Source organism: Chenopodium quinoa, unplaced genomic scaffold, assembly GCF_001683475.1.
Source record: "Chenopodium quinoa cultivar QQ74 unplaced genomic scaffold, ASM168347v1, whole genome shotgun sequence".
Classification (NCBI taxonomy): Eukaryota; Viridiplantae; Streptophyta; class Magnoliopsida; order Caryophyllales; family Amaranthaceae; genus Chenopodium; species Chenopodium quinoa.
Window position 1 is genome coordinate 6937424 of NW_018745454.1, and position 62019 is coordinate 6999442.

At 35.5% G+C, this 62019-nt stretch overlaps 5 protein-coding genes across 5 annotated transcripts; 4 read left to right on the forward strand and 1 right to left on the reverse strand.

Annotated features, from left to right (window-relative positions):
- Positions 1-19136: 19136 nt before the first annotated feature.
- Positions 19137-21644, forward strand: LOC110714522. Its single transcript, XM_021893054.1, has 7 exons — positions 19137-19400; positions 19513-19669; positions 19755-19856; positions 19990-20114; positions 20214-20479; positions 20571-20661; positions 20796-21644. The coding sequence occupies exons 1-7, from the start codon at positions 19260-19262 to the stop codon at positions 21204-21206; spliced, it is 1293 nt and encodes a 430-aa protein (XP_021748746.1). The 5' UTR covers positions 19137-19259; the 3' UTR covers positions 21207-21644.
- A 147-nt stretch (positions 21645-21791) lies between these two features.
- On the forward strand, positions 21792-23890 carry LOC110713980. Its single transcript, XM_021892435.1, has 3 exons — positions 21792-22134; positions 22625-22693; positions 23287-23890. Exons 1-3 carry the CDS (start codon positions 21952-21954, stop codon positions 23473-23475), a joined length of 441 nt encoding a protein of 146 aa, XP_021748127.1. The 5' UTR covers positions 21792-21951; the 3' UTR covers positions 23476-23890.
- Positions 23891-29065: 5175 nt separating this feature from the next.
- LOC110714040 (probable N-succinyldiaminopimelate aminotransferase DapC) lies at positions 29066-31556 on the forward strand. Its single transcript, XM_021892501.1, has 2 exons — positions 29066-29354; positions 30203-31556. The coding sequence occupies exons 1-2, from the start codon at positions 29196-29198 to the stop codon at positions 31349-31351; spliced, it is 1308 nt and encodes a 435-aa protein (XP_021748193.1). The 5' UTR covers positions 29066-29195; the 3' UTR covers positions 31352-31556.
- Positions 31557-37853: 6297 nt separating this feature from the next.
- Positions 37854-40632, forward strand: LOC110714052 (radial spoke head 10 homolog B-like). The gene is made up of 3 exons (XM_021892514.1): positions 37854-39010; positions 39561-39789; positions 39902-40632. The coding sequence occupies exons 1-3, from the start codon at positions 38130-38132 to the stop codon at positions 40064-40066; spliced, it is 1275 nt and encodes a 424-aa protein (XP_021748206.1). The 5' UTR covers positions 37854-38129; the 3' UTR covers positions 40067-40632.
- A 15725-nt stretch (positions 40633-56357) lies between these two features.
- Positions 56358-57913, reverse strand: LOC110714390 (ethylene-responsive transcription factor ERF013-like). The gene has a single exon (XM_021892897.1). The coding sequence runs from the start codon at positions 57465-57467 to the stop codon at positions 56712-56714; it is 756 nt and encodes a 251-aa protein (XP_021748589.1). The 5' UTR covers positions 57468-57913; the 3' UTR covers positions 56358-56711.
- Positions 57914-62019: the final 4106 nt, after the last annotated feature.

Consider the following 62019-nt stretch of genomic DNA (forward strand, 5'->3'; position numbering starts at 1 on the left):
GTGGCAAATTGAATAAATTGTTTAGAGAGCATTGGATGCGACGATTTATTCAACCAAGAGTGGCTTGGAGCCATTAGCAAAGCGTTGCTTACCTTAGGAGATTGAGTGTTAAGACAAGCCAAAGCATGCTTAACCACTCTATGTTTCTTTGGATCTTGGAATCGACTTATTCTCACCTAAAATGGGGACAATCTTTAATGTGTGAATAAGACGTTTTAAATAAGTTTGATTAAAATGCATGAATTCAATCTTATTTAAGTATAATGAATGGTTTTTTATTTCAAATTCTTTCAATTGTAGAATCATGTCTTCAACTAATGTCAACGACCTTATGCTCCCGGAATTTCCCGAAAAGTTGCCAATTTCTCTGAACTTGGTAAACTTTAAGGAATGGGAAGAGGAACTCCGAAAGACCCTCCGAAATTGCTACCTAGAGCACATTCTGGACACTCAAATCCCGAGTTTCTACTCAAAGGGGATTATGAGTGATGAGGCACATGAGGTATGGAGTGTGGATTGTAAAAGAGTTTCCAGACTCATGGCAAACTCCATCCCGGTACAATGGAAGGGGAAGTTCTCCAACTATTTTCCGGACATGATGCTCAAAGCTCTAGAAGATGTAGTCAATTTGAGAGTCACCAAAAGTACCAGAGGCAACTATGATGGACTTGTGGAAGATGTGACTAGGTCACTCTCGAACATGAGGATCAAGCCACCGCAAGATGGGTGTCTCACGAAAGAGAGACAAGAAGTATGGGCTAAGGTCTATAATGCAAGACTTAGATCCGGGATGCCACTTCAAGCTCATGTGCTCAACATGACAAGGCTATTCACCCATCTGGAGCTAATTGGCAAACCAGTGGACGATGAGCAAGCGGCTCTCATGCTACTAAGCTCACTCCATTCGGGGTATGTTGCATTAAAGATGCGACTTACGGCCAAGCAGAACAAACTGTCCTTGATGGAAGTTGTTCAAGAGCTCCAGAAAACCTATTCTTGCAAGAAGGCTAAGGTTGCTCTGAGACCAAAGAAGAAGGAGTTCAAGAACAAAGCTAAGATGCGCTGCTTCTATTGTAGTAGACCCAGACACTACAAAAGAGAATGTAGCATGTATCTAGAAGATGAGGCGAAAAGAAAAGTAACCTCAATCTCAGGTATCATCTTTACACTTGAACATAAGCCATTTATAAGGTATTAGATACCGGAAAATTGGCTCACTATATGCTCCTGTTTCAGGAACAAAGTGAGCGGTGCTTTTCAAGTGGATATGAGTACACAAGTGGAAGAAGAAGATAATCTTTCAAAGAAAGCTTGTAATCTCATATTTTGTCTGGATTTAAAACTTGTTTAGTTTTATCTACCATATTTTGATCTTGTGGCGTTGGACGTCATTTTGAACTTGATCACAAGACATATCATCTTGTTTATATTTATGGAATGACACGTTTGTGTCTTTGGAAAAATTGTTTATAATAATACCAAAAGAGCTAAGACCATAGAGTCAAATCAGACTTACTTGTGGCATTGTCGTCTTGGCCACATCAACATCAAACGCATCAAGAAACTTCTACAAGAAGGTGTTCTTGACTCTTTCAATTTAGAATCGTTTGAGAATTGCGAGGGATGTCTATTAGGCAAGATGATTAAACAGCCATTCTCCAAGTTGGGAGAAAGGGCAACTGACTTATTGGGTCTTATACATACCGATGTATGTGGACCAATTAGCTCAACCACAAGAAATGGACATCGATATTTCATCACTTTCACAGACGACTATAGTAGATATGGCTATGTCTACCTCATGTCGCATAAATCTGAATCATTTGAAAAGTTCAAAGAATTTCAGAGTGAAGTTCAAAATCAGCTTGGCAAGAAAATTAAAGCCCTTCGATCGGATCGAGGTGGTGAATACTTGAGCCAAGAATTCGATGACCATCTGAAAGAAAAGGGTATACTTTTAGAATTGACACCTGCAGGAACTCCTCAATGGAACGGAGTATCCGAAAGGAGAAATCGGACCTTGTTAGACATGGTACGATCAACAATGGGTCTTAGTGATCTTCCTATCTCTTTCTGGGGACACGCACTTCTAACTGCGGCACTAACATTGAACCGTGCTCCATCAAAAGCTGTAGAAGAGACTCCATATGAATTATGGACAAAGAAACCTCCTAGGTTATCTTTTCTAAATATATGGGGATGCGAAGCATATGTCAATAAATTGATTTCTGACAAACTTTATCCCAAATCTAACAAGGTTTACTTTGTGGGCTACCCAAAAGAAACCAAAGGGTATTACTTCTACAACAAATCGGAGAACAAAGTGTTTGTTGCTCGCGATGGTGTCTTTTTGGAGAAGGAGCACCTTTCCAAAATGACAAGTGGGAGGAAAAACAAACTCGACGAAGTTCGTGAGGATGAGCAACAAAATCATAATGACATTCAAAGTGTTCAAACAGCATCTGTTGACGCAGGTCAAAATGATCAAAATGTGCAAAGTCGAACCGACAATGCAAATGCTCAATCCATTACCCTACGTAGGTCTCAGAGGCCGAGATCTCAACCTGATAGATATCTTGGTTTAGTATTAACCGAGAATCAGGACATCCTGATTATGGATAGAGATGAACCGGCAACCTACAAGCAAGCGATGGCAAGCACCGACTCTGCTAAATGGCAAGAGGCCATGAGATCTAAAATGGATTCCATGTTTGAAAATCAAGTCTGGGACTTGGTTGACTTACCCGAAGATTATACACCTATTGGATGTAAGTGGATTTTCAAGTTGAAAATTGACAAAGATGGAAATGTATTCATTTACAAAGCTAGATTGGTGGCAAAAGGTTACAGACAAGTTCATGGTATTGATTACGATGAAACCTTTTCACCAGTCGCAATGCTTAAATCCGGTTGGATCCTCCTAGCGATTGCTGCATATTACAATTATGAAATATGGCAGATGGACGTCAAAACCGCCTTCCTTAATGGTTATTTGGAAGAAACTGTGTATATGACACAACCTGAAGGTTTTGTCGACTAAAACAATGCTAGGAAAGTTTGTAAGCTTAAGAATTCCATTTATGGACTAAAGCAAGCAAGCATAAGTTGGAATCTGCGATTCGATGAAGCCATCAGTAAGTTTGGTTTTATCAAGAATCCAGATGAATCTTGTGTTTACAAGAAGGTTAGTGGGAGTGACATCGCCTTCCTAGTCTTATATGTCGATGACATATTGCTCATTGGAAACAGCATTCCGTTGTTAGAGTCTGTAAAGGCCTGGCTTGGAAAGTACTTCTCAATGAAAGACTTGGGAGAGGCTTAGTACATACTAGGCATCAAGATCTATAGGGATAGATCGAAAAGGATGATTGGATTGAGTCAGAGTACTTATATTGATAAGGTACTTGCTCGATTTGACATGGAGGAGGCCAAGAGAGGTCACCTGCCAATGTCACATGGCATAACCCTAAGCAAGAAGCAGTGTCCACAGACACCTGATGAGCGGGTAAGAATGAATCAGATTCCATATGCTTCGCTTATTGGATCGATCATGTATGCCATGATATGTACTAGGCTAGATGTATCGTATGCCTTAAGTGCTACGAGCCGTTACCAATCAGACCCAGGAGAGGCGCATTGGACTGCGGCCAAAAATATCCTAAAGTACCTGAAAAGGAACAAGGATAAATTCCGTGTGCATGATGGTGCAGAGGATTTAGTTGTGGAAGGTTATACCGACGCAAGCTTCCAGACAGACAGAGACGATTTCAAATCGCAATCTGGATATGTGTTCCGTCTAAATGGAGGGGCGTTTAGTTGGAAGAGCGCAAAGCAGAGTACAACTGCAGATTCTACAACTGAAGCCGAATACTTAGCAGCTGCTGAAGCAGCTAAGGAGGCTGTTTGGATTCGTAAGTTCGTTGGTGAACTTGATGTTGTACCCTCTATAAAGGGTCTAACATCCCTTTATTGTGACAACAATGGAGCTATTGCTCAGGCCAGAGAGCCTAGGGAACATCAGAAGGTCAAACATGTCAAGCGGCGATTTCACATGATTCGAGAATGGAAATCAGAGGGTGAAATCAGAATTTGCAAAGTTGGAACGGATGACAATGTAGGCGATCCACTTACTAAACCTTTGCCTCAAGTGAAGCACAACAAGCACGTTGAGGCAATGGGAATCAAGCATGTAGGAGACTGGCTTTGATTTCCTTGTTTAGTGTTTTAGTTAATTTTGAGAAAAATTAATGTAAGACGCTAAGGAAAACCATTCAAGTTTTAGAGTAATATAAAATTTCATGCAATATTTTATTACTCCGTTATGCTATTTAATTGTGGTTTAGAATTAAATAATGAGTCCATTCGATTATGAGAATATTCAAAATAAGGTATCAAGACCAGTCTTGGTAAGGAAACACCTATTAAGTGAATATTGAATATTATAATCGAAAATTATCCCTAATCAAGGTCATTTAAACGATGGACGATTAATAACCGATTAAGATTAGTGTGTAGTTTGATTTATAGCACCGTTTCATGTGCTACAAGGACATGATTGTCATAAATCATTTGCACAGGTATTGGTTTAGAACCATACTGGATCGACCTATGAGAATACTTTAAGAAATTAAAAATTTGTTATAAGTATACTTCTCATTATGGCTATCGGAACCTATTTCCTCGACCATGAGCATTGTGAGTTCTCTTGTTTGAGTACTAGTTCGCTTTGATGTTGTCAAACGTCTGCCGTAATAGGGGATTATAACGGCAACACTCGGGCGACTAGGTCCTCTCAGTAAGAGGAGCTACATTACAAGACTGGGAATGTCCCCCTACTAAAATAGGGAAGATGTCTTTGTTGTATACAAGGCCTCTCGTAGAACGAGACTGTAAAATGCATGGCCGTGCTCGGATGGATTTTAGAAATCATCTGTTTATTGACAGTTAGACTCGGAATGGAGAAACACTTCTGGACGTAATAAGGATGATAAAACAAATCTTACCTTATAGTTCATGAAGAGACATTAAGCGACATAGGAAAAAGGTTGTACACAAAATGCGCACTTGTCCGGAAGGACAAGTGGGAGATTGAAAGGAATGGTGTCCTTCGAACAAGTGTACTATTCCGTTAGTGGGTTCAGAATTATTAGAAAGCTAATATATTCAGTGAGGTCAAGTGATCGGAATGCCTGGGTGGAGGCCGCTTCTGATCAGTAATATTAATGAATAATTAATAGGCCAAATTAGAAAATAACACCTGCAAAAAGACCCGATTTTGTTTATAACACCTTAACATTTCGAAATTTTATTATAACACCTACAAAAATCCCAAAATTTTGGTTTCACCACCCACTAACGGATTTTTGGATGGAACCGTTAGTGGGACCCACTAGGGACACGTGTCAGTTGTTTATTGGCTTAAAAATAAAAATTAAAAAAAAAAAAAAAAAAAAGAAAACCCCTAAACTCTAACCCAGCCACCAGCCCCACCACCGCCGACCGTCACTACACCGCCGGAGACCCCCCACTGTCGTTGGATTCCATTCCTTCTCCGGCGAAACCACCGGCCGTCACCCCCACCAACATCAGCCCCCCCGTAAATCCCCTTCCCCCTTTCTTCTCCCCGAAAAATCACCCCAACCCACCACAACCCTCCACGAAAACCACCTAGCCCCTTCGCCTCTTTCAGACCCACAACCAAACCACCGTCAACAACCGCTACAAGCACCAATCGAAATTTCGCTGGTGGTTCTCCGTCAATTGGTGCTTGGGTGCAGTTTTTGGGTGCAGTTTCATCGTATTTTTGGTGCAATTTTGAGATTCATTTGGTGTAATTTCATCGTCTTTCTCCGGCGTGATGTTGGGATCGCAGTTACGCGAATTTTAGGGAGGTTTCTGGGCGAAATTCAGGGAGGTTTCTGGACGAAATTCTGGCGTAATTGGTGGGGGTGACGGCCGGTGGTTTCGCCGGAGAAGGAATGGAATCCAACGACAGTGGGGGGTCTCCGGCGGTGTAGTGACGGTCGGCGGTGGTGGGGCTGGTGGCTGGGTTAGAGTTTAGGGGTTTTTTTTTTTAATTTTTATTAATTTTTATTTTTAAGCCAATAAACAACTGACACGTGTCCCTAGTGGGTCCCACTAACGGTTTCCATCCAAAAATCCGTTAGTGGGTGGTGAAACCAAAATTTTGGGATTTTTGTAGGTGTTATAATAAAATTTCGAAATGTTAAGGTGTTATAAACAAAATCGGGTCTTTTTGCAGGTGTTATTTTCTAATTTGGCCTAATTAATATTACAGCTTAATCTTGACTGAACCCTTCGGGTCACACCCAAGAATTCAACAAACCGAAACGACGAATTAATTCGGAAGGAATGAATGAGTCGACCGAGTAATATTTATTTAGACGTCGGAAATTCGAGCTTAGACCGTAGAAACCGAGCGTCGGAAGTCGAGTCGAAAAATAGTGAAAGACGAGACGAGAAATAGTAATAAATCAACAAAGACCAAAATACCCCTAGCATCGGAATGCCCAAGCAAACCGAGTGCTAAGGGCAAATGGCCTAGCATGGTGGCTAGCATGCTCACCAAGCCGAGCCTAGGCTGGCTGGTGCGTGCTAGCGCACCCATGCTAGCATCGCAAGGCTAAGCGCTGCCTAGTGCGTGCTAACATGCTAGGCGCAGCCTTGTGCGCGCAATGGCTAGCAAGCCATGCCGCAACAAGCTGCAGCAGTTAGCACGCTAGGCGCGCCAGCTCGCCACAGCTAGCAGCAGCATAGCTAGGCCATTGCTTGCTGCGTAGCAGCGCTGGCCAAGGCACAAGGCCAGCAGCAGCCCGCACAAGCATGCTGGGCTTGCTGGCGAGCAGCGCCTGGCAGCCCGCATGTGAGTGCTGGGCCTGCTGGGCTTGCTGGGCGTGGCTGCCACGGACAGCAGCACATGGCAGCCCACCTTGGCTGCCTTGGTGCCCAAGGGTGGGTGCCATGTGGCTTGTGGTCCTTGAGTGTGTGTGGAGTGAGGTGGCCGGTTATGGGAGAGGGAGTGGGGAGCAAGTTTGGTCCCCCCCTTCTTCAAGTGGTCCTCACCTAACCACTCACATGAGCTTGACACTTGTTAATTTATTACTAGCTTGATTATTAATTTTATTTTAGCTTTAAAATAAAATGGAAAAATCATACTATCCCACATTGATGGGAGGGTAAATGATACTCCCATCATTTCCTATAAATACCCAAGTATGGGCATTGGGAATGTTGTTTGAGTAAGAGTTGAAAAAGGCATCACAATTAGTGAAAACCTTTGAACTCAATACAATTACTCGGGTTTTATTGGTCGGGTCTTGCTAACCCCAAGACATTGGACCTAGTCGGTTTTTTTGGTGCGGGTGGACTTCATTGGAGGTCTCCGTGTGAACGGGACTTGAAGCTTTCAAGTAAGAGCTCATTTTGGAGCGAAGCACGCGTCAAAGGTAATTAGCTTATCTTAATCTTGTGATTAATATAATTATGTTTATGGTTATATTTATTGCGAGTGCGGTCTTGTTTTTGGGTTTGTTTCTGCGGTGAGTCGGACTCACCAAACCCCAACATCATAAATTTCTCAAAAAGCGTGGATAATAGCCTTCAATTTTGGAACTTTTTGACCTTTTTTCGCCCGGAAATAAAAATTGCCGAGATGTTTACTATGGTCCCTAATATCCTCTTGGAGTCCAATTAAGTGGGTGGAACCATCCAATTTGCCTTAAAACCATCAATTTACCAATTCGCAACTCTCACCGATTTTGTGAATTCTAGCCTACCACAGACATTTAAGACATCATATAATGGTCATATATGGTTCCAAACGGCATTATATGACCCTAAGATGTATCCCCTAGGGTCTTAACACTTTTCGCCACCGGGCCCCATAACCTCAAAAATTCCTCAAAATGCGTGGATAATAGCCTTCAATTTTGGAAATTTTGACTTTTTTTCGTCCGAAACTAAAAATTTCCGAGATATTTACCATGGTCCCTAATACCCTCGGGGAGTCTTATTAAGTGGGTGGAACCATCCAATTTCCCTTAAAACAGTCAATTTCCAATTCGCAACTTGCACCGATTTTGTGAACTCAAGCCTACCACGGACATTTATGACATCATACGCCCATCATGAAACCCCACGCCCTAGGAGAAACTTCACGCCTAATGTATCAACCCTACGCCCAAAACTCAAACCCCACGCCGAAGCTCACCCCACGCCATAGGAAGAAACCCTACGCCGAAGCTCAAACCCCACGCCCAAGGAAGAACCCCACGCCCATCATGAAACCCCACGCCCTAGGAGAAACCCTACGCCTACTGTATCAACCTTACGCCCAAAACTCAAACCCCACGCCTACTGTATCAACCCTACGCCCAACGAAGAACCCCACTCCCTAGAAAGAAACCCCACGCCCAATGAAGAAACTCCACGCCCAAGGTCAAACCCCACGCGTAAGCTCAAACTCCACGCCCAAGCTCAAACCCCACGCCCAAGATGAAACCCCACGCCAAGATGAAACCACACGCCCAAACTCCAACCCCACGCCTAATTTCATACCCCACGCCCTAGGAAGAAACCCCACGCCGTTACTCAAACCCCAAGCCTAAAGAGAGGACCCCATGCCCAAGGAAGAACCCCACGCCTAAGAGGGACCCCACGCCTTAACTCAAACCCACGCCCAAGGAAGAACCCCACGCCTAAGAGGGACCCCACGCCTTAACTCAAACCCACGCCCAAGGAATAACCCCACGCCCATCCTGATACCCAACGCCTAATGTATCAACCCTACGCCCATCCTAAAACCCCACGCCTAAGCTCAAAACCCACGCTTAAAGAGGGACCCCACGACCAAGGAAGAACCCCACTCCCAAGGAAGAAACCCCACGCCCATCTTGAAACCCCACGCCTAAGGAAGAACCCCACGCCCAAGGAGAAACCCTAAACGAACCAACCCCACGCCCTAGGACCAACCCCACGCCCAACCAACCGACCCCACGCCCAACTAATAAGCCCCACGCCTTAGGGAGGACCCCATGCCCGAGGGACACCACGCTTATATAGGGGCGGGGCCAACGCCCAAGGAAACCCCACGCTTATAGAGGGACCCCACGCCTAAGGAAACCCCACGCTCAAAGAGGGACCCTACGCAATACTTCTTTTGGGTTGCTCAAAGTTTCCGAGGATAGTAATCTTTATGCCCTAGATGAACAGAACAATATCTTTTGGTCATCAAATATATCTAATGATCAGGAAAATAATTCAGTAGCTCAGCTTTTAGATATTATTCTTTCAAATGCTATTGAGGAGACAATCTAGCAAAGTTTGGAACATCCTTCACACAGCTTTTAGATATTCTGCTTTCAAATGTTATTGGGGAGACAATCTAGCAGAGTTTGGAACATCCTTCACACTCATTGTTGCCATCAATGCACGTTGATGTGCATAGTAGCTCAGCTTTTAGATATTGGAAATCTTATTCTTCTTTCAAATGCTACTAGGGAGACAATCTGGCAGAGTTTGGAACTTCAGCTTAGCTACTCTTCCTCGAAACCATCCTGAATTTTTCACTTTATATGGTGATCCCAACTATAAGATCAAACTCAACCACTTTTTTCCCTTCGCTGTCAATAGGGTTGTTCATCGATTAAAGATTGGACCAGACTAAAAATTAGAATATTAAGAACCGAAGACCAAACTGATTAAACGGGGACCGAACCAGGGTTGGACCGAAAGAATTGGTCCAAACCCCGGACCGGATGGACCGATTTAAGAATTTTAAAAAAAAAATCTAAATTTTTAATAATTTTATGTAAAAGTAAAAAAAAAGTAAAGAAAAAACTACATTTTAACGTTTTTATTTATATGTTTAGTACAAAAAAAGCTCATAAAATTAAAGTTTTCTAAGCTTATTAAGGGTACTCTTAATTAACCATTATTTAAGGTTTCATGCATAAATTTAAGCGAAAAAAGGTCCGGTCTAAGATAAGTTTTTATAGGGTTTCAGACCAACCCGAAAACCGGAAAAATGAAATTCTAGACCCGAAAACAGAAACGATTAATTCGGTTTGATCCGGTCCATTTTTTAGGGCCGGACTGATTTATGAACGCCCTAGCTACCGACGCACGACACAGCTTCTTTGTCCTCGCCCAGTCATCCCTCAATTGTCGACGATCCTAAACCGACCTCCAGCCCCTACCCCGGCCTGACTCTTTCTCCACTTCAACCACTGCCTTATATTATCATCTCCTTCAATATCCTCAAATCCCATAAAAACATGTAAAATTTCCAAACAATAAAACCCAAAACATAAATTAAAGTAAATTACCCAAAAATTGGAAAAAATGGATCTGTAATTGTAGGAGCTTTGATTGTAGTGTGGGTAGTGGCGCGAGTTTTGGGTTTCGGAGCGGTAGGAGGGTGGAGCTAGGAGTTTAAAGGCAACAATTGGGTGTGGCTTGGGGTCTTAGCTTAGGCAGGGGAGGCCAGCAGGGGCTACGATTTTTATACGATGGGTTGTTGTGGTTGTTTCCATTTTTGTGGTGGGTTGTGGTGGAGGAATTGGTGGGTTGTTGTGTGGTTGAGGAATTGGTGGGATATTTTCGTTTTTAAGGAGGGAGGAGAGAGAAGAGAAAGTGAGATAATTAAAAAAAATCTTTTTAATCTGGTTAACAAGTTAAAGGTCAAATGGATCCATTAGTGAAGGTGGGGTATAAGAGATGGATTTTTGTAGGATTAAATGAAGGTTGGATTTTTTAAAAAATAAAGTAAATATTGGAATTTGTTATAAAATAGAGAATATACCAGTGTATTTCTATTCCATATAATGGGGTATATATAAATACAATATATTAGGGTTTGAATGGATAAGAATATAAACCCTAGATCTAGATTGTTCCGGAATGATACAAAGGAGGATAATGGATATCCACAAATATTTCATAACACTCCCCCTTGGATGTCCATTATCGAAAATTGTGCCTCATTAAAACCTTACTACGAAAAAACCCTGTGGGATAAAAACATAGTGAAGGAAAAGAAGTACATCATTCTTCGTAATACGCTCGAGATGCTGCCTCATTAAAAACCTTACCAGGAAAACCCAATTTGGGACAAAACCATGGTCAAGGGAAAAAGAGTGCAGCGCGTATTTTCTCCCCCTGATGAATACATAACTTGAGATCTTCTAGTGTCGCAACAATGAATCCAATATGTTGGATATCTTCTAATAAGTTGGTAAAATATCACTTCTTGATCTTCGACTCTCCTAAGCTGAAGTTGCATCTTCAATTCTTCAAGTTTTAACGTGAACATGTGAAGTGTCTTCATTTCACCATATATGTGTTTATCTCTAATATCACCATTCCAAATCTCTATTTAATAGTTAATTAAAAAGGTTAAACTCATGCGGTTATGACTTCTTCTGGAAGTCGTTAATAATAAATATTGGTGATCATTATTTGATTTAACATCACTTTAATAATAATTTGATGACAAAACTTGATATTATTAATGTCATTCTTCAATCTCATATGAATTATAATATAACACACGTAATTATATACGTTAATCATGGTTCTTCTGGACCATAAGAAAACATTGTCACGCATAAGTGATCCATTGATATTCTTTAGACGTTTCATAATTGACACGATATCTCTCTTGCAAATACAAATAGTTAATTTCATTAACTCTCATATGCTCAAACTTCTGGTTGAGATGTTAATAATGTTGTCACGTACATAGATTTTCAAGAGTTTGATAATAATTGCAAATTCAAGATATAAACTTTGTAGGGCTGGATATTACAATAGGTCGTATATAAGTTCTTCAGGAACTCTTCTTAATTCATAATGTGCAATTAAATCGGTGTCATCAATAATTTCATCACACTTATAAGCCCATTGGAATATTAATCTCTTTCTTATTTTTTTACAAGGTATTAATCTCTTTCTAATTTTTCATCAAAGTTGTAAACATACCTTACTATACTTTGAATGAACATTTACATACACCACAGTTATTGTATGAAATTAATGCATGCAATATGAGATATAGAAAATATGATAACATATTAACAAAAATACAATAAAGTAATGCATCTAAAAACTTCCTATATATGCAATAAATATACATTAACTTATGACTCACACATGCACATGAAAATAAGACTCAAAATGATGCAAGACACAGTACAGTGTGGATTTAAAAATCCATATTTCATTGGACTTCGAGTCCATGATAAACTTATGATCATTATCATTATGTCGACATCAAAATGTACATATATTTCAGATCCCTTACTCATTAGTCCATTCCATTATACATATGCATATTATTCATCGGTTCTATTATGTACCGGTATCATAAAATTCCTTTAACTTACATTCCGCATGCTATTTTACTATGATATCTGAATACATTTCTCATTTATACCATCATAATTTTTCTTACATCATAGGTCATCTATTATAATAATTCAGATATCTATACCACTTTTAGGGTATTTCATACACTATGGTATTTATATACTATTACATTATTAGTGTCAACTGCACTATCTTGCCAAATATCATATCTATTAAACATATCTTTATTTTGAAACCGATCATATACAACCTACACTTCAGGTGTAGTGATTCAAGTACAATTGGCAAGATTTTATCTCAATGCATACACATAATTAATATGACCAAAATGTATCTTCAACGCTATGCAACATGAGTCATAACTGAATACAAATCAAATCATAAATGTGCAACATATCTTGATAATATATATACAAAAGTTGGCATATATATAACTTTTCAAACTACCATTATAGGGATCATATATATTCTTTATTTATTTACTTATTTCGATTTTCCAACTTTTGCTATTTCTTCTCCCCCAAAGTTGGTAAAATATCTTTTTTATAGGGGCGTCTAATTCTATACCAACTTAGTATATAAATTTGCATTAAAATTCATTTCATTGGGAGGATCACAATCAAAATTTATCTCTTCTGGAGAACAATTTCGATAAAGAATCATTTATTCATTAACTTTATATTTCATGTGTATTTTTTATTAAATTTTCAATAATGTTTTCTCTTCTGGAGATCAATGTCAATGGGGAGGCATATGTTGTGCAGTTGTATATTTTTCTTTCTTCTCCTATTTCATATGTGCTGACATATAATAGCCCCAATCAAAAGAATTGTTATACAAGCATAGATCACTTGCTTGTACTATGATAGTTTACAATAATATATACGTTATTTTGGTGAACTTCTGGTCACCTATTACTCCTTTTTATAACCTATTAACTGTTGAAATTTTCATCAATACAAATTATTATAACTCACAATCCAAATATAACTCAATCTCAATATTACGTCTTGCCATTCAATTCATTTTATATATTTAACATTGAGAAAGCGTCAACACATTATCAAATGAAACTTCAGGTTTCCATTACGGGTAATTATTATTAAACCCGGATGGCCTAATTTAATTATCACATCCAATCACTTCTCTAAATTTGAACTCTGGTCAGTTTTCAACACTAGTGATCACTTTATTAAACTTACTATATGCATGGCCATGAATGTGATGTGATTTTAGAACACCAACATGTGTATGTTTCTTTATACAATTGGCAAGACAATCAATTAATATTTTATCCAATAATTACTCATACTCTAGTGGAGTTTAAACTATAAACTTGATACATGTTAATCTTGTTGGATATTTCATACTCTTCTGGAGTCTTTTACATAATCACGAAACATATGAACTTTACTAAAAGTGATTTCTTCTAGAAATGTAATGATATTTACTACTTCCTCAAATTTGCCATTGTCAATAGTGACTCCTTTCCTTTTCAAAGATACTTAATCATCTTTAGAACCTATTGATTTATCGCGCTTCAGGCGGCATGCTATAGGTTCATCAACAATTGATGTTGTACTTTTCGGACATCAATTTTAAATTAGAGCATTTACAACTAGTATATGATAAATGTTATTTATTTATATCCATCTTCAGGATGGTATCATTTTAAAATATTTAATTAACATGTAGCTACTTCTATTAAATAAATCGTTGATATTTAAGTTATTGTATGTATCAAACTGACCATCAATGTATTTTATTATTTATATGCAAGGATTACATAAAATGTCCCCATATTCCTTGCATATGGGGGTATGGAATGAATCAATCCAACAACCTTTAAAATTCTTGCAACTTTTAAGCCATAAATTCTTTTGGCAATATCATGTATCAAGTAACGTGTTTCTTTTAGCAAAAACATGCTTATATAAAATTATACTTATAGAACACTTATCATGTTCCTCATGCCCAATTACACTCATCTTAAAAAAAACAAAACCTCTTATATTTATAGGCATAATAAAACGTTGATTATGTATAGTTTCTCACAATGTCATGTTTAATTACTTGAACTCATAACACACTTTTTGCTATATATTTAATTAATTAAGGAACTTCAAGTCCATATGTACGAGAATATATACCAATCCATCTACATTTTTCAGAAAGAGAAGGTAAAAATAAGAATGAATATTCTTTATAAATATAAGGAACTTCAGGTCCGCACATCATATTCAATTTACATTCATTCCAATAATCTAACTTCAAGTAGGTACATAATACTATAATTGAATTTAATCACACATCAATCAATATAATGTATATATAGTATGCTTCATAATTTTATCAAATTATAAGGATAATAATAATAGGTACATAATACTATAATTGAATGAGAAGGTAAAAATAATATGAGAACCTACTACTTCACGCTTTAATAAAAACATACCTGAATCAATTGAATCGACTATACCGTCGGATCGATCAATTATATCGATATATTGCCTGATATAGCTTAATTAGAAAATAGAAACAAGCACATAAGCAACCAATATTAACACGTTCACGTTAGTGGAAAACCACATGGTTCATATCATACTTGAAATATAAAAACATAATTCAATACATAAATTATAAATAGTTTCACATGTGCATTGGCTTACTTCGTACAATTTACAAACATTCAAGGCATTAGACATGGGTAAATAATTGCTAAATCAAACCATTTATATTTGCTATCAAGCATAGAGAAATAACCAAACTCATTTACGGATAAGAAAAGTAATATCAAAATCTAGCAAATATATGTACTACAAGTTCATGAAAACCATACGTTCATAAAATTAACCCCAATAATAATTTTATATACCTTTTAGATTCAAACTAAAAAAAACTCATAGTCAAAACAAAACTACTAATTAGTTATTCTGCATCAAATCCAACTATTCCCAAATTGCTCATTGAACTCCAGGAATAATAAAAATACGAAAATTTGGGAAACAATATAAACATATTATGTAAAGGTTTAAAATTAACAATAACAGCATAGTTGAGAATGAACTTTCCTGATATAAAAAACTAGCCTTATCGTCAACTTCATGTTGTCAATGTCATCTGCTAGCCTGTAACTCATGAAAACGTCAATGAAAAGAAAATAAAGTATAGCCCTTGATTAAGGCTAATCTATTATAAAGTAGTTCTTTGTAACCAAATTATTAATATCGTGAGACTCCTTGTACTAGTCCCAAATAAATTAATGAGGATTGAGAATGATATGAGATTCTTGAAACGTGTGATTTCATTATTAAAAGACCAAAACCCATGATCAAGATTAATCTCCTTCTAATTTCTTCCCAAGATGCGACACAACAAGATAATAATGAGTATAATTTAACACATTCAGTATACAACGAATTAATTATTAACCTAAGAAATCAACAATAAAATTTACATATTGAGTAGAGCTTTGGTGCTGATAACGTGTTATAAAATAGAGAGAAATATAAGAGAGATTGATAGAGAATATATCAGTGTATTTCTATTCCATATAATGGGGTATATATAAATACAATATATTAGGGTTTGAATGGATAAGAATATAAACCCTAGATCTAGATTGTTCCGGAATGATACAAAGGAGGATAATGGATATCCACAAATATTTCATAACAGAATTTTAATTTCCATTTTTCTATTTTAGTAGGTTTATTAAAATTCTTATAGATTGCTCTACATATTTCATCCCTATCCCTACCCATTAAAAAAGAGAGACTTGTCAAACGTGAAAGGAATAGTGTAATGAGTGTATAGTCAATGAAAATCACTGTTCATAAAGTTGGCAAAATTTGGCGAGTTTAGATTTCATGCATTTAAGTGTTATTTCATTTAATTTGTTGATTCACCAAATTAAGCTTTCTTCCATTTTTCTCCCCTTCCATTCATTTTCCACTCTTTCTCTGTCATCTCTTTTTACGATTTCAAGCTCTTCCATTTATTCATGGATGATAAAATAAAATTTAAAAGAAAAAGGTTTTTTTTTTATTTCTAAATTACCGCCCCAAAATGTACAATATATTAAAATAACCACCCATTTTTTTAAAAAAAAAATTAAAAATAACCACCCATATTTTACAAAACTTGTATGCTTTACCGCCCTGACTTATACTCCGACCAATTTTCCAAGCATGGGCCCCACATAACTGATGTTTTTTGGTTTTTATAAAAGTTGTTCCTCGATTTATTTCCTCCCTTGTTTCACAAACTATTCCCAAACTTAAAATTTTGTATTTTCCCCTGAAAATCTACCAATTTTTACACCAAGTTTTGCAAATTGACAAGTGAATTCTTTGAAGAGCGCTCTTAAATTTTTTTTACACCAATTGTACGACAAGTTAATTGAAGAACACACTTAAATTATTATTATTTTTGTTTATTAAAATCATTAATTGCAAATTTTTTATGAGGCTTTAAAAAAAAAGCTTCAAAAAAAATTGCAATATTTTATAAAGTAGAATTCAAGTTATACGATTTTTGTAGTTTGGAATGTGTTTTTATTAGGAATTTAATGTTGTAATTGTTGTTCGATTCATTCAATTTGACTTGAATTGGAAATTAGGGTTTTTCATAATTAAATTGGGGGTTTTTCGAACTTAACCCAGATTTTGGTAATTGATGATATTTGTGAGCTTGTTGTATGATAATTGATTGTTTTGTTGATGATTGTTGCATAAATTGTAGGAGATACAATGTCTTTCATTAGCTCATCACCATCCAAGGTGAGGAAATGTGACTGTGGAGGAGGAAGAAGAAATTGAATGTGAAAGTGATTGTGGAGGGAAATCTGAATACGAAATAGAAACCCCCTTTTTCTTTAGTGTGTGGCCAGTTAGTGGAATTTGCCCAAATTAGAGTGGGTACCAAGTGAGAAAAGGAAGGACTCCCTCCGTCCCATAATATAGTTCTTGTTTGTGTTTTTCACTGTATTTAAGAACTAAGAGGAGAAAGTGGATGAAGTACATAATAAAAGTGAAAAGTACAATCACAGACAAAAGTTAGAGAAAAAAAAGTAGAAAAAGTAAAATGCATGTGCAAAATTTAAGAGTAAATTAGGAATTACAATGAATAAAGTTGAAAAGGTGAGAATAAAATGGACCTTAGAGCAACACCAATGGTTGTAGCTAGGGACTTGCTTGCAATTTTCAAAAAATCTCTAGCTACTAGCTTGTCCATTGGAGCTAAAAAATACAATTAGCTTGGTCAAGCAAATTAGCTTGTCTAAGTTAATTTGCTTGACAAAAAAGTTTTCAAAATTATTGGAGATTAATATATTAAAATAATTAAATTTCTAGGGCTAATTGAGAAAGTCAAGCTTATTTAATTAGCAAGCTAGTAGCTAACTATTGGGACACAAAATAGCTATAAAGAAAGTTAGCTTGAAATCATATGTGGCATGTGGCATGACAAGCTAATTTAAATAGCTTACCATTGAAGTTGCTTTTACATGTTATTAAAAAAAATAGAAATAAAAATAATATTTTAGATCTCTAAAATAGGAAAACATGAACAATACTATGGAACAGAAGGAGTACAAGTAAGTTTTTTTTTTTTTTTGGGTGTGTGTGTTTAGAGAGCCACAAGGGCGAGGTTAAGAACCGATACTAGGATGTACTAGGACCGGAAGGTAGTAAAAGTACGAGTAGTAGAAGATTAAAGTTGTATATAGCACTGTCAATACAGTTTGCCAGTTCGGGTTCAGTTCGGTATTAAATCGGGTCGGTTTGAAATCAGTTTAAGTGTCTCGCGGGTCGGTTCCAGTTCGGTTTAAATAGTTATCGGTTCGATTCGGTTTCGGTTTATCCTTGAGCGGTTTTAATTTGGTTCGGGTTGTAAACAGTCCGGGTAGTAAACGGTTCGGCGCAGACGGTTGCAGTTTGTTAATGGTTCGGTATAAACGGTTTTTATCCCGGTTGATCAAACAGTTTCGGGTTGGAAACTATTTCGGGTTTGAAACAATTCGGTTCTTTTTCGGTTCAGTTTATAACTGGTTCGATTCTTTTTCGGTTCAGTTTATAACTGGTTCGGTTTTTTTTCGGTTTAGTTTATGGCAGGAGGATTTTTAGCGGCAGGAAGATATTTTATACTATAATAATAATTTGGCAGGAAGATATTTTATACTATGATAATAAATATTAATTTGGCGGGAAGAATTTTTGTACTATGATAATTAAATTTCATTTAAAACACCTTTTAACTTGATTTTAATATTCTCTTTATAGTAAGCAGTTTGTAGCCGATTCGTTTATAAGCGGTCCAGTTCATAAACGATTCGATTTGCAAGCGGATCGGTTTATATACAGTTCGGTGCAAACGGGTCACGGGTTGTTAACGGTTCGGTGTAAACGGTTTCTATCCTGGTTCAAACGGTTTCGAGTTGAAAATGGTTTCGGGTTAGAAACAGTTCGGTTCTTTTTCGGTTCGGTTTGATTTCAGTTCGATTTAGAACTGGTTCGGTTCATTAACGAGTTCAGTTCTTATATGGTGTAACGTTGTTCGGTTTCGGGTTCATTCACATATGGTTCGGGTCGATTTTCTGTTTAAAAAAAAAGGTTTTTAATCAATTCAGTTCTCATTTGGATCGATTGGTTTCGGACAGTTAAACGATTTTGGTTTGAAATTTGACAGCACTAGTTGTATAGACCGACATGTCTAATTAAAGTGATGCGTTACTGCGTTAGGGAGAAAGGAGTAAATAGACGAACAAATACAGAATTACGGAGTAAAATTAAAAGACGGGACTGATTCATTAACAAAATAGAAAAAGGGTTGGGAAAAAGGCCAAAGAGGGGGTTGCGCTGTGGCGTGAATCAATGGCGGAAAAGGGAAAGGGAAAGGGAAAGGGAATGGGAATGGGGTGGTACGGACCTCTAATAGACCTATCGGCGGCATCTTCTCACGTCGGCGATTTTGTGCAACTTGTCGTATTCGTACATCACTCCACTCCCGTTCAGGTCTGCAGAGCTCTTCATCCTAATTATGTAACCTTCATTTTCTGGGTTTAATTTTAAGTTTTACTTTGTTCGTTTGTTTTGTATACTGTATATTGTTTGGAAAATCATAAAGTACAAATCACGAGGACCAGAAATGGGTAGAGGACGAGGTGAATTGATTCGCTCAGACATATCGGTTGGGGACGAAACTCGACCCACATTCAGCATTACCCTTTGGAATAACAATCTCGCTTCTTCCATCTCTGCTGGAGATATCCTTTTCTTCAGAAGTTAGTTTTGCCTATTTCTTTTCTTACTCACACTTTTTATTTGGAGCATTACTTACTTGAATAGTTTTTGTCTGTTTCTGTTTAGACGTCAAAGTATGTTCATATGCTGGTATGCTTCAAGCCACTTCTGTTGAATATTCTTCTATTCTTTGTCTCATCCATCCTTTTCATTCACTTCTCTCTCAAGGTATCTTTATTTCACTCCTTTTTACTGTCTCTAATTTCAATACTATACAGACCGAAAACGTTTATGTTTCAAATGATTCCTATCATCAAGTACAGTGTACCCGGACTGCCAATAATATGTTCTGTTATTATAGGTGAGGATGATTTGCTCACTACTTGTCGCCTTGTTGGTACTGCTAAGGATAAGCTTAGGAGGGTTATACAATGGGTGCAACGCACTAGATCCACTCTTTCTTATCAACAACCTAACTTCCACCATGTATTATATTCCTCCCCCTCTTTTTTTTTTTTTTTTTTTTTTTTTTATCTTTATCACAAGCCGCTCTCTGATGATTTATATATATGTATGTTATGCTAGACGACTCCAGCTCCTCGAAACTGGAATGTGCACCAGGAGCAAAAACCCCGTCAATGTTTCTTACTTTCACAAGTGTTGCACCTGTCTACTTCCTGTAAGGCCGTTTTTCATGCATCAATTGGTGAAGTTTTTCTGCATTCTCTGTGGCCTGATGCTAACAATGAAAGGCTCTTCATCAGTAGTCGATTGACTACTAAGTCTGACTTCATAGTGGAAGATATGATATGTATTGGCTGCCATCTCTGTGGCTTCCCCTTGTGTTCTGAGTATGATCCCTGTACAACTTTTCACTAAAATTTCAACTCACAGCCATTGTTTATTTTATACTGATGTGTTGATCTTTCTTGATTGCACCAGCTCCACAACTGTGGGTAAACAAAGTCCATTATATTGTGTTAAGAGCTCAAATCGACTTCATACTGTAGGCTTAATATATAGGCCATTTATGGTATGACTTTCTCTTGTTACTAGCTCTATTTCTCTTATTGGACTTTGAAAACATGATCAAGTCGTGAGCGGTGATGTGAGTGTCAAGTGCTTGTTCTCATATTGCTCGTACTTGACTATTCTTGTAAAATGCAGCTATACGTATGGGATGACTTAGAGTATATTCCACTTCATGTTACAAATAAAGCAGCTGAGTTCCTGTTTGGGAATATCATTGCTGAAGATGTGTACCAGTCATACAAGGCCCAAAAGGATGATCAGTATCTGAAAAATCCTTTCAAGGCATATGTTAATGAACAGAATCACGGAAGAGTTGAGGCAAAAGGCATTGGGTTAAGCTCATCAGTCAGGGCTGTGGGATTAGAGATGAGGAAACATAATGATGCTAAAAGTCCTAACTTCTATCTAATATGGTTGATTGTGCTAAGGATGTTGCTGCTTAAAGGGAAAAATTCCTCTTTGAAGTTTGAAGTTCTTGTTAATCCTAGCTTGGAAATAGAAGATGGGAGATTTGAAATGATATCTGTTTCAATGTCATGTAAATAGTCATATATTTTTAAGTATGAAATTTGATCAGGTGTATAATTTTCTTTTTGAGTACAAATTTTTTTTTTTTTTTTTTTTTTGAAAGAAATGATTTGTACTCTGTATCAAACCTTCAATATTAATTATTAATCATAGAAAAATTGTGCTCCGTAATATTAGGAGTTTTAGGGTGTGTTTGGTAAAAAGCTTTTTAAAGAGCTTTTAGCTTATTTTGTCCAATTAGATGTTTGACCCATTAAAAAAGCTAATTTAGGTGTTTGGTATATAGCTTATTAAAAGAGCTTTTAGGGCTCAAAAAACTCTTTTAGAAAAATCTCATTATAAGAGCTTTTTAAAATTAGCTTATTGTACAATTAACTTTTTGTTTCTTAAATACACTAAAACAGGTAACAATTAACAGCTATTTACCAAACATTATTATACAATCAGCTAATCATAACCAACTAGTCAATCCAGCTACTATACCCAGCTAGTCAAACCAGTTGTTATAACCAGCTAATACAATCAGCTACCAGCTAATTATCAATAAGGGCCTTAGAACCAAACTTCAACAATTTAAAGAATACTTTTTCCTATTGAACGAGGGTTTTTGGGGTAGTAAATTAGTAATATCCTTACCCTCCTCTTTTCTCCCAAGTTCCCGAGTCACAAATCTAAGCCAGGGGAGCAAGCATACGAGTAACATTGATCATCGGAGAAGGAAGTGTGTTGGTGGGAGAAGCAAAAGGTCGGAAAGAGAGAGAAGATGAGAGGTGTTGGAGGACCGTTGCTGTGCATCGGAGATCTGCTGTGCGATGTTGGAGAATCAGAAGATAATTTGGAGCACCCAATTCCCCATATTCAAACACCCTCTTCTCCTTCTGCTTTGCCTTCTTCCTCTGATATCCACCTCGATCTTCATCCTTCTCGCCTTACACAACTTTTCCAGGTAAATTGTCTTTAAACTATGTAGTTTCCTATTATTATCAAACCTTAAATTTACTCATTTATCACCCAATTAATTCTATCAATTTTTGTTGCTCAATTCTATTTTGGTTTAATGTTACAGAAAAGGTACAATCTTGGTTTGTGCTCTTGAGTTGTATTTTACTATCAAAGTTATATTCTTCGACGTTCTTGACTTGTATTTTCAACCAAAGTTGTACTCTTGTTGGGGTTTTGGAAGGATACTACTCCCATTTCTATTTCTTTAACAAATTAAAAGGGATATTATGTCAGTCATTAAACTATCTGCTTTGCTTTGTTTGCTCTACTCAAATTTAGTTTAATTTATGGACATTGGTGATGAATAATCACAATTCCTTTTATAATTCATCAAAATTTGCCCCATATTCAAGAATCTGTTCTCACTTCTACTAGTAGTGTAGATTTCAATTCTGTTTAGAAATCAATCTCATTTCAATCATGGCTTGTTATAGGAAAACTATGAGCAATTGAACAAGGCACTTGATGGGACAGATCATTCATGGACTAGTTTGACATTGAAGGTAAACTCATTTGACCTGTATAAAACTCCTCTAACTCTGACTACTAATTATCATAGCATCATGCTACACTGCTTTTGTGTTCACCGGGTTTCTTCAGTTGCCGCTTACCAGAACTATTATACACTTTCAGGGGGCGTTTGGTTGGTGTATTTTTTGAATTGGAAACGGATTCGATTAAACCAATACCGTTACCATGGTTTGAAGGCATGGTAACAATTACCATTACCTAAGGGTAATGATTACCCCTTATTTGTTACCTCTCAAAAACTTGTGGTAACAAATACCCTTACCCTCCTCTTAACAAATACTCTTTATATGGTTAAACCAAACAAATGAAAAGGTAATAGCTAAATGATTCCTTTTCCCCCTCTTATTTGTTTCCTTTCCACTCCGTTTCCACTTTTCAAACCAAATGCCCCCTCATTGTCTTGCTTCCTATTCTTCATTGCTTGTAAACTTGTTTTTACTCAACTGCTTGCAATCCTTTATTCTACAAGAGCATTTGTCATCACGCTTCTCTGTAGTATTCAGCTTCCTTTAAAAAAACCACTTATATTTTTCTTCTTTGCTCCCCTCTCCTCTTCTTCTCTTAGCTGTGTACTGCTTTGGATACTGCAAAGAAGTTGATAGAATCCACCAACTCAAACGTGACAGTGCTGTCAGAGAATGTTGGGGAACTTGAAAAGATGATCGGGAAAGGCGATTCTGCTATAGCAGAGGTCAGATCCATTCATAGCTTAATAAGCCAAAGGATTGCTCCATCCAGTGAGAGTGGATCCTAATCACAACTCACTAAGCATATCTGTTGATAGTGAAGTGTAAATCAACTTGTGCCTTCTGGTAAAAATGTCTGTGGATTTGCATTTGTTTTTCTTTGGTGTATGAAACGATGGATTTCTCTTGTTTAGCTCTTCCCAGAGTAGCATTTTGCTTCGTGCAAGGGGAAATAATCTCTTGGATTGGTTGATTAGTAAGACTGTAAGATTGAAATCTATTTTAAATAAAGAAAATACTTTTAATTACTATTTTTGTTTTGAGTTACAATAGGATTACTAAGTTAAGGTTACGCATTATAGATTTGTTTTTTGGCAATTATGAAAATGAAATTCGTGTAGAAAAACCATTGATTTGATATTGAGCAATGTTTTAAGTTGAAATAGTATAGCCATTGCATGGAGTTTTTACTCTTATTTTTTATTTAAAGGGTATGTACATATTGGATTCAGATTTTGATCATTAACTTTTCAGAAGATCAAACATCCATTAATACCATTAATATATACTTACCATCTAATGTCAAAACAAGCCTTCTTCCGAGATAGGGGTGGAGAAGTGCAATATATTTGTACATTTACTATTATTTGTGAAAGTATGCCTTCGGTTATTATTTTTATATCAAGAGAAATGTTTCGAAGAGCCTGCAATGAGGCAAATGGGCAACTATGAACCACCCACTGGATAGATTGTGCCTGCTGAGCTTTTTGGTAGTCCCAGCCTACAGACTAATCCCATCAGTAATTCAGATCAATGGTTGGCGGTTCATTCAATGCTGGTCTACTAACCACTTACAGACGGTTCTCTGCGGGTAATTGTTTGTAGCTTTTTTCTTCCCTCAAAGGTTATGCTTATGTTTTCTGGATCTAGAATTAAAAGGGCTTGTTTTGATTGTGTTATTACTCCAATATACAGCTCTGATAGATTATTCAAAGAAAAATATTTTAGAGAAAATATTTTGTTCATCTGATGTCAGGTATACTGTTTTGCCAGCTGAATATCTGAAATCTTATTGCTGCCACTATCTAACTTGATGATTAATCTTGTTGGTCATGCCTTTATGGACTAATAAAATGCCTAACGTGCTAAATTCAGGTTGTATCTTAATTGTCTTTGTAGCTCTCAAAATATCTTAATGCATGTGGTTCTTGAAATACTTTTCTTTTTAGTTGCTACACTTTCCTATTTTGGAAATTGTTAACATCACTTTCCATTTTTTACATTCTTTTCTCTCTATCTCTCTCCTACCCACATGGGTCCATCTTAGTTTTCTCTCTATCTCTCTCCTCCTAATGGGTCCTTTGAAGATGCTTGTAAGTAAGATTAACAAATAATGCTTGTGGCTAGGGTAATATTGCTTGGAAATGCTATTTATACATTAGAGAGTGAGGTCATCTATTTAATGGTTGGAATTTCTTGTGGAGTTGACTCTTTACTATCTTTGTGGTTTAGATTATAATGGGTTGCATCATAACTCATAAGGTTTAAGGCCTTTTAAAATGTTTTTGCATTTATTTTAAAGTAGCTAAGGTCGTTGCATTTTGGATAGATAAGGAAATAGCCTTTATGCTATCTCAGAGAGTAGTCAAGAGTAGGATTCCATCTGTTTTAGCCTCTTTGAAGACATTGGAGTAATGTTGATATTGATAGTTTTTGTGCGGGCTATATTGTTGTCCATAGTGACTTTTGATGATCTAGTTTGTTGATTCTCCTTGCAATTCTTAAAATCTTTATTTTTCTATGACTGTTGAGATACAGTTGGATCTGGATTATTAACGTATTGGGTTGACAGTGTGGATAGGAATAATTTAAAGGACCTCCTCATCAATGCTTCCACAGTATTTTTTGTTGCCAATGTTTTTGGGAAGACTAATGTTCCTCTAAAGTTAAAAGTTTGGTGACATTGATATTAATGGTATGCTTCAAAATCTGAGGACTTGAGGCTGGGGTTAGTTACTTTGTTGGGTATCAGGGTATTTATATGTTCTGTCACATTAGCAATATTTTCTAGACTCCTTTATTGAATTCATCGTCAAGTGACTTGATATTTTTGTAGGAGCTTATTTTCATGTCATTGGAATATTAAGTTTGCTTCATTATTGTTTGGAATTGTGATAATGAGGTTTGTAACCTTGTAGGGGCTAAGGGAAAGCTGTAAGGGTGCTGTTTGAATCCATTGTGGCTAGGAAGGAATTCACATATGTTTTTGGGAACCTCTTGAATAACCAACTTTCTTCAGGCCTGACAAAACTCTTTCTTGTGGACTGAGGGAAAAGGTAGTAAGAGAGATTTCTCCATGCCACATGAGTGACAAAGCTGAGTCCTTAGGACCAATTTTTTTAAGTTGTACTAGATGAACCAATTAAAAGGTTACTCCTTACCTGAAAGGGCTGAAACCCATTATCAAAGCCTTTACCAACTTTTAAGGATAGAAAATCTGATGACATGATAATATGCATTTTTTCCCCCTCCCTACCTACCCCCTTTTCTCCTATAATATTGAAGAGTTCCGGCATGTGTTATCCTGAAAATTTAGCTTTGCTGAAAAGCTTGTCATTTACTGCTTATAACTACTACAGGCTTGTGCTCTGAGTCCATTTTTTTTTCTTTTATTTTGTTTTCATTTTTGGCATCATAAAATATAGTTTACCTGATTTGGTCCTAAAATTGAAGTTTCACTATTCCCCAATTGGTTAATACAAATGAATTGATTTCAGAAATCTCTAGATTGAATGCTGAAGTTTTTCTGTTTTTGGATTTTTAGCCCTGAATACTTTTTGTTATTTGATGTTTTGGTTTCAGCCCTTTCAGGTTATGTTAATGTGGCTCTTGTATAATTTACCATCTACGACTGTACGTGCAGCATGTGTTCAATTGTTCATATCTGAAGTGATGATAATACATTTTGCAGATTGCTATTGAAATTATTATCACCTTAATCCTTATACTACATCGTTACACATTATTTGCAACGATTTGACATAAAGTAGAGAGGGAAAATGTCTAATCGTTGCAAATAATATGTAACGGAGGTAGTATAACACATCAATCTCCATATATCTCTGCGACTCTGCCACTCTGCTCTTATTGATCTTACCTAGATGGCTAAATGTCCAATATGCTTAAATGTTTAGTCTTTTCATATCCCCTGTGCCTAAATAAATTGTGTTATATAACTTAACTATATGTCCTATTCTGAACTCTTAGATGGTGAAAAGCTTTAATGATAAGTACTTTTCTCATTTCAAGCGGAACTGTAGAGCATAGTTCCATGGTTTTGTGCAGGTAGATTGCAGAAGGTGTCCATGGTTGAGTTGCCAGAGTTAGAGTTATAGAGATCCATGTAGCAATTGGATCAAGTGCAATCTTCAACGGTTTCTTGCTGACTCGATACTCAAGGTTCAAAGGTTATCTAGCAATTGGATCAAGTGCAATCTTCAACGGTTTCTTGCTGACTCGATACTCAAGGTTCAAAGGTTATCTCATAAAAAGCACGTCATGTGGATTGTATCGTGAACTGATGTTATGAAATGACATCCAAACTCAAGTTGATTAGCCACATAATCTTTGTGAATCCCTTGAGCGCATTTGACTCTTCTGCAAGACCAGTAGAATCTGCATTATTACAATATGCATGTATTGAAAGTTGTTGAACAACTATCTGAGATTCAGAGTATACTTTTTGTACTACCTCTGTTAATTATTATATGCAACTTTGAAATATTTTATATTTCACAAATAATACCCCAAAGTTGCACATAATAATTAACGGAGGTAGTATTAAAATTGAACTAGTAGCATATTGCAAAATTTAGTGGTCTGAATATTAAAGTTAGTTGTATGTTTTGAACTAATCTTAAGTTGTTGTTTTGATCTAATCCGTTCCCATACCCCACCAAAGTATTTAAAACGATGTTCAGTATGTATGTTCATGAGAGTAGCGCCAATTAGAATCTGTTCTTTTCAGATTACTTTCTGTTATGTTTAGTTAAGCTCTAATAAGTACAATTTTTAATTTTATTCTCTCATAAAATATTCAATTCAGCTCAGCTCCTATAAGTTCAATTCTGTTTAGTTCAGCTCAGTTCAGTCAACCACAATAGGCCATTAGAGCTTCTCCCCTTTATGTGTAGTTTAGACCTGGCAAACGGGTCATTAGGCTTGCGTATGGGTCGGGTCAATTTGGGTTTCGGGTCAGTTTTGCATCAATGGTAATTTAGGTCGGGTATCGGGTTAAGTTCAGGTCGGCTCGAGTTTGGGTCGGGTCAGTCTTTAGGTACGATTATCGGGTCAAGTTTAGGTCGGGTCAAATTCGAGTAGGGCTAATCTTCGTCTATGCAGATGTAGAAATTTGACCAATAATATACTACAATTATCAATAATTATGAAGTATTACAATTGAATATTAATAATATATTCATTAGACAATTCCTACAGTACTATATACACAAGATTGTATATTGTTTCATATGTATGATCACTATCATTGATTAATTGGTAAAAAAATTCAAATTAGTTAAAGTGAATATTGGAATAAAATTCAATGTAACACTTAGAAGAATCTAAGAGTAATAGTATTAATAACAATAACAAGTGTTCCTAATCAACTGGAACTCTTTATGAATTACAAGTACTAAAGTAAGTGGACATTTCAACCGTAGTATACCCACAATAGTAAAAATGTTTAATTTAGGCTATTTTCGATAAGTCTTTATTCAGGTAAAGTAATTAAGCCCTAAATCAGTTATATCATTTAGAGTATTTGTTATTTTTGGGTCGGGTCATTTCAGGTATAGTTCGGGTCGCTTCGGATTTCAAGTCCGTTCAAGTCAATCAATTCGGGTCAAAATCAGGTCGGGTCACTTCAGTTTTCGGGTCACTTCGAGTATCGGGTCACGTTTTGGTCAACTCCACTTCGGATCGGGTCATCTTTGTGTTCGGGTTAATTTTGGGTTTACGTTTTCGGGTTTACGTTTTCGGGTCACGGGTATGATTATTCAGGATCAGGATTGGCAAGTCTAATGTAGTTCTACATGACATTTTTTGTAACACAAGCGGCCGAACAAAAGCACATGATATTATAATAAAAGCACATGATACTATAATAAAAGCACATTAATATACACTCCTTCCATTTTTAAATGTTTACTCCATTTTTTTTTTTCGGCCGTTTTTAAATACTTGCTCTATTTCCTTATTTGGAAATCTTTTACAATATTTAATTCATTTCTCTCATCAAATAGACCCAACATAAATCATATTTTATTAATTTCATACTCTCTCTCCTTTAGTTTTCTCACTACTTTTGCTTTTTACAATTTTTATTATTTTCTCTAAATTCTCGTAAAACTCCGCGCTTGGAAAAATGGAGCAAGTATTTAAGGGTTTAATGTTTGGATCAGGTTTGGTGAGATCGGATTGAATCGAGTCAATTTTTATATTTGAGTCATGCTAAATTACTGTGTCCATGCGAGTCGAAATTTGAATCGGATTGAGTTGGGTGTGAATTTGACACCTTCAAGTTAGAGTAATGTGATAATTTTATGGGTGCATCGTGGGGTGGTGGCTAATAAACAAGTGTTAGAACCGAGTTGAGTTGAGTGGGAGGATGGAGACATGGAGTTAGGAGTGTTAGGAAGTTAGACACAAGTATAATACAGTATTAGGTTTGGTTGTGTTTAGATCCCCCCAACCTGGACACGGCACAAGGGCGGCCTCAAATCGTGAAATGCAAATCGTAGACAGCGTCCATTGTACCTGGACATCTCATTCTCAAATGCTGCGCCTTTTTCCTTTTATTAAGATTCCAACTCACTTCCATTGCAGATTTGCTGCTTCTGCGACAATGTCGACTCTTTCCCCTGATATCGCTCAACCCCCACTTCAGGTATTCCTTCTCTCCCTAATTCTATTCTTTAATTTTATCCACCCCACAATTATTCAAATGACTTCTTTGATTAGTGAATTCCAATCTCATTCAAGTTTTGATCGATTCCCTTTCTTCCTCTAATCAAATCCAAGCATCCGCTCTTCTTTATACTTTAATTTTTAAATTATGTCTTTATTTCAATTTCCAAATACGTTGATTTATAGTGAAGGCAAATTGTTAACTAAATTATATATATTAGTTGTTGCTTGGAAATTGGGGATTTCTTAGGGTCTACTGTCTTGGAATCGTATTGCCCATCATCAACATACATACTATTTGTTGGATTAGTGATACTACAACGATGAACCTGTACTATCCTCTGATACAATACTTTAGGATTTTATATGATTTCCGAAATGAAATCTTGAACTTCCTCCTGTTCAAGTATACCAATAAGGGCCACTTAACGACCTGTGGGAAACAAGGGGCATTCAAAGATCTGTAATTTAAGCATAAGTATTGTTGCAGCTCTGTCCTGCTCCTGTTTCACCGCATTAACACAGTTTCAACTGGTAAAGATAACACAGTCTCTCCTGCCTGACTTCTGACTTGAGATACATTTTGGTGGAGTTTTACCTCTACTTACTTGCTCTTCTCCTTTACCCCTTTGCTATTCTTGTTTCTACCAAAATATGTTACTATGCCATGAATGTACCTTATCTTGCTGCAACTTCTTATTACTTACCATAGGAAAAGAGAAATAAATAAAAAAAAAAAAAAAACCTGTCTTTTGTCTTAAACAATGAAAAATGGTGTATATTCAGGTATAAATGTTGTTTCCCTGATAGTTTCTGGGCACTTAACAGGTTGCAAAGCGCTTAGAGAAGTTTAAAACCACCATTTTCACCCAGATGAGCCAGCTAGCTATTAAACATGGAGCAATTAACCTTGGCCAAGGATTTCCCAATTTTGATGGACCTGAGTTTGTGAAAGCAGCTGCTATTCAAGCCATTAATGATGGTAAAAACCAGTATGCTCGCGGCTACGGAGTTCCTGACCTCAATTTTGCTGTGGCTGAGAGGTTTAAGAAAGACACAGGACTTTCAGTTGATCCGGAAAAGGAAGTTACTGTCACCTCAGGTTGCACAGAAGCCATTGCTGCAACCATGTTGGGTTTGATAAATCCTGGCGACGAGGTCATCCTCTTTGCCCCATTCTATGATTCCTACGAGGCTACTCTCTCTATGGCTGGTGCCAAAGTAAAAGGCATCACCTTGCGGCCACCAGAGTTTGCACTACCTCTTGATGAGCTCAAGTCTGCAATTTCAAAGAACACCCGAGCAATCCTCTTAAACACTCCTCATAACCCAACTGGAAAGATGTTCACTCGGGAGGAGCTTGATGTCATTGCATCTCTGTGCATTGAAAATGATGTCTTGGTATTTTCTGACGAGGTTTATGACAAGTTATCATTTGAAATGGATCACATCTCCATAGCCTCTCTTCCTGGCATGTATGAGCGCACCGTGACAATGAATTCTCTTGGAAAGACATTCTCTCTAACAGGTTGGAAGATTGGATGGGCCATAGCACCTCCACATTTGACATGGGGAGTGAGGCAAGCACACTCATACCTCACATTTGCTACTTCGACCCCAATGCAGTATGCCGCAGCTACTGCTCTGAGAGCACCGGAATCTTATTTTGAAGAGTTAAAGAAGGATTATAAGGTCAAAAAGGGGATTTTGGTGGAAGGCCTACAAGAAGCTGGTTTTAAGGTATTTCCATCAAGTGGGACCTACTTTGTGATTGTAGATCACACCCCTTTTGGTCAGAAAGATGATGTTGCGTTCTGTGAGTATCTGATCAAGGAAGTTGGGGTGGTGGCGATCCCAACAAGTGTATTCTACCTGAACCCTGAGGAGGGCAAGAACCTTGTCAGATTTACCTTCTGCAAAGATGAAGACACCTTGAGGGCTGCTGTTCAGCGAATGAAGGAAAAGCTTATAAGGTAATAGTTTTCTAAAACAGTAGGGGAGCGGGGAGGTTATTAGTTAAATGATATTTGTTGTGATTTGTGAACTTCAGATTGTTGAAAGGTTAAGAGAAAATTATATTAATCTTGCCTTGGCGTTGGCTGGAATAATTATGATAATAATGCTTTGTTTTTACCAAGTGAGGACTCCTGAGCACACTTTGGAAAGTGGTGGTTTAATAATGTGCCCAACTTGTATTTGGTTTACTTGTGTCATAACTTTTGAATAGTATATGTAGTATAACGTCTCCAATTGATTATTCGTAGAATCAGACCTATTCGAAAAGAAGGCCCGTGAAGAACCTGATCCTAGATTTATACCCTCTTACTAATAAAGCGTACTATCTATGTACAGAATTAATACATGCAACTGTTAATTACCAGCTTGATGAGAGTTTTAGATTTCTGAAAAATAATTCAATAGCAAGTATTCTAGTGAATGAACCGATCAATGTATGATCCTATATCCTCTATTTGTGCCTTGTTGGTCTGTGGAACACTTGGAATTATATCCACTATTTGTGCCTTGTTGGTCTGTGGAACACTTGGAATGTCTAAAGAATATAAAGCATGTAGGTGAATGCCTGAATGGCGAGAATGCTATCTGTATGTTGCATATAATCACTTGTTAACTTGTGTAAAAACTTTGGGTACTTGCAACTGACTGTTTATATAGTACTCCATGCTGAAAGTGTGAAGATATGGTCCATATGGATAGATAGTCCACTGGTTAGAAGATTTTTGGTCGTTATTCAAGGTTAATCGAAAAGTTGGATTATTCTTGTTAAATTTTTTCAAATTTAATGATTAAAGCATTTTTTCACAACCACCCATTTGGCTGTTTGAGTTAGCGGTTCTACAGTTGTTTATCAATTAGGCAATTACTTCGTACACCGTATGTTGCATTACACAATTGATTGCTGAATATCTGAAAAAGAGGCTTGGAAATTATCTCTATGACTACACCAAAGTAGCCAAGGAAATTCAGATTTCTGAATAAAATTGTTGTTTAGTTATTATTTGTATATACATGTAAAAAAAATCTAATACTCCTTTGCAGCAAAAAAATCTATTTATTTGGGTGATTAAACTAGGTGATTGGGTGATTGCAGCTTATAAATTCCACCCAAAATCTGGTTTAAAAAAGAAAAAAAAAAAAGGCATGCGTTAATGCAACCTTGGACATTACCAGTAAGGGCAGTAACTTTAAAACAGGCCAATAATTGTAAAATCTGGTAACATAATTAACAGATTCTGTTCAAAAAGGGTTCTTTACCAATGACATTAATTTCTATTTGGTAGGGAAAAGGAAATAAATGGATAGATTGGGATTGTAGGTGAGAATAAGAAACAAATTTTGAAATTCAAAAGAGATTACTCCATAAAATGGAGAGGGTACCTTGCAAGTCAACCAAGGCTGAAAGATGAAAAAGATCAGAGTTGGCCAACTAATAATATCTCCTCAATTAATAACTCTTCTAATAACTCTATCTGTTTTTGTTTATAAGTCAAAAGGCACTGCTATTCGTCCAATGAAACACACCCAACTTTTCAATTTTCATTTTCATCTTCATCTCTGTTATTGCTATTTGCTATTCTAAACTATATTACGAAGTTCTAGGAATGATGATACGAGATATATAGTCAAAAGGCAATGTTATTTGCTATTCTAAACCAGTAAACCTTTCCCTTTTGACTTTTGAATTTCTAGGAATGATAATATATAATACGAAGTATATTTATATTTTATGTGTAGTCACACAGCTTGAATATGTCATCCAATTTGTACTACTTCCTTCGGTGGAGTAAATCGGACTCTTATCTCCGTACATTAAGTTTGGTTTAAAAATTAGTAGTCTTTATAAGAAATAGTCTTTATAAGGAGGTAAGACACTATAAGAGATAATTGGTTTAAAAATTAGTAAATCGTACTTTGTAATTTATACGAAATAGTCTTTATAAGGAGGTGTTACTATTTCTCATTCATCATTTAAGACTACTAATTTCTTTATGTTTAAAAATTTGTTTAATAGGACACTTTGTAAAAATTTAAAATCTTGTAACATTTACAAAATTTCAAATTATTCTCTAGGTAAATACTACTAGTATACCACATACTACATACAGTATATAATGAACAAAGTATATTAATCCCAATAAATCATTCCTAATCTAAATTTTAGAACAATTTTAGATATGAAGGCACACTACCAACCCAAAACTACCATATTATGAAATGGTTACATAACTCTAGTACCCTGACCTTCTTCTCCCATTTTCTTATGCAAATAAGGAAATTGGAAAAGGAGGTCCATTAAAGTGTTTTTTTTTTTTTTTTTTTTTGAAAGAAGGAGGTTCTTAAAGTTGTTTACTCTTTTATCTGTTTGGTTTGTATTTGACAATTGGGAACTATATATCAAATAGAATAAATAGGTCTTAATGCACTCGATAAAAAAGTAATGTTATTTAGGGGCTTGTTCTCATACGTTGAAATTCAGTTCAGTTCAGTTCCTAATTTCCTTCTCTTATAAAATATTCAGTTCAGTTCAGTTCAGCTGAGTTTAATCAATGAGAATAGACCTTTATCTAGATTTTCCATTTGGTATCATTGTAGTTTTGGTTTTTCCATTTGTTATCCAATTTTTAGTTTTACTCTACATGGTATCATCGTAATTTTGTCTTATTCCTTACTATAGCATTTCGCTATATGTAACATTAGTTTGGGGCGATTGTGGTCCTTTAAATCTAATTTCGAATGCAAATTTTGATCTTTTAAGGTCATAATGACTACCATTTTTTTTTTTTTTGCAAAAACAAATTGAGATATTTTTCTTTGCACATAATTGAATCACGACATTTTTTTTAGTGTATCCTGTTAAAAATTGCTGAACAATTACAGAGTAATTTGAAATTAAAACATAGTAGGGAGTATGAATTTATTAAAAAAAAAAAAAAAAATCGAAAGTCAACACACACTATATTGCTAATAGTGTTTTTTTTAAAAAAAAAAAAAAAAACTTGAGATTATATATAGCCAAATAAAATCAACCAAGTACAATTACAAATTATAAGGAGAAGTTTGGATCCATCGTAAAACCATAGACGAATACTAGTATTAGGGTTTGTTCACATTTACTAAAATGAGATGAACTGAAGTGAACTGAATTGAGCTGAGCTGAAATGAATATTTTATGAAGAGGGAAATTAGCGGTTGAACTGAACTGAACTGAAATGAAGTAAATGTGAACAAGCCCTTAGTTTGATGCAAAATAAATCAAGTATCTTATAGATAATCTTTAATTATCCATACTCAAGTTAATTCAATATTAATAATATTTAGGATATTGTACTTGGTAGTAGAAAATATACGTACTAAGGGCTTATTCTGATATATTGAATTGAGTTGAATTGTTTATGAGAGAAGGAAATTAAGAATTGAGCTGAACTGAACTCATTGGAGTTGAACTGAATTGAAATTAAACTAAAGAGAACAAGCCTTAAATTCCAACCAGGGTAAGTCTTGTATGTAGCTAACCATACGATGTGGCCACATTGGTTTGTAATAGTAATCTTCATTTTAATGTATGAGTAACCTCATTTTTTTATAAGAGTAACCCTATGTTGGCAATAAAAGTAACCCAAATTCATTATACGAGTAAAATCAAACAATTTTGAAATAAGTATCCCTATTTGTTCATTCGAGTAACCCATATTCTTTTGTTTTCAAAAATGAAAGAATAATTCCACGTATTCAAAAGAGTAACCTACATACGTTAAGGTAACCACATTTATTGCTCATCACTAAGACTCCTATTGCCTTACTTAATTAATTGCCTTATATGTGATTATGTGAAGTGGTCACACCATGTGTATATATATATATATATATATATATATATATATATATATATATATATATATATATATATATATATATATATATATATAATATTTTGAAATCTATCCTTCATCGATATAGTTACCCTTCAAATCATAACGAATAAAAATAGGTATATCACCTTTATACAAGTTAAAATTATACGAGGTTTGAAGTTTCTCCAAAAAGATAAATATTATTTCAAATTAGTTAAAAGTTCCACTAAAACTATTCAATGTACTTTCCTTCTGAAAAAAAAAGGTTTTTTCATTTTTCATGAAATACTCCCGAATTTTAACATAATTCACCAAATTCCATCAATATTTTTTAAATTCATCATATACTATTCAGTTTGTACACAATACCATACAAATGTCTTTTATGTTAATGATCGTTAAACTGTCGTTTCACGAATTCACCGTATATCCACTATGTGAAAACTTTTTTCACCATACACCCAAAAATCATAACAACTGCCGACACTTTAGAGCAACCTAAAGCTAAGGAGGGAGGAGTAGAAAGGCTAACATTCAAGCTCCCTAAAGTTTACTGGTGGCTTTTGTCATTTTTTCTGCTAAACTTTGAAAGTTTTCTAAAGAACAAACATGACAAACTCATTTTAATGCTACAAATTCAATTTAATATACATATTATCATATAATTAATATATAAAGCTAAATTTTTAGCCAGGTTACGAGACAACGACACTTGACGTTCTAATTTTTCTTCAAGTGTCGCGCCACGTAGGATAGATATAAATAGACTTTTAGGATAAAATTGTTAGTTTAGAGTTTTAATTTCGATAAAATTCCAATATTTCAGATGTACAAATTGAATTATAATTTTATTCGAAAAAATTATTAGATTATAATTTTAAAAAGTTATCATATAAAAAAAAATTATATCATAATATATTTTGGAGCAAAGGAAGTAGTTCAAAGCGTAAAACATTTCTAATATATACTAATCGGTTAAAATAATACACTTCACAATGTAATATAATTTTATTACTATGTAAACCCGTCAATTAGAGTCGGGTCATGAGCCATCACGGATTGGGTCACTTTAGGTTATGAGTTAATAAATGTTTAACTCTTGCCCAAAATTTTGGGTGCAGATCAACCCAACGGACTTTGAACATTTATTTTATTTAATTTATTTTTTGCTAATTTTTTTTTTTAAATGTATTAAATCGAAAGTTTCAATTAATAGATAGCAAATAGTCACAAAAGCGCATCAATTCTTAATTTTGTATCAATGATATATTTTAAAATTTGGTATATAGATTAAAAATTTATCTTAAATTAAATAAACAACCCGGGCATCACATGGGCACAAAATTAGTATATATATAAAGAGGAGTTTTTCCCGAGTTTTAAGAGAGCCATGTAGGATTTAATTTTCTTAGCGTGCCATGTAGGATTATGAATTTAAGTTGTAGCCAATTAAATAAGAGATTATTAATTTCTTATACAATTAAATAATTCAAATGACACGTAAGTAAAATTAACGAATGAGATTTTAAAGTTTAAATTAATTAAATACAAAATATATCTTTTGAGATTAGAAATTTTATCTAATATTTTAAAACTAATATAATAACAATTTTAATCACATAAATATGAAAATTATTTTTTTAAAAAAAATACTAACAAACCGTGCATCGCACGGACATTCATATAGTTATTATGATTTAATTTGTAAAATCTCATAAAGGGTAGTCCAACGTCCGTTAACAAAAAAGATATTGTAAAAACTGAATGATATACGGTGAACTTGAAAACTTTTAGTGATGTTTGGTAAATTATGTTATAATTCAAAAAAAAAAAAATGTACACTCATCTTATTGTAAACGGGTGCACAATACAATTTTTGGTTGAGCAACCCCCTTCTTTTAATTGGAGGGCAACTTCATTGACCATTACTAGTTGTCTAGTTGATCCGAACCTTGATCTAACATTACAAAATACATGTATGAAATGGAGATGGCAAAGTGGGCCATGAGCCTACCAACTCCTCCCAAAAAAAATCAGCAAACTAGTTGAAAATATTGTGTGCATATTCTGTAATTATCAATGTTATAAGCGTAGTAGTCATAATACAAGTATGTAGTAGTTATAATGATGAATTGAATTTCCAATATTTTTTTTTTCAAAATACGAAGTAATTTGAATATGTTGGTTCTAATTGAAAGATTAGGAAGGACTGAAGGAGTATTTTCAATAATGGCACACCCCGTAATCCCGTATCGTTTGATTTTAAAAAGCTAAAAAGCTGGTTCTCCTTACCCATAGGCCATTTTAAAATTAAGTATTCATTCTTAAATTAATCTGAAAAAAAAAAAAAAAAAAGAGTATGAGAGGCACGTGCCGGAGTGGCACAGTAAAGGCATAAAGGGAGTTCAGGTCAGAAATCTGTGAGATCCAACGACCATATCTTCCCGTCAATAGCGGAGAAGGGTCTGATCCAACGGCTAAGATAGAATAAGAAATAATGTGCGTCAGATGTGCATCCAACGGTCCTTAATAAGTCCTAGTATTTCCAATTTCCGCATAGGAATATATCGATAATATAAATAGAAATAAACAAAGAAAAGGCTCCCAATCAATAGTTGAGGTTTGATTTCACAATTTTCATTTCAAAACATCTCTCTTCTTTCTCTGCTCTTTTTCCTTTTTTTTTTTTTTTTTTTCCTTCCAAAAAATTATTCCAGAAATAGTTCGTTCGTCGCAGTAGGGTTGTTGGTATGTCGCCGGCCGCCGTGAGCAGCAGCAAAGCGTACGTCAAGCGAATCTCCAGATACCGGAAATAGGAGAGTCTCCCCTCTCTCATAAAAAGTTATTAAAATTGAATTTGTGTTTAAATTGGAGAAGAAAGAAAGATGGAAGGTGGTCAAGGGAAGCTGACTCGGACACAGTCATCTCTACTCCGGTCATCTCCAACCATTCGATCGTCGATTCAAAGTCTATCGTCGATTGCAGATATGTCGGAATCAGATGAACCAGAAAGAAAACTACACAAGTCGACGTCAACATCTTATAACCGGAACCCTAGTGGTATTAGTATTACTGGTATTACTAGTTCCAAAACAAATACTGCTCTCCTAACCTTTGCTTTTACCCTCTTACTCGTCTTCATTTACCTTCAAACTGATCATATTACTACCTCTGAGAATCTATTGTTCGCCCTCATTTTCATCGCAGTTGCCCTCTTTTACCTGGCTAAGAACCGGGATTTCCTTGACCGGTCCAAATCCGTCATTAGGAACTTGTATAGACACCACCACCACCACAGACACAGGAAAGGGTCCTCCGTGGAGTGGTACATCGGGGATGAATCTGGGGAGAGAGATAGCCTTGTTGATTTCAAAAACAAACAAAAGATGAGTACGGTCAAGGAAGGTGTTGAGCTTTACAGCAATGGTGATTTCTACGAAGGTGAATTCCACAAGGGTAAAAGTAATGGAAGCGGTGTTTACAATTACTTTGTGAATGGGAGGTATGAAGGAGATTGGGTAGATGGTAAGTATGATGGTTACGGAATAGAGAGTTGGGCGAGAGGGAGTAGGTATAGAGGTCAATACAGAGGTGGTTTGAGACATGGTTTTGGTGTTTATAGGTTTTATACAGGTGATACTTATGCTGGTGAGTGGTTTCATGGTCAATATCATGGTCTTGGCCTTCAGACTTGCTCTGATGCTAGCTGCTATCTTGGCCATTTCAAGTTTGGGGTTAAACATGGCCTTGGCTGTTACCATTTCAGGTAATTAATTCTCTACCCCTGTCTTTTCCAATTACCTTCATTCATTTATTGTATCATTGTCATGGATTTGTACTAGGTTTTTCTTGTTGAATCATTCCCATCTACAGGGTTTGAAGCTGTCAATGCCTAAACAAAATTCAACCTCTAATTGCCTTTATTTTTTAAATACTTTTATTTGAGTTGCAAGGGCGGTTTGCTTTTTGAGTCTGTGGACCATATAGGATGGATGTGTAATGATCAAAACAATACTGTGCCCCCAGATCTGTTGGAGTATTGTTTACTGAAACTTTTTTTTTTATTTTTTTTAATCATAATTTCTCTGCTTCCTATTGATTACATTCTGTTTAAATCAATGCCTTAGATGTTGTTCTTTCACTATTCATACAAGTATCTTGATTGTGATGCCTTTACTTTGTTTAATTTTCTGTGATGTTCATCCCCTTCTTACTTCTTAGTTCATAGATAAACCTGAATTTTTGTCAAAGATATCTGATTTTACTTGTAAAATCTTATTAAGAAGTTACACTCATCTTGTTTCCTGCTGTTTCAGAAATGGCGATAGATATGCAGGGGAATATTTTGGAGACAAAATTCACGGCTTTGGTGTCTACCACTTTGCCAATGGCCATTGTTACGAGGGCTCTTGGCATGAAGGCCGTAAGCAAGGCTTTGGGATGTACACCTTCCGGAATGGGGAATCCAAATGTGGTGAGTGGGACAACGGTTCTCTCAAAAACCCCTTACCCTCACTAACAGATTCAGTCTTACGAGCTGTTCAGGTAAATCTTTGATCTGACCCCAGCCATTTTAGCACGCGACAAGTTTACTAGAGCATAATTCATTCTGCTGTGGCCTAACGTTTTGTAATGGAATTATTATTGTGTGTTACAGGCAGCTAGAAAAGCAGCTGAGAATGCAATTAACCTAAGGCGGGTGGATGAACAAGTGAACAAGGCAGTGATGGCTGCTAATCGAGCTGCCACTGCTGCTAGGGTAGCTGCTGTTAAAGCAGTTCAGAATAGAATGGATGGAAAATCTTATGATACATATGTGTAAAATAGGCAGGCAAAAATTGCTTTGCCCTGAGAAAATGTAAATTTTTGCCAAAATTTTCTTAACTACTGATGGAAACAAAAAATGGCGGACCCTGGTAAGCACAAGCTAGCCGGAGGTTGAGATTAGATTTGAGGGGTAATTTTTTTTTTCTTTTTTCTTTTCCCTTTTGTTTCTTATGACCTACACTCTAACATGTACATAAATCTGAAAAATGTAGATTAAAGGAAGCTGAATATATAGGGTTTAATTCTGTAATTCCTGCCAAACCTCGTCTATCTCTGGAAGATGAATGGATAAGTATTACGGAGTACTCTTATGTTGTAATGTTGTATAGCTTACATTATTGACTCGATTATTATGCAGCAATTATGAGTTATGAGATTGCAGGTTTTATCTATTGTCAGCAAATACGCAAATCCACCTCTGCCTTATCTCTAATGTTGGAGCTTTGTCTCAGTTCTTGTGGTCGGATTCATTTTTTTAGTTATCTTTTTTTCTATGGAATATATTTAATGTAGAGTATACTCCATATATAGAAAGAAGGATATTTAATTTTCTTACTTCAATTATTAGATTTTTTTATTTAATTATGAATGAGGTGGTGATTAGTTATTTCGAAATACTCGTATTTCCTTCTTTTACGGGCCTACTGACCAACTTGCAGAAGCAATAGAGACTATTACTATCTTCACCTTCTATAGCCCCCGTCTCGAATTATGATAAGTTCATTACCAATTACTAAGGTGTAGTGTGATATTTCTAAGACCATCTTCAATGATAAAACCCAAGTGAGTATTTTCAGGAGAGGGTATTTTTTGCAATGTTTACCAATAAGTTAATATCTAAACTTAACAACTCTAAAAGAAATTTTAGATACTCAACTTTGAGTCTCATTTAAGTTTCAACTTTTTTTATTATTATTTTTTAATCTTACAATATTTGATATTAAAAATAATGGATTTGGTAGACCATAAATTGAAAGTGACATTTGCATATTTTAAAGAGTTTCACCATTGAAAAATTAGACTTCACATGAGTTGATAAAAAAAAAGGGGTAATGCTATACATAGCCCTTAGGGCTATATATAAGCATTGAATTTACTCTTGGAAAATGTATAAAGTTAGGAATTCATGACAAAAACACGCACAAATCAGTGTAATTAGTGTGTTTTTGTCATGATTTTCTAAATTTAAACAATTTTCAAGAGTAAATTAAATGCTTATATGTAGCCCTTAGGGCTATGTATAGCATTTTCCAAAAAAAAAAAAGTTATTTTGTATTCCAATACTCAAACTTGAGTCTCGCTATTGGAGATAGTCTAAGATTGAAATTGTTTGGTTGACAAATTCATAGAAAGTACAAATATTTTCTATGAAAAGGAGGAATTTAATTACCTAGGTAAGTGAAATTTCTCATGGTTAATCAACACTTTTTAGAATTTATGAGGAAATCAAATTATATGGGGAATTAAAATTTTAAATTTTCAAAGAAGGTGCAAATCTATGTTTAACCAAACAAGCCATATTCTGTATTATTTGCATTAAAAAAAAAAAAATCTAGCAACAAGTACGCAGTTGCCTTTGTTTATCAAGTGGTAAATCTGTAAATAAATCAACAAAAACGCCTAATTAGTACGGATTTGTCAATTCACATCTTATATCACTAATATCTTCAATCAAGCAAGGCAATACTAGACTATGTTTTTCAAGCATTCTACCCGAAGAATGTAAAAATTTCAACGTTGCGATTAATGTATTTTTCACTTACTTTAACTTGATGGACTATTTCAATCACCAATATCTATTATAACCAAGTTCATAAATCATCAAAGCTAGTCAATATTAATAACAATGTTAATTCGGGTATTTGAGCTGAGTATTGTAGCATCAGGTCAGGTCGGGTGAGTCATGCTAGATCATTCATTATACACAAATGACTATATGAGTTGAAATTTAATAGGCTTACTTTTGGATTGGATTGGCCGAGTTGTTGACACCTCTAGTCAAGATAAACTATGAGTATATGAAGATTGTTGAATTTAAAGTGCTGTAAATAAAAAAAAAAAAAAAGAGCAAGCCCCATTTTATCAAATGGCATTTTCATAAATAAATTGCATTGAAAATTGTGTTTTATAATTAAAAAATATATATATTTTTACTGTTTTGGGCCACTTTGACAAGTTAGACAAATATTTAGAGTTAACGGTGTTAACTCACCGTTTGTTATTATTCATCTTCTTCCTCCACCTTTTCTCAAATCTTCCACCCCCACAACATCACCATAGCCACCATCACATCGACCACCATCCGAAACTCATCATAGCCACCACCATATGTCCGCCATTCGCTAATCAAACCCACAAAAGTCTTCCTCTTCGTCTGGTCGTTTTCCTCTTCTTCCCATAGTCTGCCTCTTCTTCATCAATACTGGCCGCTTTGCGGCGAAACAAAAAGACACCCTACTAGAAAAGAGTGTAAATTAGGGCCATATCAACCCCTTAGGAAAAGCATTTCATCCGCGATGGCATTTTGAACAGCGATAGGTGGTGGTGCTGTGGAGGAAAAGTGGTTTCCGGGTTTGAGACTTATACCCAATAAAAATTTACTTTTTTTCTTTCTCCTTAATTCCTGTGATTTTAGCAAAAGTGACTATCAATGGGGACGGAGGGAGTAGTAATTTTTTTCTCGATAAATTGTCAAAAATATTAACTACTTCCTCTCTGATGTGTTTTATTTTTAAATGCCATATTATATATTACACTCTTATCAATGCATTGTTTTAATCATTAACATCTAACATAATAACTCACATATATAATATCTCACATATATAAATAGTTGTTATTAAAAGAAAACGGAGCAAATGTAACATAATTTAGGAAAAACGATGACAAGTTCGCCAAAAAAAAAAAAAAGGAACAAGAAAACCAGATATCAATTGAAGCATGCATGAAAAGGAACCCCACCATGAAGCTAAGACTTCATCATGTGCTTGTTCGATAATAATGACAATAATAATACTATCCTAATCCATGAACCTAATACTATAATATACTTACGGCACATGGCTCCACATACCCTTTTGTTAGTTTAATTCGAGATATCGGCATCAAAGGTTGATCTGCTTCCAGTTTCTCCATGCTATATGTTTTGATCTAACTCCTCTTCTAGTGTTTGTCATTTTTCGTTTTTACAAAGATTAGTTTTGTCTTTCCTTTTTTTTCACAACAATAGTGGTTTTTCCTTTAAAATTAACAGAAATTTCAACAAATGCCACTGAGCAATTTAAAAATTCCCCAAATGCCATTGGACTTTTCAGAATTCACCAAATGCCACCCAGTTTTTAAAAAATTCACCCAGTGTCATTAAATGACCAACGACCGTTAACTCCGTTAGTAATTAGGGGTTAATCATGATACGTGTCATGACATAATTGGACCATTAATCTTAATTTATAAAAATTAAAAAAAAAACAAAAAAAGTTAAAAAATATACAAAAAAAAAAAAAAAAAAACAAAATTTTTAAAAAACCCCAAAATTTTTCCAGCCACCCTGACCACCGCCAAACCCTAACCCCTCCCCTCATCTCGCCGGAAAACGACCGGTCACCACCGGAACCACCAACAATCGGCCGGCCGACCATGTAGCTCCCCACCTGACCCACCGTCGACCCCCAAAACCACCCATGCTGCTCGTCCCGACCCCAAAAACCCTGCTCCCTCACTGCCACCACCACAACTCCACCTCCAAGCACCACACTGCCCCCTTTGCTACACACACACGCACCATCACATCAGCCACGATTAGCACCACCCAGCTCCCTTCGCTGCTCCCACGCGCACCAATTGGTCCAAATCCTCAACTCCGATGCACCACCACTTCACCACCACCACTACAGAACCCATTTGGGTTTCGGGTTCAACCCAGAAATCCCATTTTCTAGGGTTTTGGGTTTCTGGGTTAAGTCAATTTTTGGTGGTTTAAGGTGAGGGAATGGGGTTTATAGGAGCCGAAAAACAGGGGAGGGGGTGGTTTCGAGGCTGCGGTGGTCAGGAAGGGGTTGAATCAGAACCGTTGCTCGTGAAGGTGGAGGTTGGTTGTGGTTTTCGCGGGTTAAGGTTAGATTGGATGGGTGGCGCGTCAGGTAGGGTAGGTCAGAGTAACAATGGGTGGGGTCGGCGACAGCGGGTGATCCCGACTCCGGCAAGTCGATTGCTGGGCTGGGGAGAGGTGAGTTGCGTGAAGGGAGGGGGAGAGGGATAGGGAATGGTGGTGAAGGTGGTTCCGGTGGTGACTGGCCGTTTTCCGGCGAGATGAGGGGAGGGGCTAGGGTTTGGCGGTGGTGGGGGTGGCTGGGAAAATTTTGGGGTTTTTTTTTTGTTTTTTTTAAAATTTTTTGTATTTTTTAACTTTTTTTGTATTTTTTTTTAATTTTTATGAATTAAGATAAATGGTCCTATTATATCATGACACGTGTCATGATTAACCCCTAATTTCTAACGGAATTAACGACCGTTGGTCATTAATGGCACTGGGTGAATTTTTTAAAAACTGGGTGGCATTTGGTGAATTCTGAAAAGTCCGATGGCATTTGGTGAATTTTTAAATTGCTCAGTGGCATTTGGTGAAATAGCCGATTAATTATACTTACAATTAAGTATCGTCACCTTTTACTTGTCTTTTCTAATTTGAAGTATCTAGAAAGAGTGGAATGCTATTACGACTTTCCACGATAAAACTTATGACACCTTTAGGATTTACTATTGAGCTTAGTTTGCGCTTAATGAGTGGCACCAAATAAGCTTCATACTCCCATTCCAAAATCCTTTAATCATTTTCTCTAAAAAAAAAAAAAACCCTTTAATCTTACATTCTCCTCACTATCACGTACTACTCATCATCCATTCTCACATGCATCATGGAAGACACCCCCAACAATTTCTTCAAACTCAACTTTGACGGTTTGATTCGCATCATTAGGAATAGAAATGGAGTACTCATCAAGATATGTACGTTCAACCTTTGCAACGCCAAGTTATACATTACATAATCTACAACAATTTTTTAAGGGAGTCAACTAGCACTTCAATTGACAATATTAACGTTGAAATTGAAGGTGATAACCTATTAGTTATCAACTCAATAAAAGGCTCCATAGTAAATCGAGCATACTATTGAAGACACTCATTCTCTCCTTAGTTTCACAATTGGATCGGAGATCCAATACGTCTATAGTGAGGCAAATTGCGCAGCAAATTAAAATGCTAATGCAAGTCATTTAGTATATGATAATATGGATATATATAGATGTCTGGAATAACTTTAGCCTATTTACTATTCTCATTTCTGATACATTAAGAATTTCCTTCTCATAAGTAGGAAAAAAAGACTTCCTAATAATTATTTTCCCAAACTTTATATAAGAGCAAGTTTAGCCCCAAGTCTCAAGACTTGGATGTGACATCATTTTTTGTGGTCCCCATTGAAAATAACGTCATCAAATTCTTGTTAAGACTCACTAAGACTTACACAAATTTATCACTTTAGCCCTAAGACTTAAATATTTGACATATTATATGTAGAAAAGTGTTAAAAAAAAAAGATAATAAAAATAAAAATGAAGTGGGTCCCAATCTCAAGTCTTAAGTTGAGTCTTGAAATTTCAAGACTCAACTTGAGACTTGCTTGAGATTTTTGAAGAAAAACGGGAAAAGTCTTAAGTATAAACCTTAAGACTCAAAGTGATGATGTCACCCTAAGTTTTAAGACTTGGGGCTAAACTTGCTCTAAAAAGTAATAAATAATAATAATAATAAAAAAGTGTACTGGCCTTTGGTATATTTTTGTATTTGAGGCCTATAGTCAAACATTGTTTTAAAAAAATACTCCTTTTTTTTTATCCTTTATATCTTAATTCACAAATATTCCGTACTCTGTTCATCCCAAAATAATTAACACGTTTAAATTTGTCTCACATACGCACTAGTTTGATCTTGGATATATACTAATAATTATTAGTAGAAATTATAACGAAGTTGTTTATATGAAACTTAATATTGATGCCTATTAAACACCATATTTTACGATAAGATTTATTTTTATACACTACTTAAAAAACCGTGTATTGCCTTCAAGTTTACATAACCTATTACTTTCATGCCCCAAAAAGAAAAGAAACCGGTTGCTTCTCAAACCCATAACAACCCAGGTGGCTTTGTGACTGAAACCATCTAGTTTGTTTTGAACCATACATGAATTTTAACATGATTCCCTTTTAAAGCTTGCACGAAACATACTATTGGACGGGCTTCTCCGATCTCTTAGGATCGACTTACTCATGTGCAAGTCGTTCACGTGGAACCTTTTTCCTATTCGGCCTTCAAAATTCAAAATCAACCAGGGTGGTAGCAGGGTTAGGCCGTTTAAGAATTGGCCAGGTACTGTTCATGTGGCAGCTGTTTTTCATTGTTGGGCTTAGATGCATATAAAGATTACAGATACAAAGCCATATGCTGTGTTTCTTGTGCATAGCTTCCCAGGCATGACCATTGGCAGCAACAAAATGTTACAATTTGTTGGTCAGTAGCCCGCACCTCTCGTGTATATAGTCAATGGCCCAAGCTCTCCTTAAAAAATAGACGACAGCAACAAAAAATAACAAAGCCCGGATAAGCCCTCGTTAGTCCTTGACGTTTGCAAGTATACATATAGCCCACAACATGCAAAAAGGAAAGGAACCAGTTTTTTTTTTTTTTTTTTTTTTTTTTTTTGTTTTTTGCGTTGGTAATAGAGGTGATCAAGTTGAGTCCAACCCTACCCGATTTTGGGCAGGCTTTGGACAATTTTTTTTCCGGAGCTAGCCAGCTTTTTAAAATTTTTGGGTAGAGTTTGGAAAATCAATTTAATGCAATTTTAGTTGTTTTTTGGCCCGGCTCGAAATTGGATTGAAAAACCCGCTTGGCCCGTCTTTGGCGGGTTTGTGCACATTTTCCGACCCGAAATTTGGCCTAGCATAGCCCGACCCGATAAATAGGCATATATATATATATATATATATATATATATATATATATATATATATATATATATATATATTACTTAGCCCGACCCGAACCTCTCACATAAAATTGATTTTTGACCTTTTCGGGCCGACCTGATAAATGGGCATATTTTAGTTGTTTTTTTTGTGGGTACACGGTAGGGCAGGGCAGGCAGTGAAGAATGATTTTTTATCCCCATTCCCGCCCTGCTCGTCAAGCTGGGCTTCTTGCTTCCACAGAAACCCTAACTAGGAGGCCTATTCAATGACATCCCTATTCTTCATAATTGCAACCTATTTAAGACAAATTATGTTAAGATAAAATAAGTATATATTAGAAAAAAATAGTTTTTACAAAAATTAAAGACAATATATTTTCACATAATTTTATACTTCATACTTCCCGTCTCTTAATTAGTGGCCTGTATTTCATTTTTGGCTAGTCAAAGTTAGTGGCCTATTTATATTTAAAGAGTGTACTTTTTGACAATTTTGACAAATTACATTCTTTTTTATGAATTGTCAATATTTTTAATTTATTTTTATGTACTTTGATACTTTCTCTCTTCCTATCTTCAATAATTACCAACTATTCTCTCCGTCATATAATATAGTTTTTGTTTGTGTTTTTTCACTGTATTTAAAAAATAGGAGGAAAAAGCCTCTACATTAATAAAGTGAAAAGTACAAATCATAGACTAAAGTTAGAGAGAGAAAGTAAAAAAAAAAGTACAAAGCATGTGCAAAATCCAAGGGTAAATTAAGAAGTACAATTAATAAAGTTAAAAAAGTGAGGGTATAATGGACTTTACGTACTATTCAAAAATGGAAACAAGAACAACATTTTAGATCTCCAAGATGGACAAAATAGGAAAACATGAACTATATTATGGGACGAGTAGATTACTTTTTATTTCTCTCTATCTTTCTCTAGCCCTACATGCATATTTATTTGTACTCCCAATCATTAATATTAAAGAAACTACAACATTCTTAATTCCCGTGAAAAAATCAGCTAAGCCACTAATTAAGGGACAGAGATAGTACTTTGTTTTTATTAGTTTTAATATAATAAAGCCAACTAAAACTAAGTCATTAGTCTCATCAATAGAAAAAACTAGAGCTGTCAATTTGGGTAAACGGGTAGGGTTTTGGTCGGGTAAGAGTAGGTCGGGTCAACTCGGGTCGCGTCAATTTAGATTAATTCCATAACCAATGCGGGTCAATTTTGGGTTGGGTTGGGTCATGCTTGAGTCGGGTCACGTGGAGTCATACTTCTTATCAGGTTTGGGTCGGGTTAATAATTTAACAAGTCGGGTTACATTCGGTCAGGTGAACAATAGGTCGGGTTTAAATCGGGTTTTCAGGGGTTAAAACAGGTTAGGGTAATTCTCGGTTTCGAGTTGGGTTCGGTTCAAGTCAATAATTTGCGGGTTAGAATCAGGTCGGGTTAGAATCAGGTCGGGTCATTCTCAGGTTTGAGTCGAGTTTGTTTCAAGTCAATAATTTACCGGTTATAATCAAGTCGGGTCATTCTCGGGTTCAAGTCGGGTTCGGTTCAAGTAAATAATTTGCGGGTTATAATCAGGTTGGGTCATTTTCAAATCGGGTCATTCTCGGATACAAGTCGGGTTATGTTATGTTCAAGTCAATTTGCAGGTTACAATCAGATCGGGTCATTTCCAAGTCATGTCATATTCGGGTTCAACTAATTATAAATAGATAATTATCATTTTTATCAAATTAATTATTTCCTTTGACTATGATATATATGGCAATATACTAGGGAACTATAATCTATAATTAAGAAGATAATTATCTCCTTTGACCATATAACAAATATATACTATATTTAACTCTTAAATATGAGGATGAAGCTCCATTCTTTTGCTGGCCTGAACCGACTTGGTCTCATTAGAAAAAATACTTTGATAAACAATAATAAGGTGGTCTAAATTGCATTTAAGGTGATTTGAAATTGGGTCAGGAATAATTTGGGTTGAATTTAAGCCGGATCAATAACAAGTCGTGTTAATTTCGAGTCGAGTTAATAACAGATCGGGTTGAATTTTTTGGTCGGGTAAGTAATAAGTTTGGTAAAATTCGGGTCGGGTCAATAACAAGTCGGGTTTAATTTGGGTCAAGTCAATAACAAGTCAGGTTGATTTCGGGTTGGGTTTGTAACAGGTTGGGTTAAATTCAGGTCAGGTTAGGAACGGGTTGGGTTGAATTCAGGTTAAGTTAGTAAAAAGTCGGGTTAAATTCGAGTTTAAACGGGTTAAAACTGGTTTGAGTCAATTTAAGTTCAATTCGGGTTCGGTGTAAGTTAATTAAATTGGCCGTTGTAAACCGGTAAATCGGTGCAAGTTGTAAACCGGTAAATTGGCCGTTTAAAGGCAAATTGGATGGTTCCACCCACCCAATTGGACTCCCCAGAGGATATTAGGGACCATGATGAACATTTCGGCAATTTTTATTCTGGGCGAAAAGAAGTCAAAATTTTCCAAAATTGAAGGCTAATGTCCATGCTTTTTGAGAAATTTTGGAGGTTTCGGGGCCTAGTGTCGCAAAGTCTTGAGATTTTAGGGAATACATATGGGGGTCATAAAATTCCGTTTGGAACCATATATGATCATTATATGTTGTCATAAATGTTCGTTGTAAGCTTGAATTAATGAACTCGGTGCAAGTTGTAAACCGGTAAATTGGTCGTTTAAAGGCAAATTGGATGGTTCCACCCACCCATTGGACTTTCGGAGGGTATTAGGGACCATGGTAAAAATTTAGGCAATTTTTATTTCCGGGCAAAAAAAAGTCAAATAATTACAAAATTAAAGGCTAATATCCACGCTTTTTGAGAAATTTTGGAGGTTTCAGGGCCCGGTATCAAAAATCCTTGAAATTTTAGGAAATACATCTTGGGGTCATATAATGCCGTTTGGAACCATATATGATCATTATATGTTGTCATAGACGTTCGTGGTAGGCTTGATTTATTGAAATCGGTGCAAGTTGTAAACCGGTAAATTGGTCGTTTAAAGACGAATTGGATGGTTCCACCCACCCAATTGGACTCCCGGAGAGTATTAGGGATCATGGTAAACATTTCGGAAATTTTTATTTACGAGCGAAAAAAAGTCAAAAAATTCCAAAATTGAAGGCTAATATCTACGCTTTTTCAGAAATTTTGGAGGCTTTGGGGCCCGTTGTCGAAAAGCCTTGAGATTTAGGAGATACATCTCAGGATCATATAATGTCGTTTGGAACCATAAATGATCATTATATGTTGTCATAAATGTTCGTGGTAGACTTGAATTAATGAAATCGGTGCAAGTTGTGAACCGGTAAATTGGTTGTTTAAAGGCAAATTGGATGGTTCCACCCACCCAATTAGATTTCCGGAGAGTATTAGGCACCATGGTTAACATTTAGGCAATTTTTATTTCTGGGCGAAAAAAGGTAAAAAATTCCAAAATAAAAGGCTAATATCCACGCTTTTTGAGAAATTTTGGAGGTTTTAGGGCCCGGTGTCAAAAAACCTTGAAATTTTAAAAAAATACATCTCGGGGGTCATATAATGCCGTTTGGAACTATGTATGATCATTATATTTTGTCATAAATGTTTGTGGTAGGCTTGAGTTAATGAAATTACCGCAAGTTGTAAACCGAGAAATTGGCCATTTAAAGGCAAATTGGATGGTTCCACCCACCCAATTGGACTCCCAGAGGGTATTAAAGACTATGGTAAACATTTCGGTAATTTTTATTTACGGGCAAAAAAAAGTAAAAAAAATTTAAAATTTGAAGGCTATATTATCCACGCTTTTTGAGAATTTTAAAAGTTTTCGGGGCCCGGTTTCGATAAGTCTTCAAATTCTAAGAAATACATCTCAGGGTCATATAATGTCGCTTGGAACCATATATGATCATTATTTTTTGTCATAAATGTTCGTGGTAGACTTGAATTAATGAAATCGGTGCAAGTTGTAAACCGGTAAATTGGTCGTTTAAAGGCAAATTGGACGGTTCCACCCACCCAATTGGACTCCCGAAAGGTATTAGGGACCATGGTAAACATTTCGGTAAATTTTATATTTAGGCGAAAAAGGCAAAAAATACCAAAATTGGAGGCTAATATCCACGCTTATCTAGAAATTTCGATTGTTTCGGGGCCCGGTGTCGAAAAGAATTGAGATTTTAAGGGATACATCTCGGGGTCATATAATGTCATTTGGAACCATATATGATCATTATATATTGTCATAAATGTTCGTGGTAGGCTTGAGTTAATGAAATCAGTGCATGTTGTAAAATGGTAAATTGGTCGTTTAAAGGCAAATTAAATGGTTCCACCCAGCCAATTGGACTCTTGGAGGGTATTAGAGACCCTGGTAAACATTTTGGCAATTTTTATTTTTGGGTGAAAAAAAGTTAAAAAATTTCAAAATTGAATGCTAACATCCACACTTTTTGAAAAATTTTGGAGTTTTCGGGTAGAGCTGTCAATTCGGGTAAACAAGTTGGGTTTAGGTCGGTAAGAGTGGGTTGGGTCAGCTCGGGTCGGGTCAATGCGGATTAATTCCATAACTTGTGCTGTTCGGGTTTGGGTTGGGTCATGCTTGAGACGGGTCATACTTCTTATCGGGTTTAGATCGGGTTACATTCAGGTCAGGTGAACAATAGGCCAGGCTTAATTCGGGTTTTCACGGGTTAGGATAATTATCGAGTTCGAGTCGGGTTAGTCTCGGGTTCAAGTCAGGTTCGATTCAAGTCAATAATTTGCGGGTTATAATCAGGTTGGGTCATTCCCAAGTTGGGTCGTTCTCGGATTCAAGTCGGGCTATCAAGTCAATAATTTGCAGGTTACAATCAGGTCGAGTCATTTCCAAGTCAAGTCATATCCGGGTTCAACTAAATATAAATAAATAATTATCATTTTTATCAAGCTAATTATTTCCTTTGACTATAATATACATGAAAATATAATAGGGAACTATTACCTATAATTTAGGAAGATAATTATCTCCTTTAACCATACAACAAATATATACTATACTTAATTCTAAAATATGAGGATGATGCTCCTTTCTTTTGCTGGCCTGGACCGACTTGGTCTCCCTAGATAAAATGCTTTGATCAACAATAATAAAGTGGTCTAAATTACATTTAAGGTGATTTGAAATCGGGTCAGAAACAATTTGAGTTGAATTTAGGTCGGGTCAATAACAAGTCGTGTTGATTTCGAGTTGGGTTAGTAACAGATCGGGTTGAATTTTTTGGTCAGGTTATTAATAGGTCTGGTAAATTTCGGGTCGGGTCAATAACAAGTCAGGTTGAATTTGGGTCAAGCTAATAACAAGTCGAGTTGATTTCGGGTTGGGTATGTAAAAGGTTAGGTTAAATTCGGGTTGTGTTAGGAACGGGACGGGTTGAATTCAGGTCAGGTTAGTAACAAGTCGGGGTAAATTCGGGTTTTGACGAGTTAAAACGGGTTTGGGTCAATTTCAGTTCAAGTCAGGTTCGGATCAGGTTAATAATTTACGGGTTACATTCGGGTCGGGTCATCTCCAGATTACTTCATGTTCGGGTTCGGTTCACACATACTCGAGTCAACTCGGGTCTAGGGTTGGTTTCAGGTTGGGTTTGGGTCACCATTTTTTCGAGTTCAGATGGTTCGGTTAATAATCTGGTTTGAGTCGGTATTTTGGGTCGGGTCAACTTTTGACACCTCTAGATAAAACGTCTGGCGGGGTATTCAAGTATACAAAGAAGTTATAAAATTATACATTACTATAAAAATGATGCTCTATCTTTGAAAAAAAAATGATGCTCTAAGATCACATGATGTGTCCTAATATGAACATTATAACACCATGCATGGGAATCAAGAATGGTACCAAGGCAAGTGCATCATGTGCATTCATCTTTAGCAAAGTTAACCGTGATGATGGGGCCATGATATCAACCAAAAATAGTAGGCCCCCACAAGCTAATGTGCACTTAATTGCAGATTTTGGACTCTTTATCCCTAATTAAGCAAGTGAGGGACCCATATTAAGCACCATACTAGTATTAGTAATATTCCGGACATCGCATCCAAAAGTTAAATGAAACAGAAAATCAAGCTCCTGCATATTTGAAGAGACCAAATGCAATGTAAATGGATAAAATAAGGCATGTAATTAAGGATGGTGCCCCATGCAGTCATCCCCTTGCATGCATATATAAAGGCAGTACATGTGCAACTTTGTTGTGAGCTAGGAGCGTTCGTTTCCTACAGTCATTCATACTTCAGTCCTCCGTTCTCTTATTTATTTATTTATTTACGAGAAGATTAAAGATTTCATTTATAAAATAGCCAAACGACACTTACAATAAATTTTTGAGAAATTTAAAATTCCTACAAAAATACATAAAACCCTAAAATTAACAACATCGCAGAATCGATTGATACGCTTTAACAAAAAAACTTCATTCGAAGCAATACAATCTGTGAGTTTGCTCTGATTCGGCATAAGATCTGCATATGTATAATTTTTTGGATGAATATACTTCCGTGGTCTTCTAAACTCCGGTAGAAATTGCGAAACATTCGATCTTCATTCTTCAATAAACAAGTAATTAAAATCCCGACCATGAACACCATCTTAAGGATGATATCTTTTTATTGAAAGCAATTAAAGAGATTTTGGGGCTTTTCATCGGTAAAAACCCGTAAAAGCCCCTACAAAATTCACAAATAAAAATCAAGAATGAAGGAGATGGAGAGAAGTAGGGAAGGATTAAAGAAAAAACAAAGAAAAATCCTAGCAAAAGAGGCTAGGAAAAATCCTCCCAAGAGAAAACCCTAGAGGGAACTATCTCTCTAAAAACGAGAGAGAGAGAGAAAAAAATTTATTCAGTCCTCCGTTCTTTTTAATAAGTGTAATATTTGAAAATTTGCTTTTATTTAGTCATCTATTTGATTACCTTACATTATTAAAGGGTTGAAATAATATTTTGACAAAAGTGAAAGTTCAAAATGTTACAATTACAAGAAAACATAGGAAGTAGTTAAAAAATACAAGGTAGAACCCACAAGACTTAAAAGATCATGAGATTCACTATGATAGTATGCCTAATATAGTTATTGATCTTGAAAAGTCAAAAACTTTCTAAGACTAATAAGTGTAAAGGAAAAGTTGTCCAGAATAATCTCACCTTTGGCGCATTCGCCTAAAATAATCTCACATTTGGATTATTTTTAAATAATTTGACTTTTGATGTCAATCTGCTCATAATGGTCCCAAGTGACTGATTACCTGTTAAATAGATATTTTTTTTTATTAAAGTACATGTGTCATTGTATAATTTGTCTAAAAATTTAAATTTTAAAAAAATGAATTCAATAAAAAAAATCCGACAGTCACCCACTCCCCAAGCCCCTGCCACCGCAATAAGCGTCAAATAGGATCACCGTGAGATCGGAGCTCGTGACGCAAGATATGTCGTCGTCGAATCGTCGTCGTTACTGTCGGTGGTCTAGGAGGCAGAAATCAAGTCGTTATTATCGGTGGTCTAGGAGGAAGAAATCACGACAGGGAATGGTAAGGGAGGGCGAAATCAAGGAGGGGGAAGGGGAGGAGGCCGAAATCAAAGAGGGAGGCCGAAAACGGGGCAGGGAAGGTGAGGAGGCCGAAATCGGAACTGGAGAACGACAGAGGTGCCGAAATCGGAACGACGCTTTCCAAAATCGAGGGTGGAGGGCAGTTATTGCTCGCCGGTGTTGGTGTGTAGCTTAGGTGGTGTGCGTCGAATTATTAGGAGGGTCAGGGGTGTTCGTGGTGTGCGTCGAATTATTTGGTGGGGTGGGTCCACGGTGCGGCCATACGTTAACGACGGCTCCTTCCACGGTTGGCGTGCGGGATAGGAGACTCCGGCATGTGGGCTGAAGGGAACAGGCGGCTGAGAGGGTGGTTCTGGCTGGTGAGGGCCTTTTCAAAATAATTAATTATTTTTTCTATATAAAAAAAATTGTTAATTTTTTTATTCTTATTTTTTGACCAATAGCAGGACGACACGTGTTAGGTGACTTGTTTTAACAGGTTAGTTTGCCGGTTGGGACCATTCAGAGCGGATTGGCTATAAAGGTCAGATTTTTTAAAAATAACCCAAATGTGAGATTATTTTGGGTGGACACTCCAAAATTAGGATTATTTCGGGTAATTTTTCCAAAAAATAACCAAGTACAGAAAACGGACTCTATTTCCTAAAAATTGACACCCGATGTCAAAACTTAAATAATGTGAGGGATGCATCCCGAGTTCATAAAAAATGTTTGGAACCGTGTTCAACTAGCCACTAATCATTCACGTAAAGGTCTAGGATATGATGGTGTTGGGTCAATAATGGAAATTGCTAGAACTGGTTAAATTGATAATTTAATGTTATGTTTCCAATAATCACTCACAGAAAGGTCTTTTTTTCAATGCAAATTGTAATAAGATATCTTGAAGGAAAAAAAAAAAAAAATACATACTTCATCCATTCTTTTGTAATCACAATGTTTGAAGTTTTGTACTATTCATACAAACCTCTTATACTTGGGGATTATCTGTGGTTGTGTCTTTACTCTTTAGTGTTGTTTTGTTTGATAAATTGCGTAACAATTTCCCATTAATTTTTTTTTTTTTAAAAAAAAAAAAGATTAAAAAAAATCAAGGAATGTAATTTTCTTCTTTAATTATATACTAGCGAATAAGTACGCGTAAAATTTGCATATCCTGCTATGCTATTCCTTCCCAGTTGTTGTCAAATAGCTAGGTTGAGTATGTTCTGGGAACTTTCCCTATACAAAAAATAAATAAAAAATTGCGTAATAACATTATTTCTTCTAATTAACCTTTGAACCTCTCACGAAACATCCTTCCTCCAACAAACAAACAAAAAAACCCCACTATTTTCATACTAGTTACGAGTACTTCACCAAGTTACTACTCCATACTTCCATAGTCTATACCAAGTACTTGATTTAACACTCCCACTGTCCTTTCATCCATTAAGTGAAGATCTCGCTGGTATATAAAGAGGAAACATAATGACATGTACATGGTTGAGGAAGAAATGATTTTGGAATAAAATGCACACATTATTAGAATGAATCATCATCGACAAGCCATTATTCCCTTCAAATGGATTCTCGAGAAAAATAAATAGAGGATCGGAGTATGTATAACGAATACTTGCATAAACATTACAGCCAAGTTAATTCAATGCTCTTAAATAATGAAACTATTTGCGAAACTTTGCACATTACAATTCAAGTATATATACGAGGCTGAAAAAAATGCCAGACCTCAAATGTAAACACATATATATGTATATAAGTATATTTTTACCCCCTCTTTTCTAGCCTAGTTGTATACGCATATGCTAAAATCGAAGGAGTACTAGCTACTCCGTAAACAAATACAGTACATAGATTAGCATATATTGTGTGTGTATGTAAAATGTAATTGTTAGTGATGTCCTCAAGTTGGCCCTTGGAGCGAGAACTAGTGAAGTAGTGATTGAAATGAATTGGAAGATAGGGAAAAAAGAATAATGATGAAAAATAGAATGGATTGATCAGCGGAAGCTCCACAAGGGAATGTCCCCATCATCGTATAGCTGCTCGATATCCATCATGTTCATAGATGGGGGATTGAAGAACATGGAGTTCATCATCACAGGATCCAAGTGTTTAGGAGATAGATCAAACCATGGGTAGTCATTATTCATCATAACCATGGAAGAGGCAGCATTATTGATGTCATCAAAAGTTGGATGATAGGGATCATCTGCAAGAGAGATGATATCATCAATGAGCTGGTCTGAGGGTGGCGGCGAGGATGACTGAGAAGGGGAGGAAGTCATTGATGAATGAGAAGATGATGTTGATGGGTGAGCTTGAGTAGTGTGTTCATCCGTAGTAGTGGTGGTGGTGGTGGTGGTGGTATTAGTCGCCGCAGCAGCAGCAGCGGCTACTCTTTGGATGGACTTAGGGGACATGACAGTGGCAACAGCAGCATTTGTAGCAGGAATAAGAGGGGAGGTAGTGGAATAAGCAGTGTGAGGGAAATTGAGGTTAGCAGAGGAGCCCTTAAGGCATAAGAGTGCAGCATCATAAGCTCTAGCAGCAGCCTCAGGGGTTGAATAGGAGCCAAGCCAGATTCTAGTCTTCTGGTTTGGAGCTCGAATCTCAGATACCCATGAACCCCAACTCCTCATTCTAACTCCTTTGTACTTCTTCTTCAACGATGACGATGATGGTTGCGATTTTGGTGATAAAGATGACATTGCCTTGGATGCTTCAGATTGGATCTTCACCTCTGACTTCACCATTACTCAACGACGTTTGATGATGATGATTTTTTCCCCCCCGTTTTTAAGTATTTTGCAGTTGATCTCTTTATCTTAATAATGATTTTGCAAAAATGGAGCTAGGAATTGAAGCTGGCTAAGAATGGAAGATTATATTGGGAGGGAGATTAGAAATGGGGATTTAGAGTCATTTATATATATAGTCCCTAGTAGATCCCTCAAGTCAAGCAAAGAAGGTTGAGGAAATGGGTGACAGATCACAAATATTACTTCCTTTGTTATTTTAATGAATGAATAAATAAATACGTAAAAATAACTCCAAGGTGTGTAGTGTAGATTCATATGGAAAAAAGAAAGAAAAAAAGGCAAATAGACATAGAGTAGGTAGTATCAAATGTCTTTGTCTCCCTCCCCTCTCTTTCTTCTTTTTAATGATCAGTAACTTTCCCACAAAATAGCCCATGAACTGTCATTTAAGCTCTGTTCTCTTCACCTTAAAAAAATAATATTAAGTAAAAATAATTTTAGTTCAGTAAAAATAAGTTCAGTTTAGTAAAATTAATTTCAGTTCAGTAAAAATAATTTCAATTCAGTAAAAATAAGTTCAGTTCAGCAAAATTCAGTTTTATTAAAAAAAGAATTATAATAGAAAATCAGTAAAAATAATTTCAGTTCAGCAAAAATAATTTCAGTTTAGTAAAATTAATTTAAGTTCAGTAAAATTAATTTAAGTTCAACAAAACTTATTTCAGTTCAGTAAAAATAATTTCAGTTCAGCAAAATTAAGGTGAAGAGAACGGGGCCTTACTACTATTATGTTGTGGTGAAAATGGAATAAAAAAGATAGTCATATATCGTAATGAAACAGTTTTCTCACAAATAATACCTAAAGTTGCTTCTATATTACAGTAGTATTCCATATTAAGTTACTAACTAATAAAGTTTTTATCTAAGGGATAACTGATTAGTGATTTAAAAAAAAAATTTAATAAAAAATAAAAGTGGCAATGTGTTATACAGTAGGTTTTTGCTTGTAGTATTGCAAGAAAATGGCAAAAATGCCGACACATACAAGTGCCTAATCGAATAATTAGCAATTTCTAATTTACCATGAAGTATGAGTAATGCGTACTTATTTATTAATTAATTGAGTATTTAAAGAAGAAAAGAAATTGTATTATAGTTTATAGTAAATGAGATGCCTTTTTTTTGGTCTAAGGGTTAGGACTGTAGGTGAAGTTAACAGATACGGAGTACAGTCGTCTTATGCAATTAGCAATGCAGAAGTTGCCTGGAAAAAATGATTTTGAAGCATTTCCCAAACCCCAAATCAGAATATGACTTTGATTAAAGCAAAAGCCAGTTGCAGCTGGATTTTCTCTGCACTATGCACCGGTTTTACTATCTTGTTTATTATGTACACAGGGTAAACCCTGGAGTGGTATTTTTTTACCCTCCATTCAAAGATATTATCTTCAGTTTTTTAATTCACACAATATTTTTTTTTAACATTAATATATGCCCTTGACCATCTTTCATCTTTTACGTTCAAGGAAATAAATACATTATGTGAACTAGATAGATCCGCGTCACAATATTTACTACATACTACTCCCTCCGTCATTTTTTAGTTAGTCTTTACACTTTGGGACTATTGTTTTCTTGCAGGAAGATTTCAATTGCGGAGTTTAAAGACTAATAAAATAACAAAAGGAGTAGTGTATACTTTGTAAAAACTTTTTTTATTATTACTTATGCATAGTAAAGCTATAGAAAGCTAAGTGAATCCCTTTTATGTGGACTCAATTTATGTTACAGAGTAGTTTATACTCCTATGGTAACTACTATTTCCGGTCCAAATTACTCGCAACTTTGGGGTATTATTTTTTAGATATAAAATATTTCGAAGTTGCGAGTAATTTGGACCAGAGGTAGTATTATGAACTATTAAAGGAAAATGATCCTTGCTTTATTTTTAAAATTCTTATAACGTTTTCACTCATTTTATATTTTCTTTACTTTATATCATATTTAAAATTCTTGCAACTAGCCCATCATCACACATATTTAACTGTGATGTAACAATTCACAAACAAACGAAACAGAATTTATTTTAAAAAAATACTGGTTTTGCAGCATAGTCTACTTCTCCACTATGATTTTAACAATGACTTGCTTTGGTAGTTAGGTCACTTTGATGTAGGAGTGTTTGAAATGAGCAATTACGGAGTAAAACAAAATAAATGAGCAACTTAATTATCACTCACTCGTCTTTATCTTAATAATGTTGGTCCCATAAGTGTAGAAAAGAAATGGAATGATTGAGAAGCCACATGGAGGCATTGCTATATTAATCAAAAACTAATACAGAGTACTACTAAGTAGATGGGAACAAATCTTTGTATTTAGGATGGGATAGGATGCAATATTATAAATATTTGGAGGCATAGGATTCTTTCCAAGCAGGTTCTTGGATTTGCAGGATGCAAAAAATGGAGAGTAAATAGATGAGACATGAGTCTAAACGCGCAAAACACAAACAGTAGGAGAGTGGATACTTACTATAGAAAAAGAGCAACACCAGCTGTTGCTAATCTGTCTCTTAAAAACCGCGTACTTGTTAGTGATGAGAGAGAGGTACGTAACACTTTAGAAACATAAGTACGGATTTTGATTAAAAAAATACAAGTAAAAGAATATCAAACTGCTGACGCGAGGCTCGCATGATTTGACTTTAAGGTATCTTCTCACTCTTCAATCAGTGTTACCTAAATTGAGCTGTTTTTGGATGTGATTTTCAATGGTACGGCTTCATGGTACCTTGTGTCTTTAACTGTTGAACCCAGCCCCTGCCCCAGGTACCAACACTACCTCACTATTAAATTGGACTTATTATATTTCCTCCATGTTCTTTTTAAGTGTTACATTATAATCGATACATAATTTTATGCAATTTAATTAACTTAAATAAAATAAGAGGTAAGTGGGGTAGTTGGAGTTAATAGTTTATTGCAAACTAATGAATGTAAGAGGAAATAAGTAATAAAAAAAGTAGTATTGAATTTAGGTGGAGACTATAAAAGGAGAGAGATATAATATTTTAGCTTTTTGTAAAAAAAAAGTGTAACACTTATTAAAACACGAAAGTCGGAAGGAGTACCACCATTTTTCTAAAATGTCGTTTCCACACCACTTTAACATTAGATTCCCCAATTGATTCGAAATATTAAAAGATTTTATTGTAAACAAAATTATTCACTCTAAGCATTTTTGATATTTCAAAACTCATGTTGAATTTTCTTAAATCTATCTTAATTTTTCAGTTTTTAAATGAATAATTTGTAAAAGCCACCTATAAATAACCATTATTTGAAAAAAATCACTGTTTTTTTTTTTTTTTATGTTTTTGTTTTTTTTTTGTGTGTTTTTTTTTTTTTTTTTTTTTTTTTGTATTTAACACCATAAAAAGGTTAAAAAAATATAACAATTTAAACTACCATAAAAATATTTTTTTTTTTTTTTTTTGTATATTCTATATCTTTGAACGCATTTTCAGTGTGGTCAGAGTTACTTATTCAGGGTTACTCACTCGGTCAGGGGTTACTCAGAGATTACTCGGTTGGTCATGGGTCACCGTTAAATAAGAAACCTCTGCTACACGGTGTGGCCAACCACATGTGAAATTTGTGATATTCTTTAGGTTAGCATTGGTCATTATAAGGCCTTATGTTTTGAGAATCGTGTAGGACTATCTTACTATTATAAAACCACTTTTTATAATAAGTTGATCTTATGATGACAAGACGATCTTCTGTATAACAAAACTGAATCATGGATTTAAATTTTGACTGAGTTATTATTCACTAGAATAGGGCAAATGAATTGGTTTAAAATTTTGATAAACTCTGATCAATGTTGATTAATGATTATACATAATAATCTCCAATTAAAACTCCAATATTAACACCCTATGCTTTCCAAACGAGTCATATTAAGTTTGGAACTTAGTAAAGTTTACGTGAATACTAATACTCCGTGCTATTGTCACAAGTCAGAGGTCGTGTTTGGGAAAAAGCTGAAAGCTAATTGTGTTAATTGATTTTAACTAGCTTATTGTGTTAACTGATTTAACTAACTTATTTTATTAGCTTATGGTACAAAAGTTTTTGATAAACAGCTGATTGTTTAAATTTGATTGATTATGTGGAATAACAAATAAACTAATTGTGGGGTAGGTAGTTCATATAGGATTTTTAATTAAATGGGGGTATAAGTGTCATTTCACCATAAGCATTGTATAGGCTAATTGAAAAAGCTCCTAAATGGAGCTTTTTGAAAAAGAGCTTATTTAGTAGAAGACAAACTTTTAAATAAATCTGATGTAGAATAAATATTGTACATCCGTTATATAGTTACCCCTAAAATGAGCAATAGTTACCCTAAGATGATAAAAGCTATCCTGACATAAATAAAAGTTACAAAGTATTTATGCTTTATTAATAAAAGTTACCCAAAAAGTTGTAAAAGTGACCCTAAATTTTGATTAAAAGTGAACCCCGACGTACAGTAAATT

Bases quoted from the DNA above. Each gene is read 5' to 3' on its own strand.
- LOC110714522 (XM_021893054.1), top strand. From the start codon at position 19,260: ATGGCGGAAAAGGGAAAGGGAAAGGGAAAGGGAATGGGAATGGGGTGG. The intron at 20,115-20,213 runs GTATTATATTCC...ATGTTATGCTAG, and splicing joins AACAACCTAACTTCCACCAT to ACGACTCCAGCTCCTCGAAA. The intron at 20,662-20,795 runs GTATGACTTTCT...TGTAAAATGCAG, and splicing joins TAATATATAGGCCATTTATG to CTATACGTATGGGATGACTT.
- LOC110713980 (XM_021892435.1), top strand. From the start codon at position 21,952: ATGAGAGGTGTTGGAGGACCGTTGCTGTGCATCGGAGATCTGCTGTGC. The intron at 22,135-22,624 runs GTAAATTGTCTT...GGCTTGTTATAG, and splicing joins GCCTTACACAACTTTTCCAG to GAAAACTATGAGCAATTGAA. The intron at 22,694-23,286 runs GTAAACTCATTT...TTCTTCTCTTAG, and splicing joins GGACTAGTTTGACATTGAAG to CTGTGTACTGCTTTGGATAC.
- LOC110714040 (XM_021892501.1), top strand. From the start codon at position 29,196: ATGCAAATCGTAGACAGCGTCCATTGTACCTGGACATCTCATTCTCAA. The intron at 29,355-30,202 runs GTATTCCTTCTC...GGCACTTAACAG, and splicing joins TCGCTCAACCCCCACTTCAG to GTTGCAAAGCGCTTAGAGAA.
- LOC110714052 (XM_021892514.1), top strand. From the start codon at position 38,130: ATGGAAGGTGGTCAAGGGAAGCTGACTCGGACACAGTCATCTCTACTC. The intron at 39,011-39,560 runs GTAATTAATTCT...CTGCTGTTTCAG, and splicing joins CTTGGCTGTTACCATTTCAG to AAATGGCGATAGATATGCAG. The intron at 39,790-39,901 runs GTAAATCTTTGA...TGTGTGTTACAG, and splicing joins CAGTCTTACGAGCTGTTCAG to GCAGCTAGAAAAGCAGCTGA.
- LOC110714390 (XM_021892897.1), bottom strand. From the start codon at position 57,467: ATGGTGAAGTCAGAGGTGAAGATCCAATCTGAAGCATCCAAGGCAATG.